Raw genomic sequence first — 71841 nt, forward strand, 5'->3', positions numbered from 1 at the left:
TCCACTATGTTCTGAGATTGATGTTGCTAGGACTTTGCTATGCTTAATTCTTGTCACCAGGGCCCGAGTGCCATGATTTCAGATCTGAACCTATTATGTTTTCATCAATATATGAGTATTCTTGATCTTATCTTGCAAGTCTATAGTCACCTATTATGTGTTATGATCCGTTAACCCCGAAGTGACAATAATCGGGATACTAACCGGTAATGACCGTAGTTTGAGGATTTCATGTATTCACTATGTGTTAATGCTTTGTTCCGGTTCTCTATTAAAAGGAGGCCTTAATATCCCTTAGTTTCCGCAAGGACCCCGCTGCCACGGGAGGGTAGGACAAAAGATGTCATGCAAGTTCTTTTCCATAAGCACGTATGACTATGTTTGGAATACATGCCTACATTATATCAACGAACTGGAGCTAGTTCTCTGTCACCCTAGGTTATGACTGTTACATGATGAACCGCATCCGGCATAATTCTCTATCACCGATCCATTGCCTACGAGCTTTCCATATATTGTTCTTCGCTTATTTATTTTCCGTTGCTATTTTCTATCATCACTACAAAATACCAAAAACATTGCTTTTACTACTATTACCTTTTGCTACCGTTACCATTACCATTACTATCATATTACTTTGCTACTAAACACTTTTCTGCAGTTATTAAGTTTCCCTTGTGTCGAATCAATAAATTTGGGTTGAATACTTTACCCTTGAAAACTGTTGCGATCCCCTATACTTGTGGGTTATGAATTGCATTATGGGCTGTTATTACACATTATGTCACAATACTTGTGCCTATTCTTTCTTATTTTACAAGGATTACATAAAGAGGGAGAATGCCGGCAGCTGGGATTCTAGGCTGGAAAAGGAGCAAATATTAGAGACCTATTCTGCACAGCTCCAAAAGTCCTGAAACTCCACGGAAGACGTTTTCCAAATATATAAAAAATACTGACAGCAAGGGGGCCACACCCTGCCCACGAGGGAGGGGGGTGCTCCCTACCCCCTGGGCGCGCCCCCTAACTCGTGGGCCCCCTGGTGGCCCTCCGGTGACCAACTTCTGCTATATGAAGTCTTTCGATGGAAAAAAATAAGAAGCCCTTTTCTCGGACGAAACTCCGCCGCCACGAGGCGGAACCTTGGCGGAACCAATCTAGGGCTCTGGCGGAGCTGTTCTGCCGGGGAAACTTCCCTCCCGGAGGGGTAAATCATTGCCATCGTCATCACCAACGCTCCTCTCGTCGGGAGAGGGCAATCTCCATCAACATCTTCATTAGCACCATCTCCTCTCAAAACCCTAGTTCATCTCTTGTATCAAATTCTTTCCTCCAAGTCTGGGATTGGTGCTAGTAGGTTGCTAGTAGTGCTAATTACTCCTTGTAGTTGATGCTAGTTGGTTTAATCGGTGGAAGATCATATGTTCAGATCCTATATGCATATTAATACCCCTCGGATTATGAACATGTTTATGCTTTGTGAGTAGTTACTTTTGTTCCTGAGGACATGGGAGAAGTCTTGCTATTAGTAGTCATTTGAATTTGGTATTCGTTCTATATTTTGATGAGATGTATGTTGTCTCTCCTCTAGTGGTGTTATGTGAACGTCGACTACATGACACTTCACCATTATTTGGGCCTAGAGGAAGGCATTGGGGAGTAATAAGTAGATGATGGGTTGCTAGAGTGACAGAAGCTTAAACCCTAGTTTATGCGTTGCTTCGTAAGGGGCTGATTTGGATCCATATGTTTCATGCTATGGTTAGGTTTACCTTAATACTTTTGTTGTGGTTGCGGATGCTTGCAATAGAGGTTAATCATAAGTGGGATGCTTGTCCAAGTAAGAGCAGTACCCAAGCACAGGTCCACCCACATACCAAATTATCAAAGTAGCGAACGCGAATCATATGAACGTGATGAAAACTAGCTTGACGATATTCCCATGTGTCCTCGGGAGCGCTTTACATCATATAAGAGTTTGTCCAGGCTTGTCCTTTTCTACAAAAAGGATTGGTCCACCTTGCTGCACTTTATTTACTTTTGTTACTTGTTACAAATTATCCTATCACAAAACTATCTGTTACCACTTATTTCAGTACTTGCAGAGAATACCTTGCTGGAAACCGCCTATCATTTCCTTCTGCTCCTCGTTTGGTTCGACACTCTTACTTATCGAAAGGACTAAGATAGATCCCCTACACTTGTGGGTCATCAAGACTCTTTTCTGGAGCCGTTGCCGGGGAGTGAAGCGCCTTTGGTAGGTGGAATTTGGTAAGGAAAATTTATATAGTGTGCTGAAATTTACTGTCACTTGTTACTATGGAAAGTAATCCTCTGAGGAGCTTGTTCGGGGTATCTTCACCCCGACCAGTTGAGCAAAGAGTTGCTCCTCAACCTACTGAACCTACTGAAAATGAAAATGAAATTGAAAATGTCTGCTTTGAAATTCCTTTGGGTGTGCTAGAAAAACTGCTAGCTAATCCCTTTTAGGAGATGGAACAAAACATCCTAATGAGTATCTAATATATGTGGATGAAGTTTGTGGATTATTTAAGCTTGTAGGTGTACCCGGAGATGTTGTTAAGAAGAAGGTCGTTCCTTTATCTTTGAAGGGAGACGCATTGACATGGTATAGGCTATGTGATGATATGGGGTCTTGGAATTACAAACGATTAAAATTAGAATTTCATCAGAAGTTTTATCCTATGCATCTTGTTCATCGTGATCGCAATTACATATATAATTTTTGGCCTCGCGAAGGAGAAAGCATCGCTCAAGCTTGGGGGAGGCTTAAATCAATGTTATATTCATGCCCCAATCATGAGCTCTCGAGAAAATGATTATTAAAAATTTCTATGCTCGGCTTTCTGATGACAATCGCAACATGCTTGATACTTCTTGTGCTGGCTCTTTTATGATGAAGACTGTTGAATTCAAATGGAATTTATTGGAAAGAATTAAACGCAACTCTGAAGATTGGGACCTCAACAAAGGTAAGGAGTCAGGTATAACACCTAGTTTTGATTGTGTTAAATCCTTTATGGATACCGATATTTTTCGTAAATTTAGCACTAAATATGGACTTGACTCTGAGATAGTAGCTTCTTTCTGTGAATATTTTGCTACTTATGTTGATCTCCCCAAGGAGAAGTGGTTTAAAAATCATCCTCCCATAGAAGTAAAAGTAGCTGCACCTATTAAAGTTGAAGAAAAGATTGTTACTTATAATGATCCTATTGTTCCTACTTCTTATGTTGAGAAACCACCTTTCCCTGTCAGGATAAAGGATCATGCTAAAGCTTCAACTGTAGTTCGTAAAAGCAATATTAAAACTTATACACCTCCTGAGCAAATTAAAGTTGAACCTAATATTGCTATTGTTAAAGATCTATTGTCTGATAATATTGATGGGCATGTTATTCATTTCCTTGATGAGACTGCTAGAATTGCTAAACCTTGTGCTAAAGATAAAAACAGACATGTGGTAGGCATGCCCGTTATTTTTGTTAAAATAGGAGATCATTGTTATCATGGCTTATGTGATATGGGTGCTAGTGCTAGCGCAATACATTATTCCTTTTACAAAGAAATTATGCATGATATTGCACCTGCTGAGATAGAAGATATTGACGTCACAATTAAACTTGCCAATAGAGATACTATTTCACCAATGGGAATTGTTAGAGATGTTGAAGTCTTGTGTGGGAAAACTAAATATCATGCTGATTTTCTTGTTCTTGGTTCGCCACAAGATAGCTTTTGTCCCATTATATTTGGTAGACCCTTCCTGAACACAGTTAATGCTACCATAGATTGCAAAAGGGATGTTGTTACTATCGGTTTAGATGATATGTCTCATGAATTAAATTTCTCTAAATTTAGTAGACAACTCCGTGAAGAAGAATTACCTAGTAAGGATAAAATTATTGGTCTTGCTTCTATTGCCGTACCTCCTAGTGATCCTTTAGAACAATATTTGCTAGACCATGAAAATGATATGTTTATGAATGAAAGAAGGGAAATAGATGAAGTATTCTTTAAACAGGAACCTATTCTGAAACACAATTTGCATGTTGAAATCCTAGGGGATCCTCCTCCACCCAAGGGCGATCTCGCGTTTGAGCTTAAACCGTTACCTGATACTCTTAAATATGCTTATCTTGATGAGAAAAAGATATATCCTGTTATTATTAGTGCTAACCTTTCAGAGCATGAGGAAGAGAGATTATTGAAAACACTGAAGAAGCACCGTGCTGCTATTGGGTATACTCTTGATGATCTTAAGGGCATTAGTTCCACTCTATGTCAACATAAAATTAATTTGGAAGAAGATGCTAAACCAGTTCGTGATCAAAGAAGTGGTAAGAAAGGAAATACTAAAGCTCCTTGAGGCAGGTATAATCTATCACGTTGCTGATAGTCAGCGGGTAAGTCCTGTCCATTGTGTCCCTAAGAAGGGAGGTATTACTGTCGTTCCTAATGATAACGATGAACTGATTCCTCAAAGAATTATTACAGGTTATAGGATGGTAATTGATTTCCGCAAATTAAATAAGGCAACTAAAAAGGATCATTACCCCTTACCTTTTATCGATCAAATGCTAGAAAGATTAACCAAACATACAGATTTTTTCTTTCTAGATGGTTATTCTGGTTTCTCTCAAATACCTATGTCAGCCAAAGATCAATCAAAGACTACTTTTACTTGCCCTTTTCGTACTTTTGCTTATAGACGTATGCATTTTGGTCTATGTAATGCACCTGCTACCTTTCAAAGATGCATGATGGCTATATTCTCTGACTTCTGTGAAAAGATTTGTGAGGTTTTCATGGATTACTTTTCCGTCTATGGATCTTCTTTTGATGATTGCTTGAGCAACCTTGATCGAGTTTTGCAGAGATGTGAAGAAACTAATCTTGTCTTGAATTGGGAAAAGTGCCAATTTATGGTCAATGAAGGTATTGTCTTGGGGCATAAAGTTTCTGAAAGAGGTATTGAAGTTGATAAAGCCAAAGTTGATGCTATTGAGAAGATGCCATGTCCCAAGGACATCAAAGGTATAAGAAGTTTCCTTGGCCATGCCAGATTTTATAGGAGGTTTATTAAGGACTTCTCAAAAATTTCTCAGCCTCTGACTAATTTATTACAAAAAGATATACCATTTGCCTTTGATGATGATTGTATAGAAGCATTTGTAATACTTAGGAAAGCATTGATCTTTGCACCTATTGTTCAGCCACCTGATTGGAATTTACCCTTCGAAATTATGTGTGATGCTAGTGATTATGTTGTAGGTGTTGTTCTAGGACAAAGAGTTGATAAGAAATTAAATGTTATTCAATATGCTAGCAAGACCCTAGACAATGCTCAGAGAAATTATGCTACTACTGAAAAGGAATTCTTAGCGGTTGTATTTGCTTGTGATAAGTTCAGACCTTATATTGTTGATTCTAAAGTAACTAATCACACTGATCATGCTGCTATTAAATATCTTATGGAAAATAAAGATGCTAAACCTAGACTTATTAGATGGGTTCTTTTTCTACAAGAATTTGACTTACATATTGTTGATAGAAAGGGAGCTGAGAACCCCGTTGCAGAAAACTTATCTAGGTTAGAAAATGTGCTTGATGACCCACTTACTATTGATGATAGCTTTCCGGATGAGCAATTAAATGTCATAAATGCTTCTCATACTGCTCCATGGTATGCCGATTATGCTAATTACATTGTTGCTAAGTTTATACCACCTAGTTTCACATACCAGCAAAAGAAAAAGTTCTTCTATGATTTGAGGCATTACTTTTGGGATGACCCACATCTTTATAAAGAAGGAGTAGATGGTGTTATTAGACGTTGTGTACCTGAGCATGAACATGAACAGATCCTACGCAAGTGTCACTCCGAAGCTTATGGAGGACACCATGCTGGAGATAGAACTGCACATAAGGTATTGCAATCTGGTTTTTATTGGCCTACTCTCTTCAAGGATGCCCGTAAGTTTGTCTTATCTTGTGATGAATGTCAAAGAATTGGTAATATTAGTAGACGTCAAGAAATGCCCATGAATTATTCACTTGTTATTGAACCATTTGATGTTTGGGGCTTTGACTATACACATATTTTAGTTGCTGGCGATTACGTTACTAAGTGGGTAGAAGCTATTCCAACTAGTAGTGCTGATCATAACACATCTATTAAAATGCTTAAAGAAGTTATTTTTCCAAGGTTTGGAGTCCCTAGATATTTAATGACTGATGGTGGTTCACATTTTATTCATGGTGCTTTCCGTAAAATGCTTGCTAAATATGATGTTAATCATAGAATTGCATCTCCTTATCACCCTCAGTCTAGTGGTCAAGTAGAATTGAGTAATAGAGAGCTCAAATTAATTCTGCAAAAGACTGTTAATAGATCTAGAAAAAATTGGTCCAAGAAACTTGATGATGCATTGTGGGCCTATAGAATTGCATATAAAAATCCTATGGGTATGTCTCCGTATAAAATGGTTTATGGAAAAGCATGTCACTTACCTCTCGAACTAGAACACAAGGCATATTGGGTTATTAAAGAACTCAATTATGATTTCAAACTTGCCGGTGAGAAGAGGCTATTTGATATTAGCTCACTTGATGAATGGAGAACCCAAGCCTATGAAAATGCCAAGTTGTTTAAAGAAAAAGTTAAAAGATGGCATGACAAAAGAATACAAAAGCGTGAGTTTAATGTAGGTGATTATGTATTGCTATACAACTCCCGTTTAAGATTTTTTGCAGGAAAACTTCTCTCTAAATGGGAAGGTCCTTACTTTATCGAGGAGGTCTATCATTCCGGTGCCATAAAAATCAACAACTTCGAAGGCACAAATCCGAAGGTGGTGAAGGGTCAAAGAATCAAACATTATATCTCAGGTAATCCCATAAATGTTGAAACCAATATTATTGAAACCGTAACCCCGGAGGAATACATAAGGGACACTTTCTGGAACATTTCAGACTCCGAAAAGGAATAGGTATGTGGTACGGTAAGTAAACCGACTCCAAAACAGTTTTTAAGGCAATATTTCTCCGTTTTGGAATATTTAGAAAAATAGAAAAATAAGAAGCAGTCCGGGAAGGACACGATGCCTCCACGAGGGTGGAGGGCGCGCCCCCTACCTCGTGGGCACCTCGTGTGCTCTCCGGACTCCGTTTTCGTACACGACACGTATTTTGGTCAGTAAAAATTCATTATATAATCTCCCGGAGGTTTTGACTCCAGTATCACGCAAAAATCTCTTGATCTTGTTTCGAGTTGTTTTCTGCCAGGGTTGTCGAAGCTAAGCATCATGTCATCTCCCTCCTTCTCCAACAATGAGGGCAACGATGCTTGGCTAATGAAGATAGAGCTGAAGAGAGAAGAACCCATGGAGATCAACAAGGATGAAGGGATCAAGAAGGCCGCGGAGGACCAAGCTCCGGCAACAGAAGACATCCTTCAACTTGATCACAATCTTCTTACCCCAACTGAGATCGAAGTTTTCAAGATGATCGGGTTAGCTCGTATACAAAATAAGTATCTCACACGTGAAAATATTTTGTTGAAGGAGCATATCATCGCGCTCAAAGGCATTATCCGCAAGTTAGAAGACCTCCTACGCTCGATGTGCGACTATCCATCATCAACAACTCCACCTTCTTCACCAACAAAGAAGACATAATCACATGGGTATGGGCACTCCCCTTGGCAACTGCCAAGCTTGGGGGAGTGCCCTGGTATCGTATCACCATCACTTTTATCTTTACCGTTTTTCTTAGTTCGATCCTTTTGGTAATATCTTGATCTGGTAGAATAAAAGTTCTTAGTATGATCTAGTTGTGAGTTTTGCTTTATAATTCCTCTATGTAATCGAGTCTGTGAGCTATATATAATAAAGATTAGTGTTGAGTCAAGGGCTTGATTCTTTTGCCATGATCCTAAGTGAATAAAAGAAAAAGAGAAAGAAATAAATAGAAACAAAGGGATCATATGGATTTCATGGAGAGTAATGAGCTCACATAGAAAGAGTATGATGAATAAAAGTTGTTGAGAGTTGACAAACCTAGTTTTGGTCATCGTTGCAATTAATAGGAAGTAATAAAGAAAGAGAGGTCTACACATATAGATATACTATCTTGGACATCTTTTATGATTGTGAGCACTCATTAAAATATGACATGCTAAAAGAGTTGACGTTGGACAAGGAAGACAACGTAATGGGTTATGTTTTCTTACATCTGAGATAAATTATATTATCATGGATCATCCAACATGGTTGAGCTTGCCTTTCCCTCTCATGCTAGCCAAATTCATTGCACCAAGTAGAGATACTACTTGTGCTTCCAAATGACCTTAAACCAGTTTTTCCATAAGAGTCCACCATACCTACCTATGGATTGAGTAAGATCCTCCAAGTAAGTTGTCATCGGTGCAAGCAATAAAAATTGCTCTCTAAATATGTATGAAATATTAGTGTGGGAGAAATAAGCTTTATACGATCGTGTGATATGGAAGAAATAAAAGCGACAGACTGCATAATAAAGGTCCATATCGCAAGTGGCAATATAAAGTGACGTTCTTTCGCATTAAGATTTTGTGCATCCAACTATAAAAGCGCATGACAACCTCTGCTTCCCTCTGCGAAGGGCCTATCTTTTACTTTTATCTCCCACTTTGCATAAGAGTCATGGTGATCTTCACCCTTCCTTTTTACCTTTTATCCTTTGGCAAGCACGGTATGTTGGAAAGATCCTGGTATATATGGCTAATTGGATATGAGTTTTCATGAACTATTATTGTTGACACTACCCTTGAGGTAAAACGTTGGGAGGCAAAATTATAAGCCCCTATCTTTCTCTATGACCGATTAAAACTCCATACCCATAAGTATTGCGCGAGTGTTAGCAATTGTGAAAGACTATATGATAGTTGAGTATGTGGACTTGCTGAAAAGCTCTTATACATTGACTCTTTCCTACGTTATGATAAATTGCAATTGCTTCAATGACTGAGATTATAGTTTGTTAGTTTTCAATGAAGTTTACGATTCATACTTGATATTGTGATTGAATTATTACTCTAGCATAAAAAATCATATGACAAGAATTATATAAGTTGCTGTTCTAAGAATGATCATAATGCCCTCATGTCCGTATTTTATTTTTTATCGACACCTCTATCTCTAAACATGTGGACATATTTTTTGATTTCGGCTTTTCGCTTGAGGACAAGCGAGGTCTAAGCTTGGGGGAGTTGATACGTCCATTTTGCATCATGCTTTTATATCGATATTTATTGCATTATGGGCTGTTATTACACATTATGTCACAATACTTATGCCTATTCTCTCTTATTTTACAAGGTTTACATAAAGAGGGAGAATGCCGGCAGCTGGGATTCTAGGCTGGAAAAGGATCAAATATTAGAGACCTATTCTGCACAGCTCCAAAAGTCCTGAAACTCCACGGAAGATGTTTTCCAAATATAAAAAAAATACTGAGAGCAAGAACTTCACCAGGGGGGCACACCCTGCCCAAGAGGGTGGGGGGGCGCCCTACCCCCCGGGCGTGCCCCCTACCTTGTGGGCCCCCTGGTGGCCCTCCGGTGACCATCTTCTGCTATATGAAGTCTTTCGATGGGAAAAAATAAGAAGCCATCTTCTCAGACGAAACTCCACCGCCACGAGGCGGAACCTTGGCGGAACCAATCTAGGGCTCTGGCGGAGCTGTTCTGCCGGGGAAACTTCCCTCCCGGAGGGGGAAATCATAGCCATCGTCATCACCAACGCTCCTCTCATCGGGAGAGGGCAATCTCCATCAACATCTTCATCAGCACCATCTCCTCTCAAAACCCTAGTTCATCTCTTATATCCAATTCTTGTCTCCAAGTCTGGGATTGGTGCTAGTAGGTTGCTAGTAGTGTTAATTACTCCTTGTAGTTGATGCTAGTTGGTTTAATCGGTGGAAGATCATATGTTCAGATCCTATATGCATATTAATACCCCTCTGATTATGAACATGTTTATGCTTTGTAAGTAGTTACTTTTGTTCCTGAGGACATGGGAGAAGTCTTTCTATTAGTAGTCATGTGAATTTGGTATTTGTTCAATATTTTGATGAGATGTATGTTGTCTCTCCTCTAGTGGTGTTATGTGAACATCGACTACATGACACTTCACCATTATTTGGGCCTAGAGGAAGGCATTGGGGAGTAATAAGTAGATGATGGGTTGCTAGAGTGATAGAAGCTTAAATCCTAGTTTATGCGTTGCTTTGTAAGGGGCTGATTTCGATCCATATGTTTCATGCTATGGTTAGGTCTACCTTAATACTTTTGTTGTAATTGCGGATGCTTGCAATAGAGGTTAATCATAAGTGGGATGCTTGTCCAAGTAAGGGTAGTACCCAAGCACCGGTCCACCCACATACCAAATTATCAAAGTACCGAACGCGAATCATATGAGCGTGATGAAAACTAGCTTGACGATATTCCCATGTGTCCTTGGGAGCGTTTTTCTCTATATAAGAGTTTGTGCAGGCTTGTCCTTTGCTACAAAAAGGATTGGGCCACCTTGCTGCACTTTATTTACTTTTGTTACTTGTTGCTTGTTACAAATTATCCTATCACAAAACTATCTGTTACCACTTATTTCAGTACTTGCAGAGAATACCTTGCTGGAAACCGCTTAGCATTTCCTTCTGCTCCTCGTTGGGTTCGAAACTCTTACTTATCTAAAGGACTACGATAGATCCCCTACACTTGTGGGTCATCAGGCACCGAGTACGATCCGTGCTCAGGACGAGCCACCTACATCTAAGGATATCTCGAGGAGGGTGCATGTGGCGGGTAGGCTGATGCTGCCGACTAATCTGCTCAATGCTGCAACCGGTGCTATGCAGAGTCTGCATGACAGTGTTCTTTCTTTGGAGAAGTGGCGTCTCTCCGAGAATGATGTGGCATACCCGGTTTTCGTGGCCAAGGTGCCAGAGGGCAAGGGCTTTGTCGATAGCACCATCGGGGGTATGATCGTCCTACGGTTTGATGACATCTTCGCTATGTTTAACCTTCATCCGCTGCACTACACCTTCGTTTAGCTATTTTCGCTGAGTATGGAGATGTGGATCATTAGAGACAAGACCCCGGACATCGTGATAGTCGACCCCTTCTACATGCGTGCCAAGATCTTGGGTAGCGCTGGGGACCGGCAAGTCGCGAGTTCATACCTCAAAGGCGTCATTCTGGCAAACCCAGATAAGGATAACTTCCTCGTGCCTTACTTTCCCGAGTAAGTCATCCCCTCGCCGCCCCATAACATATGATTTCTTAGATTTCGATCGTTCTTTTTTTTCTAAGATTCCGTGTTTTGTGCAGTGACACACATTGCACACTCATCCTCTTAAGCCCGAAATATTCCATGGCCACGTATTTCGACTCGGACCGTCAGTCGAAGAAAGACTACACAAATATCAAGAAAGTTCTTGATGATGTTTTACCCGGCTACGCCAGATCTGGAGGCACCTTCAGCAGGCCAATTCGTAGGTACGGCAAGCACGTGTTCGCCCACAAAACGACGTTCCCCTGCGTCAAGCAGCCGCCTGGCAGTCAGAAGGATGCCTACTACGCCCTCCATCACATGCGGGCGATCGTACGGGACCATAATCACCTTCTGCTACCAAATAATCTCAAAGGTTTGGCCGTAAGCTTGTCGGCAATCCAGGACGCGGACATCAGACAAGAATTCTTTCGCATCCAGTCGGAGTTTGCGGAAATCATCCATCAAGATGTCCTTCATACCTCGGGGCAGTTCTACCTGAGATATCAACCGTCCAACAGTGAGATTGAAAAAATGCTACAAATGCAGGCTGACAACACCCGCGATTTCATGACCAACACGACAGACGGCGGCTTCATCCACGCTCCGGTCCCTGAGTCGAGTCGAAAGTAGTGATGCTATGTGTAGTTCTGAAATATCGATTAGCTCATGTTGTAATTAAACTTTAATGAACTTGTATGTCTCTTTGGTTTGGACAGTCGCTCAACTTATATGTGATCGATGCTATTTATTAGTAGGACCATGAATCGTGCTATTAATGTCTTGTTTTTCTCTTCTGATCCTTTTGTTGCAGACTTATATATTGCTTATGTATTGTCTCTGAATTGCTACTAACGTTTTGTTTGGCTAGTGCATAGAGATGTCGTCGTATGTCGTGTACAAGGGTAAGGTTCCCGGAGTCTACGAGGACTGGGAGGAGTGTCGGAGACAGGTTCACCGTTTCAGCGGTAACAGTTACAAAGGGTACACCACTAGAGCGGAGGCGGAAGCTAGATACGCGCGCTATCTAGCGGGAGAGAGGAGGGAGCGGAGGAGGAACCGGATGAAGACCAGTTTCATCGCGATGATGCTAATCGTGATGACCGCAGCTCTCTTCTATGTGATGGTAGTTTAGATGATCGATATCGAATTGTAATGTGAAGATAAACTCGCTACTCACGGTCTCGAGACTTGTAATGTTCTAACTTTGTTCGGTATTTTGAATTCAGAGACTAGCTAATATGATGAATTGTATTCGGAGACTAATCTTCTATTGTATTCGATAAATCTGCTGTTGTTGTGTGGTGCTGTCTATATTCTGTGCAGTAATATATTTTGTAACCTATGCAAATATCAGAAAAGAAAAGAAAAATTCTAATATTCATACTAGTGGCGTACTATACAGCACATTAGTGGCGCACTACTGTAAAAATACTAGTGGCTCATTGTCTGTTAGTGCGCCATTAGTAACCCAGAGCAGAAGGTAAATATAGCCCCCTGGGAGGCATACTAATGGCGCACTATGGGACATACTAATGGCGCACTGCCTGGTGCGCCACTACTGTCTGATATACTAATGGCGTGATGATAGTGGCGCACCTGTAGTGCGCCATTAATTGCCAAAACAGGTGCGCCACTAACAGGCCTTTTCCTAGTAGTGACTCCCGCGAGCAATTAGCCGCCCATCTCTTTTCCTTCCTATCCTTTGATTGTGGATCCATGGCTGGTGGACCGAACCATGGTGCGGGCGGTTTACTTCCAAGGGAAGTAAGATGGCCTTGATTGACTCTAATCTCTCTAGCCTTCCCATGTATATGATGGGGTTATATATCTTACAGTAGGGTGTGCATAGCTTGTTTGGTAAAGACCTCGTTTTTTCTGGCATGCAATGAACATTGGATAGAAATACCATATGATGAAGTGGGACGACATTTGCTTGATAAAGGACCTAAAAGGGTTGGGCATCCTTGCCTCCCGTAAAATGATCGTGTCCCTGATGCTTAGGTGGGTCTGGCGTATCATCCCAGGGGAGGGGGGACTTTGGTTGCAGCTTCTTCAGGCGAAGTACCTTTGGGGCTTGCCGCTTCTTTCGTGCGCATTCTTTCGTGCACCCATGCCGGTGCAGTGCAATAGGTTGCTTGCCAAGTGTTGGTATTGTGATCCCTTGACGACTCCTCTCATCTACTTGTGCCTCTTGTTGTGATGTCATTGGTCTGCTAGGTAGGCGTGCCTTGTTTGGGCGTCCTCTTTTTTTTTCTCTTCTTATTTTACCCTCTCTTGTTTGGTTTTTGACTCGGTTTTCCTCATAAACAGGGTCAACTTGTTCAGGTTTTCGATCCGTTTTTCCTTAGACTAGATCAATCTCATGGCATTATGGCTATTTTGAAATATAAGGTGGGGAGCCTTCCCCCCCCCCCCCCCCCCCCCCCCCCGTGACCATTTCAAAAAAAACTTAATCGCTTTGGGCCTTGGTGCTCTTGTGTCTGGCTCAAACGACGTTCATCGAGATCGTTGTGCGTGCGTGTCCTAGTCCCTACTCCAAGCTCTACTGTCCTTTTCTTTTCTTTTTTGTGTTTGTTCTCGGGTGCTCACTCCGGTTTTCCTAATTAACCAGGCAATGTTAGGTTTTTTGGATCCAGTTTTCCTTATAAACTAGATCATCTCTTTTCTTACTAAAATGCAAATGCAGGAACCCCTACCATCGTATGAGGTTTTTTGAAAAAAATAGATAGAATACAAAGGCACGGATCCCAACAGTTAAAATGAATGGCGAGATAGCACGCATCAGGGGTCGCCGTGTGCAAGACGTCCTAACTCCTATACAGTACATAATATATAGCCTGTGAGCTATTTGATTAAGAGGAAACCCTTTTTTTGTCCAGGGACACATTACATTCTTACAACTATTTGTTACACGGGTGCGCGCTGGGTGCCCTTCCTTTCATCGCCGTCCTCCGGTGGTTTAGGCTCGACTAGTTGGTGGAGGTGCTCGATGAGAAGCCAGAGGACGGTTGTGAACTCACCTCCACTGCTAAGCTTCTTGGCATGGGACTCCCTGCTACACCTGTTTGCCGCGTGGACCAGGAAATCCATCCACACGAAGAGGAGCACCTGCAATGAGTTGGACTCACGGTCTACGTTCTCGTCGTTACTGGCCAGTTCTTTGGCTACGTCGATTGCGTAACTGAGACGGGGGGTTTCAGGGCCGGCTTTTGGTTTCTTTTCTTGTACCATGTCGGCGAGCTTCTTTCTCCGTTGGAGACTAGAGCGGGAATTGGGCCCATCACGAAGGCGGAACATGTCGCGCCAGCTGGGGGCTGGGTGCGTTTGGCCTTCTTGGCCCCATATTTTGACTAGATTCTCACAGGTCCGCCGGTACAATCTGCTCTGGGCAAGGCCTGGTAACATGTAGGGACGTTCCACCAGGAGGAACATCATGTAGTTGGACAACACCCTCACCGACTCATACATTGCCATGGTTTCCATCCCAGTGTGCTTGTGGTCGAGGAGGTAGAGGTCGGTGGCGATGTGCCAGATAATGATGCCCTCTTGGAACTCAACGCCTAGCAGGTTGCCTGTGAGCTTTTTGTACAGCTTCCTACATTTCAACTGGATTGCATACTCACCCCATTTTTTCCTGACAATGCCTTGGGTGCTCACTTGGCCCTCCCTGACTAATTTATGAATGTAGTGCCTCAATTCCTCCTTCAGGTACTCTGAAATCCTGGCGGTCTGTGAGTGATGCTCCCTGTTCCACCACTCCTCGAATCCCAGCATCATGGCAAATCTACCGGGCAGAGGACTGTTCCTTTTGCTGGGACGGCTGCACAAATGCAACATGTTATATTGCCCCACAGTACCTGACCACCTCCTTGCCGGCCTCAAGCACCCACTAACTCTCATGACCTTTATGAGCCGGTGAAGAGATACTATCCAACGGCGAAGCCGATCCCATCTCCCCCTGCAGAGAAATGCATGTTTCAGGAAATTCCATCTTGTGGCACACAGGAAGGGGAGTGTCCAACTAGACCCAAGTGCACTCAGCAGGGATCTTATCTCCAGGAGTAACGCACCACCCAGTAAGATGTAGGTGATAGCAACATCTACTCTGCTGTTACCATCTTTGCCACTGAACTGGAAGAACAACAGCGCTGCTGCAGCAGCGGCTGGTGAGGCAATACAGACACAGTAACCAAATGAGGTGTGCACCACGCCTGCCTTTGTGTACAGGATGTCGTAGAGCAGTGACAGCTCCAACTCCATCACCACATACCACTGTTCATGTGTGAGGTGGTGAAGAACTTTGATTTCAGGGTTGGCCGGGTCCCTGTCCTCTGACGATTCAACTATTGCGCGCTTGCAGAACTGAAACAGGGAATGAGCATGCCGCATGAGGAATTCTTCTTCATCGACACTACCCTTGCATCCACCTTGTGGGAGCTCATACTCAAGGTAAAGAAGGTCACATCTGGAAGGTGGTTTCTTCTTGAGGGAGCCCCGGATGATGTCCATGTTGCCGCACCTGAGCGCCCATGTCCTCTCGCCATATTTGACAACACCGACGACGAACATCAAGATGGCGGCGAGAAGGAGCATGTCTTGAGTGCCGATGTAATGCTTGTAGAGGACGTAGGAAGCTCCCAGCACCTGCAAACCGAGATTAAGTAGGTGTCGCAGCCACAACATGTTGTCTTCGAGCGAGTAGGCGGTGATGTTGTCCGGGCCGCCAAGGTGCAGCAAGAGAAACGGCGCCCAGAACGCAACCAGGCGATGCTCGCGGGGTGTGGCACCGTCGAATGAGAGGTGGCCGAGAGCATATATCGCGGTGGCGTCGGCGAGCTGGTACGCCAGCCAGAGCATGAACCTGAACGTACGCCAGGATGTGCCACGCCGCCGGATCCCCGCTAACAGGACGAGGGCAACCTGCAGAGTCAGGCTCGTCAGCACCAGGCTCTGGACCGCCCACGCATTCCAGAAGTCTATAGGCCCTCCAGCCATTGCTCTCGTCCTGCATGCTTAAAAATATAGAAATTATCTAGAAATTCCCACAATAATCAGAAAGATCCGACCTTTAATTTAACTAGTTGAATGATCACAAACGATGGTTTAGTTGCTACTATGTTATAAATTTTGCGATACAAAAATGACCTCTCCAATAAGATCAAATAGGATGTAAGTTCGTTCTCAGTATTATCATCCAAACACTGTTACAAATCATGGTGTGCAATGGTCTTTCGAACTTTAAACTAACTAAGAAAAATAGCAGGAAGTAGTACAACCACTAGGTAAGCAAATTATTTGTCGATATGGAAGAGGATAAATAAATGGTCATAGAGCCGTATTTCATCCTTTCTTGGGTTCCAATGTCAGAACACAAGTTTCAAAAGAACATATACAAACTGCAAATTAGAAGTACGACTGATTCCAAAAGTGTTGAGCAGTTTAAGATGGATTGAGCAGTTTCAAAAAAAATATTTATATAAATAACCCATGCCTTAACATTAATTGGACAATTTTTTTATCACATCATATTCGTTTATATCTTTGCGAGGATTTTATAAAACATTTACAGATAAGTAAAACTATATTTTTATCAACAATTCATATCCTAATATTGATTGTACAAATTATTTATTGTTTATTGCACACAAAAAAAGTGACCTAAGGAAGGCTCGAACCCAACACCAACCTGGTAAACCTACACGCGCTAGCCAATATATACATTCCAGCCCCTACCGCCAAGGAATATGGCGATAGGGTATTTTCAACCTCAAACGGCCGTGACGGCGCAATCAAATCCTACCGCCATAGCCCTCGGTGGTAGGCTGTGTTACCCTACCGCGAAGGACGATGGCGGTAGGAAAAGGGTCAGATGACGAAAAAAATTCAGATCGTGATCAGATCGCGCTAAAGTTTACAAAAAAGGTCAAAACAGTGCGTCAAGTGCCAAGTCAAGACCAATGCAGAGCTAGGCAACAAGGAGTACCAAAGAATCAAGAAATTAAGAACACTGAAAATAGTGAGGATTCACATGTGAACGTGCGCGCTGGATGCGTCTGTCAAGCCAACTAATCATTTGTTTAGCTTGTCAATACTAAATTACGAAGGAAAAGACGAATTAGGTGGATAAATACAGTCTCAAGCATGTGCCTCCATTATTTCTCATGAGTTTTTTTTTATGGTTGAGACCATGCAGTGCACAGGCTGCATTCAATCAACCAACAATACTATACTCCCAGAGCATGTGATGCCCTAGGAGGTTGTTAACAGCCTGCTCAGTCCAAGCCACGGCAAGAAGGCAACGAGGGTGAATCCTGGAGCAGGAGCAACTAACAGGGAATTGAGGATTGATTCCTGTTGAGAGGCCCTGAACACGTGAAGAAAATCGGTGGGAACTAATGAATTTACTAGTGTTTTTACTACTAGTACTAAAATGTATGCTCGTTAGACAGGCCAAAATAACTGGCATAGACAATCGATATCGAAATGCACATATACAAGTGCAGTGAAATGTGACAGTGGAAAAACCTGTAACAGCAGCACCAGAGTTGCTCTACCGAAGTCCAAGCAGGAAGTAGCAGCATAGAGAGATGGCGGCACTTAGGGCAGTGCTTGGCTGGAACTTAAATACCAGAATTCGAAAGTGGAACAGTATGTACCCTTTTTTTCTTTATTACATAAAAAAGAAGAAGCAAGCAATGCGCATAGAAGAAAACAACTACTTTTGAGCCTCCAACCATACTTAATTAAAAGTAATGTCACAGTGGCTTAATTAATTAAGACATGCACCAGCCACTCATTATTGCTACCTACTTCCTCCGTTTCAAAATAGATGACTCAACTTTATACTAACTTTAGTACAAAGTTAGTACGAAATTGAGTCATCTATTTTGGAATGGAGGGAGTACTCAGTAGCGAAGATAGGTCCAACAGCACTTGGTTAAGAAGTATAGCAAGAGCACACCTTGGTTTGCATCGGAGTATATGTCTCATGGGAAATATAATCTCATCTGTATAAACCATTCCGATTTCCCTCCAAAGAGAAACAACTGTAGTGTATTATTTTGACGTGAACAGCAGGAGCTCTGCTTTTGCATTAAAGAAGAATAGAGGTTTTACACGGTTCGGACAAATCCGGACCAAGAGTCCGGTCTTTCGTCAGAGAGTATTGGCAGGAGAGAGAGAAAGAAAAAGAATAAGAGAAGACGCCATGGGTTTTTATGTGTCCCCAGCGCCCGCCTCTTTGTTGGCCTCGTAGAAAATCTTGACATCTTCTCTTATCAGTCCAGCAAGTGCAGTCAGCGTCATCTCCTTCTGCTCAAATACCCTACAGTTTCTTTCTTTCCACAGGTTCCACACTATGTAAGCAGCAAGTGTGATTGCATCTCTGTTTTTGTCCTTGGTTCCATCGCATGTGCATAGCCGAGACCACCACTCTCCAATGGATGTTGCCGAGGAGGCCAGCATGCCCATCCTGTCATCAGCTTGTTGGAACTGGAGCCAAACCTCTTTCGCAAAGCAGCAGGCCAGGGCGATGTGTTCGGCCGTCTCCTTTTCTTGATCACAAAAGCAACATAGGTCATTGTGCGGCAATCCCCTCGCTTGCAGACGATCCGCCGTCCAATTTCTGTTTTGCAGCAACAACCATAAGTAGAATTTAACTTTTCCTTCCATCTTGCCCCTCCACACTTGGGCCAGCCCAGGCTTGTTGATCCTTGCAACAAAGTGGGCATCATAAGCAGAGACGGCAGAGTATTTTCGATTAGCGGTCAGGTTCTAGAGGATCTTGTCTTTGCTGTCCGTGAGCTGGATCAACTGAAGTTCCTCCCAGAGTCGAACGAATTGATTGAGCTGCCCATCTGTTGTCATTCTCTGTAACCCAAGCATCCATCTTCCATTGTTGAGCGCCTCTCTAACCGACATCTTCTTGAATCTGGCCAGTTGGTATAGCTCAGGATACATAAGACATGGGGCCTCCCTGTTTAACCATCGGTCCCTCCAGAACGCCGCAATGTTGCCGTTTCCAAGCCGAATCGACGTGCAGCTCGTAAACAGCTGCTTATCCATCTCATCGCAAGGCGTCGTCGATCCCTTCCATGGCCTATCCTCATCTTCCCATCGAAACCATTCCCACCTTAGACGGAGAGCACGGATGAAGCAGTCAATGTTTTTGACCCCTAGTCCACCACATCTTATCGGGGAGCAAACTTGCTTCCAGTTGACAAGGCTTTTCCCTCCAATGTTTGCATCTGCAGCCTCCCAAAGAAAGTTTCTTCTCAACTTATCCACCTTCTTAATAAACCACTTATCCGGGGCAAAGGCTATCAAGAAGTAAGCTGTCGTTGCCGTGACCACCGAATTGATGTACACTAATCTTCCTTTCCTATTAAGCATTCTGCCTTTTCTCAAAGAAATTTTTCCGGCCATTTTATCAATCAGCGGTTGAATCTCAACTCTCTTTGGTTTTCGAATCCCAAGGGGCAATCCCAAGTATTGGCAGGGAAGAGAGCCTTGCACAATCCCAGCATCAATCAACAACTGTTGCAAAGCCCTGTCCTGGAAAGCAACAGGGTACGCCACTGATTTTGCCATGTTTGTTTTGAGTCCAGAGGCATTCCCAAACATTTCCAGAATGGCATGGACAGCAGTAATCTCTTCTCGCGCCGGGTTGATGAAGAGCGCAGCATCATCGGCATAGAAACTCGCCCGGAATCTGGCAACTCGCGTTCGCAAAGGCTTCAAAATATTTTTCTCGGTGGCCATATCAAGCAGTCTCTGCAGCGGTTCCATAGCAATGATAAACAACAGGGGGGACAGTGGGTCTCCCTGCCTCAAGCCACGCATGTGGGTAAAAGGTGAGCCGGGCGTTCCATTCAACAGAATTCTGGAGGAGGAGGATGCCAAGATCAGAGCAATCATGTCCCTCCATCTTTGCCCAAATCCCATGGCCTCCATGACTTCAAATAGATATCCCCATGACACGGAATCGAAAGCCTTGGCAATATCGAGCTTTAGGAAGACCAGAGGGGATTTCGCCAAGTGAGCCGCTTTGATCACATTCTTGACGTATAGAAAATTGTCTTGGATGGACCGTCCTTGAATGAAGGCACTCTGATTATGCGTGATCAGGTTGTGGATTTCTGGAGCCAGCCGGGAAGCGAGCATCTTGCTGACCAGCTTCGGAACGCTGTGCATTAGGCTTATTGGCCTAAAATCTCCTGGATCCTGCGCGTCGGCACGCTTAGGAATCAAAACAACATTCGCAGTATTAAGCAGATCCCAATTCCTTCCGCGCAGATTGTGAACACAGTTAACAGCGGCCAGGAGATCCGTTTTTATGATCGTCCAACATCACTTGAAGAAAGCCTCAGTGAATCCATCAGCCCCCGGTGCTTTCTCACCATGCATTTCTTTGATCGCCGCTAAAAGCTCAGTCTCCGTGAACGCCCCGTCCAGGTGCTCTAGTTGTCCTCGCGGCATCCCCAACTCCTCCCAATTCAGTGTTGCAGATCGCACAGAAGGCGTACCCATCAGATTTTTGAACCGATCTCTGAGGATGTCAGCCTTCCCAACATGATCGGAAACCGGCCCATCTCTTCCCAGTAGGACCGGAATGTGATTCTTCCACTGGCGGCCGCTCGCTCTTAGGTGGAAAAATCGGGTACTTGCGTCCCCCTCTTTTATCTCAGTAATTCTGGATTTTTGCCGCCACCTTGCCCTGTCAACCGCCGCAATACCCAACAGCTTAGCTTTGAGCAGACCTCTCAGGTGTCTCTCCTCATCGGAAAGAGCACTCTCCTCTTGCGCCAGATCAAGTTGGAAGATGACCTCGTTAGCTAACCCGGACATGAATACGACCCATCTCCTCTTGTGCTTGTTCCAAATTCTGAGAGCCTTTGCTGTCCTTGACATTTTGGTGTGCAGTACCCTGATTGGGTCTCTGGACTTGACCTCTTTTGTCCATGCCTGGGCCACAATGTCCTCAAAGTCTGGGCAATTTAGCCAATGGTTCTCAAAACGGAATATGAGGGGTTGCATCCATTCGTTTGAGCACAAGCGGGCAATGGTCGGATATATTTGTTGATGCAGGAGACAGTTGATAGTGGGGAAACGCCGCTTCCCACTCGCCAGACACCATGACCCGGTCGATCTTGGTGAGGGTTACATTCTCGCGCTCGCTGGACCAAGTAAATCTTCTCCCAAACAGCGGAAACTCAATCAATTCCAAGTCATCAATGGTTGCTCTAAACCTGCCCATCATCCGCCTGTTGAAGTTGTTGTTGCTTTTGTCACTTGCTTGGGTGATCATACTGAAGTCTCCCATCATCATCCATTGCGGCAGCATATGATGCTTGATACTCTTCAGCTCGTCAATGAATCGAACCTTGTCCGCCTCCAATTGTGGCCCATAAACGCCCGTAATCGACCAGCAAACTCCATCAACCCTTCTCCTAATTGTCCCAGAGATCGAGAATTCACCGGCCGCTAGGGGCTCTGCCACAATCTCGTAGTCGTCGGAGCAAGCAATGAGAATACCCCCCCCTCGAGCCAACAGCCGGTAGTGAGATGAAGTTATCGGCGAAGCGCGGCCCCAGTGTGTCCACCACAATGCTTCGAGCCATGTCACTGATCTTCGTCTCTTGAAGACAAACAACACTGCACTTAAGCTCAGCAGCAAAAATCTGAATCGCCCTCCTCTTCGTTGGGTTGTTTAAGCCCCTCACATTCCAATTCAAGAAAGAACAATCCATAAAACAAACTGGGCCAACTCGGTTACAGAACAAGCAATCCAACGCACAGAGTACAATCGATGACTAGTCATCCCAAAGGAAACAGATCTTTGACTCCAACACCCCTCCCAACACCTAACAGCCAAGCACATTAGCAGCTCTAACATAGGGAACTAACCAGGGCACGCGATGAGCAGAACACTGACAGACAACATTCAGGTACAGACAACCGGCCCTGACTTGCACGCCCCTTTCTGGCCGCTAGAAGCGTCGAGCAGGGCTTCAACCGCGGCGATAAATTTCCCAGGCAGTGGTTTCTTGTACATCTCCCTGTACCTCTGGAGCTCAGCCTTCGACGCTGTCGCCTGCGGCGCGTCCCCCGCCCAGATGTCACTCTTCTTCAGCAGCACCATCTGGACCTTGTCCATAGTAGACCACCCCGCGGTTGGTTTAGCCGCCAGCCGGCCGCTACTTCTCTTGGAGGGCTTCACTACCGGCCGCCCTTCCAGCTCGCAAGCGGCCGCTGGAGTTGCCAGCAGGGCCGCCGCCGGGGGGGATGGGGGAGCAGCTTATGAGGAACGAGAGAAGTGGATCTGCCGGTCCGTCCCCTGGCTTGCCCCGCACCACATCCTGGGTCGCATCAGGTTGACCGCCCAAGGCCAAGGCCCCGGGCTGTGGTGGGCCTCGCTCCTCCCCACGCCCACGGTCTATCGCCCCCTCGAAAAGGGCCAGGCCCTCTCCATCCGGGCTCGTGCGCGGCGAGTGCGGCCCAAATATCTCCACCTCTGCAGTCGCCGCAATCCCATCTTGCCGAGCGGGTGCCGGCACATGCGTGGGGGCCCCCACGCGCTCCGCCCTCTGGTCCATCGGTGGCAGATCGGCAATGCCAATGGGCACACTTGCATGCAAATGGCTATGCACGTCGCCCGCTTCCCCGATGCTCGTCCTCCCTCCTTCCTCTTCTTGCCCTGTCTCTCCATTATGTTGCTGCCCCAGCTCATGCAGCCGGCTCGGCGCAGCTGCGCACAGGGAGGTCAGACTTTCACGGGCAGGGCTATCCTCGTCTGCCACCATCTCCTCCTGTTACCCGCTCCCTTCTCTTCCTGGTCTGCGTTTTCCGCATCGCCATGCCGCTGATCAAAGAGCATGGGGGCGTCAACAGACCTGAAGAATGGGTCCACCCCTGGCAAGCCCACGTCCACCGCAGCCGTATCAATGAGCGGCGGGTCACCTCCCGCTGGACGGCCGGAATGCCTCCGACCACCGCCGTCATGGCCAGCCCCCCGACTTCTTCCCTCCTGGTGCTGTCGATCTGCCCCAGCATGCCTCAAGCCCGCGCTAGCTTGAAGAAAGCCTTCCCTAGAGTCGTATGTCCTCCTTCGCCCGCCACCACCATCGCCGCCCGCGTCAGGGAACCTCAAGCGAGAGCGAGCCGGTTGCCGCGGGGGTGGCGGCAGGAAATCTCCATCCTCGTAGCTAAGGAACCATCGGTATCCCCATCTGCCCGGCCACTCCGGCACCGTCCCGTCGTCCAACGGCAGCCCGCTGATCCCGCTGTCGATACTCATCCCGCTGTCCGGGCTAGAGGCCGGCGGACAGGAGAAGTCCACCATGTGATCGAGGTGGATGAGAACAGGGTGGCCTAGCATGCCAACCTTTCCCCACCTTGGCGCTGCTTCTTCCATGATATTGAGCTCCGGGTAGTGCGCGCCGGGTGACCCCGCCTCCCGTGGCTCCTCCAGCTGCAGGATCCCCCTTGTCTCCAGCTTCTCCACTGAGTCCATCCACACCCAGAGGCGCAGGCATCCGGTCTCCTCTTCACTCCGCACCTCGTCATCAATCCCGTCGATGAGCATAGAGGGATCAAACAGCGGCGTCACGGAGTCCACGTCCCACGCATGCTCCGGCACACCCTCCAGACAGAATCACACCTTGTAAAGCAGCTTTGCCGGGGAGGCACGCCGGAATCGCGACCACGGCGCCACCATGAATGTGACACGCCCGAGCACCAGCGATCCCCGGCCGCCAACCACCTTGTCCCGGACTGCCGCATCATCAAAGACAAGCAAGAGCTCTCCCAAGGCCCTCAGCGAGACCTTGACCGCCGCCTCGCTGATGCGGAACCGCGGAGCGAGCGCCCTCTTGACGTCGACGAGCTCAAACGGGAGTGGAGAGCCGACCACCACAGCGACCACGGCGCACCTTGAAAGCCTCCTCTCCGCCTCCGCCAGGGCCGCCGTCCGGCGCGCAGTACCGACGACCAGGCCACGCCTAGCCTCAGGGTCAGCCGCCGGTGCCTCCATCGCAGCTTGGACCGCAGATCTCGGTGGAGGGGGGGGGCGGTGGCGGCGGTGGCAGAACAACCCTCGGCTCCGCTCCTTCCTCGCCTCCACGCACTGGATTCCGCGCACCACACCACTTCGCTCTGTGCCCGACCTCACCACAGATCAAGCACCTCGCCCGATTTCTACACTCTGCGATTCTGTGGTCCGGCTCAAGACACTTGAAACACTTCCCCCAAGCTTTTTTCAGCAGGAGCGCCTTGAGGTGGGTCTGCTTTGTCTTGCGGCGCGGAGGAGGGCGCTGATAATAAGGCGGCCGCCTACCCCTCCCCACCATCTTCCATCCATCCCCATCAATGCGGCCATCAATGGGCGAGGCGGAGGCCGCAGCAGCAGGCACGCGGGTTGGGGCTACAATGATGGAGCGCAGCCTTTCACCCGCCGTGCTACAATGATTGCACAGCCGGGCATGCCGGCAATGAATGCGAAGCCGGCCCCCCTGGTGCGAGCAGGGCCTCCAAGTAGGAGGCAGAAGCAGGCGGGGCATCGAGGGGAGCGGGCACCGGAGCCATCCGAGGGCTGCGCCGCCGAGGAGGCGACACCGCGGGGGAGGAAGGGGGAGGGGGCCAAGAGTCTAGTTAGCGCTACCGTAGTGTATTATAGTATCTCCAGAATCTCATACCTCTAGTTTCAGAGTTTTCACCACCAAATACTCAGAATTCACACCAGCAAAAACCAATAAAAATTAGGAATCTGCCATCAGAAATTAATTCTCAATGAAGAACCTTGCCCTTCTCCAGTTTTTTTTTTCTCAATCCAGTTCCTGTTGGCCATTTCTGCTTCCAACAGAAGGGCCCAACCAACACTAAGTATGCGTGCCTTTCAAAAAAAACACTACGTATGCATGGAAATATAATTATCCACTCTGGGGCGGCTATGGTTTGGATATAATTAGTAATCATGATTGTCATTAGGCCTTGTCATAAACATTTGTTTGTTATTGAGACCATGCGATGCAAGTACCAACCAACAATACCATAAGTCTAATATTTGAGGTCCTATCCAATCAGCTAATACTTCAATTCTAGATCATAAAATGCATGCCGTAAGAGGTGGATGGCACTACAAAGTGGAGTGTAGCAGGTATGCCTAGTGCAGAGCTTTCCTTTGTTTGTTTTTTCTCTCGAAAGAATATCACAAAAAAAGGTGTACATGTGCATGCCTGCCTGGATGGATACCACGAAAAAGTACTGACAAGTTGCTAGGCTGAAACTACCAATGTGCTGAGTTAAACTTGCAGACTAGAGACCACATTTGCATTTCCAAGTTTCAATTAGATTAAAGGAAGTGCTACATACACAGCAAGATCCCGGGTAAGCTTCGCGGAATGAGTACTTTTTTGTGTGAAAATACATTTTCTTTTATCCATTTTTGATGACAAGTATTTCCGGACGGAGGGAGTACCTCCCAACTCTGAAGAAAGTGATCGCCTGCACCGCAGAGTACTATGACACTGCTACATAGCATTATTACAGAGCAAGTGATCAAGTACATAGTACAGAGTCAAGTCGACATACATGCAATTTTTATTTTCACGCCACAGGAGCTAGCCAACTGGCTAGCTGTCCACTTTCAACAAGTAGCCAAAGAATCAAGAAATTAAGAACAGTGATAGTGGTGAGGAATCACATGTGAAGGTACGTGCTGGATGTGTCCATCAGGCCAACTCATCATTTGCTAGCTTGTCCGTACTAAATTAGGAATGAAAAGACAAATTAGGTGGATAAATACAGTCTCAAGCATGTGCCTACATGTGATTCCTCATGTGGGTTTTCTTTTATTGTTGAGGCCATGCGGTGTACAAGCTGCATTCAATCAACCAACAATATTAATACTGTACCGGGCTGGGCCGGGCCATGCCAGGGAGGCGGCGAGGGTGAATCCCCCTCTGTGGCCTTGGAGCAGGAGGGTGGCTGCAATGGGAAATCGGGGGTTGATTCCAGGAGAGAGGGGCTCAACATTGGGTTCCATGAAGAAGATCAGGAGCAGAAACTAATGGGTTTACCACAATGTTTTTACTATACTAATATAAAACATATGCATGAAGAAGATCATGATTGTCATAAGGCCTTGTCATAAACATTTGTTGTTACTGAGACCATGCGATGCAAGTACGAACCAAAAATATTGTAAGTCTAATCTTTAAGGTTCTATCCAATCAGCTAATACTTCAATTCTAGATCATAAAATGCATGCCGTACGAGGTGGATGGCACTACAAAGTGGAGTGTAGCAGGTATGCCTAGTGCAGAGCTTTCCTTTGTTAGGTTCTTTTTCTCTCGAAAGAATAACAAAAAAAAAAAGTTGTGCATGTGCATGCCTGCCTGGATGGATGCCACGAAAAAGTATTGACAAGTTGCTAGGCTGTTACTACCAATTTGCTCGGTTAAACTTGCAGACTAGAGACCACATTTGTATTTCCAAGTTTCAATTAGATTAAAGGAAGTGCTACATACACAGCAAGATCCCGGGTAAGCTTCCCGGAATGATTACTTTTTTGTGTGAAAATACATAAACTGAAACCAGTTCAGATTCAAATACCCAAAACATGATTGCCATGAGCATTTGCTATTATTGAGACCATGCAAGGACCAACCAACAATATTATATATGTGTGTAATATTTAAGGTTGTATCCAATCAACCAATGCTTTATTAGATCATGTGGCACCTGCTTTATGAGGAGGTGGATGGCACTACAAACTTGAGTAGCAGCCGTGGCAAGTGCAGAGCTTTTGTCAGGATCTGAACCTGAAAAACCTGATGAAATCAACAGTTAACTCCAAAGAATGAAAGCTGCAGCTCGCTCTGTTACAGCGCCGACTAGGTGACTACTTGCTGTTTCGTGTCGCGAGGCAGTCTCACTAGGAATGTGGATCCTACATCTGACGGCTAACGGCTCTAAACATTAACTTTCCAACAATAGCTTTGTTGCACTAAAGCCATGGTTTGGGAGCAGCACTGGGCATCTATCCTTGTATTCGTTTACATCCTGGCCGCCCCTTGTCATGGTTGGGCCTCAACTTTGCTCTGTAATCTAATCAATCTCAGTAAAACCACTCCCAAACATATATATTTTATCTGTGTTATTGTATGAATCCTGCAACTAGGCTCTCAAATTCAGTTGCGAAAATACAGAAACCGGAACCAGTTCAGATTCAAAAAGCCGAAAAAGGAGAACTCACAGGCAACACTACGTCGTAGCAGGAGCACTGCTACAACGACTGCCATCGGCCGCCCACAGGCTCCGCAGAGCACATGGCTGCAGCCTCAAGCAAGAGCAGTAGAGCGCCTCTTGGTTGGAGGAAGAAACACGTCTTCCTGAGAACGAAAGAACTAGATTGGGGATCGGTTCTTACCGCTGAGAGCAGGCGCTGAAAGTTGGGCCCCACAGAAATACTCCTTACTTCCAAAAAATGCATGTTTGACTTGTCACCGTCTCTAAAATTACTTGACGCACTGTAGAATCCGAAAGGTTTCGTTTTTCTTTTTCAGATGTGGATGCAGACCTCACTTCAAACTTTGTGGCGATCTGCGGTCTATTTTGTCCAAAAGCAAAAATAAACAAACAATGCATTGACAGTCGACATCATGATATCACCTTTAGTATTAGCAGAACATCTTTGCATCGTCCTGTGGTCTCATGGAAATAGGAAAAGATTAGGTGGACAAATGGAAACAGTCAAAGAAACTTGCATGGCTTCTCACTGGTCAGTACACATGATAAAAAAAACAGAGGTACCTGGCTAATATCACCAACCCAAAGAAACTTCCCAAACTTCTGACCCATACAGTTTGTCTAATTGATTATTACTTGCAGTTGGAAAAAAATAACAGTGTCATTTGTATTATTTCAGCGTTGCACAAAAAGAAGAAGAAAAATATGGTATTTCAGAAAGGAGAACAGTCTCAGGCTCTTATCTCACAACCTGTACCTACTCTGATTACTTCTCTTCAAGTTTTTGTGAACCATGAACCATGCATGAGCTTCGAGTGTTGGATAAATGACTAGACAATTTAATTAGCCACTACTCTTCTGATAACGCTTGTTACTTGTGACCATGCGATGTGGCCTCTGTACCTCACAGTGAACGATGTAGCTGTAGTGAGGCGGCAGGTGGAATGTCCATGCATGGACGTTGAATTTCCCTCGAAGCCTCACACTTCCAAAGAGAAGATCTTGCGCGCTCATCATCCTGAGAGCTTCAGGTCCAGTTTCAGCAGAACATGTCTCGTAGTCAAGAAACAACACGACACATTCAGAAGAATTTTTATTCACCCTCCTGAGATATGTTGGCTCCGCCATCTTCCAAGGAAGAGTGAAACGATCCCCATACACTGACATGTTTGTCTTCTTCAAATTCCTGAGGACTGCAAGCACCATGCTCCAGAAATGGGGGTTAAAATTTGGTTTCAGTATTCCACTGACGATGTTTGCAGACATGAAGCACCCACTCGTCAAATTGGCCATCTCCATGGCCATTGATGCGAGCTTCGGGTGGTCCTCTGCTCTCGTGCTCCCAAAGGAACGCACCTTGAAGAAGTACCAGTATGCTTCATGAGTCAAGAACTGTAATCTGAGGGGTTGTGTGGTTCCAAAGCTTGCGATCTTGTCAGAGCGGCTCACAATTATCATCTTACTTCCACTCATGATGCGACTTTTCGCAGCTGAATACAACATCTTCCATACAGGCTCCTCAATATCCAGAAGTAGCTCAATGATGATCAATGTCCTTCCACCACCCACCACACGGTTTTTATGCTTGATTCTACCTCCATCTCTTAGGGTCTCTACACTTGCATCTTTAAGATCATCTCCATTCAAAAACAAAATTTGAGAGAAGTGGTTGCGGACCCTTTCATCGTTGCATACATGCTCGACCAGGGTGCTCTTTCCAACTTTCCTGGGACCAATGATTGGCAAGACAGCCAGATGATCAGCAGTGCCAGGAGCAGTCTCTTCTTGCAACAGGAAGTTCATCACAAGTTCCATCTCCATTTGGCGTCCGAACATGCATTTGTCCAGCAGCAGATACATGTTGTACGGTTGAAGGTGCAGACATGGGTAGCTGTTTAGAAACATGACGAACTCACTCACATCTTCAATGGTGTTCCGCAAGCTGCAAATAACTTGCTCCAGCAGCTCAGCCTGTGCTGCACCTTCACTGTTGCCACTGTAGAAACATACACGCTTTGCAGGGTTGAACTTAGATGGGGCAAAAGAGTAATCTTTTGTCCTGTCATCTTCATGTGCTCGGCAACTGAACATATCGAGGGTGTAATACCCCCTGTACATCTCCTGTCTCAGTATGCTGAGTTGATGCAGCATGGCCTGGTTTGTAATGAGCCGGTCATCTGCCTCCTCGACGAGGACATGAAGCCGCAGTAGCAGCCGTTGCAGGCTGTGCAGCCTCTCCTCCTCGGTTGCCTCCGCTGACCGCTGCTTCAGGTATCTGTCCACCAGGAAAGATATGGATCTACTGGCAAGCTCACCCATAGCAGCAGAAAATATTACCTCCATGTATGTGTGTTTGAGAACCCCCTGGCCTTTGTGCCTCTTGAGGAATACAGGACTGCAATGGATCAATTGCTAAAGCTGGGTGAAGCTATATATATATATATATATATATATATATATATATATATATATATATATATATATATATATATATATCTGAAACTTCTCAGAGGACTCACCCAAGGACACTGAGTCTTCATCTTACTTCTCCAGTTGAAGCCATGTTGTTCTTTTCTTTGATCAAAGAGTTGAATATGAGGTTGTATAAACCGAAAGAGACATGTGTGCAGAAGTTGTGTCTTATCTTTTTTGACTTAGAAGAAATTTGGAAATGGTCATCTCGTGACATCTACTAGTCTAGAAGGAGCAGAAAAAAACGAGGAGCCGGTGTGTAACCAAGACTTAACTGTTCTGAATTTTCGACCGCTTAACGCCCTTCGTTTTTTGCAGGTGCTACTCAACCTTCCGCCGGACAGTCTACATCCCTTTCCTGCCTGGCAAACATTTCTAAGCATGAAAGTGACCCTGCAATTATGAAGCACAAAATATTCAGAATTTTCTCCTGTTTGCAGTCTTGACAGATAACGGTGTTTCACGGCCTGCCAAGGGTCAGCAAACTGCTTGCTTCTTCAGTTGGACTCTCTAGTGTTCCAACATTAACCTCTTTACTGAGGCTGCTTCAGAATCGACTAATACAAGAACTAACGCGGCTGTTGCGACCGCTGAAGAGATGGTTTGCCTTTATGCCCCGAGAGGTGGACGTGTGGATGGAACAATGCTTTCTTGCTGCTGACGGAGAGAAAAGCGACGGCAGTCCCAGCGGCCACAGCTGCTGAAGAACTAAGTTGCCGTCTGGCACAATACCCTGTTTTCTCCTATGCCGGTTCATGTGTTCAGCCAAATTATGCTGGATCACCTGTTTTACTATCCTAAGCTGCGGCTGGCAAGATATGCTGCAGTATTTTTTGATGCATGCCACACCGACACTGCTCTTGTATGTTCAGACAGATTTAATTGGGCTAAAACTGCTGTGACGACTTGTTTTATTTGAGTGAAGATGGAACAGGGCAGAGAGAGCCTGTTGATCTAAACACAACGGCTCTTGTACTACTTTCAACAAGAAGCAGATCATAGCAAATTCAGATAGTACTGGATTGTGGGAAACTCACTGAAGCACCGCGGCATGGTATTCGAAGGCGGCGAGGTACTTGGAGCCGGCCTGGTCGCTTCTCTCCCGTCCAACCCCTGCGCTGCACGCCCACGGCGACCGCCGTCGGCGACCAACCACAGCCGCGAGCAGCAACGGGGGTGGTACACGACCAGAAGACGGGCAGCTGGCTCTGTGACGCGGTGGCCGGTCGGAGCGACGGCTCGGCGACAGCGCTTGTTTCTGGCGACCAGACGCTGTGGTCTTTGAATCTCACAGTGAAATATGTAATTGTAGTGAGGCTCCAGGTGAGATGTCCATGCATGGACCTTGAATTTTCCTCGAGGCCTCACGCTTCCAAGGAAAAGGTCTTGTACGCTAACCATCTCGTGATCTTCAGCTTCAGTTTCAGCAGCACATGTCTGGTAGTCACCAAAAATCACTAACCATTTAGACGAAGTTTTCTTTGCTCTCCTGACATATACTGGCTCCGCCATCTGCCAGGGGTCAGCGAAACTCTCGCCATACACTGACATGTTCGTCTCGATAAAATTCCTGACGGTTGCAAGGGCCATGCTCCAGAAACGGTGGTCAAAATTTGCTTTCAATAGTACACTGAAGATGGTCGCAGTTATGAAGCACCCATTCGCCAGCCTGGCCATTTCCATGGCCATTGCTGCGAGCTTCGGGTGGTCCTCCGTGCTCGTGCTCCCAAACGTACGCACCTTGAAGAAGTACCAGTATGCTTCTTGAGTAAAGAACTGTAATCTGAGGGGTTCTGTGGTTCCAAAGTTTGAGATCTTGTCGGACCGGCTCGTGATTATGATCTTACTGCCGTTTCCGATGCAGCTTCTTGCAGATGAATACAACCTTTTCCATTCGGACTTGTCGATGTCCAGAAATAGCTCAATAATGATCAGTGTCCTTGCACCGCCCATGCCACGGTTTCGATGCTTGATTCTACCGCCATCTCTTAGGGTCTCTAGACTTGCATCTTTTAGATCATCCCCACTGAAACACAAAATCTGAAAGAAGTGGTTGTGCACCCTTTCATTGTCACACACATGCTCGACCAGGGTACTCTTTCCAACTTTCCCAGGACCGATGATCGGCAGGACAGCAGGATTAGTAGCGGCACTGGGAGCAGTTTCCGCTTGCAACAGGAAGTTCATAATGTGTTCCATCTCCATTTGGCGTCCGAACACGCACTTGTTCAGAAGTAGATACATGTTGTACGGTTGGCGGGTTAAACGCGGGCATATGTTTAGAAACATGATGAACTCACCCACATCTTCAATGTTGTTCCTTATGCTGCCAAGAACTTGCTCCAGCCTCCAGCAGCTCAGTTTGTGCTGCACCTTCCCTGTTGCCACTGCAGAAACATACACGCTTTGCAGGGTTGAATATAGATGGTGCAAAAGAGTAGTTGACTTCATGATCTTTTGCCCTTCCTTCTCCATGGGCTCGGCAACGGAAGATTTCGAGGGTGTAATATCCTCTGTACATCTCCTTTTTCAGTATGCTGAGTTGCTGCAGCATGGCCTGGTTTGTGATGAGCCGGTCATCTGCCTCCTCGACGACGACATGAAGCCGCAGTAGCAGCCGTTGCAGGCTGTGCAGCCTCTCCTCCTCAGTTGTCGCGGCCGTCCGCTGCTTCAAGTATCTGTCCACCAGGAAAGATATGGATCTACTGACAAGCTCACCCATAGCAGCAGAAAATATTACCTCCATGTGTGTGTGTGTGTTTTTGAGAGCCTCCTCGCTTTACTGCCTCTTGAGGAATGCTGTACTGCAAAGGATGAATTGCCAAAGCTGGGTGAAGCAATATATGTGGACACCGTGAGTCTTCATCTTACTTCTCCATTGAAGTCGTGTTATTCTTTTCTTTGATCAAAGAGTTGAAATGTATAAAATGAAATAGACATACATAAAGAAGTTTGTGTCTTATCTTTTTCTCGCATGGAAATTTTTTGGAAATGGTCATCTGGTGACTTCTGCTAGTCTAGAAGGAGCATACAAAAACGAAGAGCTGGTCTGAAACCAAGACTTACTGTTTTGAAATTTCAATGCCATGACGCCCTCCTTTTCTCCAGTTGCTACTCAACCTTCCACCAGACAGTGTATATCCCTTTCCTGACTGGCATACACTTCTAAGCATGAAAGTGACCCTGCAATCATGAAGAACAAAACATTCAGAATTTTCTCCTGTTTGCAGTCTTGACAGATAACGGTGTTCCACGACCTGCCAAGGGTCAGCAAACTGCTTGCTTCCTCTGTTGGACTCCCCAGTGTTCAACATTAACCTTTTTGTTAGGCTGCTATCAGAATCGACTAATACAGGAACTAGCACGGCTGCGGTGCCCGCTGAAGAGATGGTTCCCTTTATGCACGGAGAGGTGGTTGTCGCTGTTGTCCACTGCTTCAGGTTTCTGTCCACCAGGAAAGATATGGATCTACTGGCAAGCTCACCCATAGCAGCAGAAAATATTACCTCCATGTATATATGTGTGTTTGAGAGCCCGCTCACTTTACTGCCACTTGAGGAATGATGTACCGCAAATTAAGGATCAATTGCCAAAGCTGGGTGAAGCTATATATATCTGAAACTTCTCAGAGGACTCGCCCAAGGACACTATGACTCTTCATCTTATTCTCCATTGAAGCCGTGTTATTATTTTCTTTGATCAAAGAGTTGAACATGAGGCTGCATAAACCAAAAGAGACATGTGTGCAGAAGTGTGCGTCTTATCTTTTCTGGCTTGGAAGAAATTTGGAAATGGTCATCCCTTAACCTGTACTAATCCAGAAGGAGCAGAAAAAACGAAGAGCTGCTGTGGAACCAAGACTTAACTGTTCTGAACTTTATATCCCTGGACTGGACGCCCTTCCACCGGACAGTGTACATTTCTAAGCAGGAAAATGACTTTGCAAACCCAGAGTGATGACTGAGCCAAGTTCTGGGCTGCCCGTCATGAAGCACAAAATATTCAGAATTTTCCCCTGCTGGTGGTTCAAATGTTTTTCTATCTTGAACACAATCGCTTTACAAAAGCTGCTCAAGAACAGAGAGAAGGCTGGGGATGCACTTGGAGCGGTGAAGAACTCCTTGATGTCAAGCCCCTGTTTTCCTATGCTGGTGGTGCAAGTGTTTTTTCTGTCTTGAACACAATCGCTTTAGCCAGACGTGAAGTGATTCATCACAATGGCGGAGAGCATGTGTTGATCTAAAAACAAAGACTAAATACATACGTACGTACTACTAATTTCAACAAGAAGCAGAGCGTAACGAATTCAAAATAGTTCAATGGTCCTCCTAGGCGGCTCATCGGAAAGGCGCCGCGGTACTCGGATCCAAACCAGTCGCTGGGCTACACGTCCACGGCCGACGACCAACAACTACGAGCAGAGACGAGGAGGCTACACGCCCGCTGTAGGAGGGCGCGGCGGCCGGTCGGAGCCAGGGCAGGGGGTCGCCGACGGTTGGTCGCCAGTCGATCTCCGCCATGGCAGGTCCGGGAAGGAGGAGATTGGGGGATCGGTTCCTGCTTAGAGACGCTGACGGCTGGGTCCCATGAATCAGCCCAAATTTCCGACTTAATATTTTCGTATTCTGTACGTTAATATTTTTGTATAACTTTAATCAACAAACTTAAAAGAAATTGATAGAGACAGAGGGAGTATTTGGTTTGTGCGCGTAGGGATGCTTTTTTTTTGCAAGAAGTGCGTGTAGCGATGCTAGCAGCGGTAACGCACGGCCAGCATATATATCACTCACGGTGTGTTTGGATGCAAAGTATTTTTGCATTTTTTTTTGGAAATACCGTGGTTTCTCAAAAAAATGGTATTAAATAGTTTAAGGCGTTTAGATGAAACAAAAACTTAAGTTTTGTAAATTATATTATGCTATCTCAGGAACCATGATTTTCTTGCAGCATTTGAAAAAGAGGTTTGGATCTCTTTTTTCTAAACAGAACAGAGAGAAATCATGAGAGAGAGCGCAATTGACGTCGCTTTGTATACTAGAACAATGTCCGTGCGTTGTAACGGGATAACAAAGTTTAAGTAGTAGAGATAAGAAAATCAGATGCAACCGCCTACTATTTTTCCTCTTTCTATTATATATGGCAACCAAGTCACAATTTTATTTCTTGATTTGTTAGACTAGCTTCCGTTTACTCGGTGTCCCGGATACTTTTTTGGACATGACTAGGGAGCACACGTGTGCCTTCTAGTGTTTCGGAGCACACAGCAAAAAAAGGTAAGCTTTTGTTCTAATACTATGATGCAAAATCCACTTTTTAAGGAAGGAAAGATCTTTGTCCCATGTGTATTTATTTGTGTGTCTAAAAATTTCAAAAAGCCATAACTTTTGAACCAAGTGTCAAAATTAAGATCCGTTTTCACCATTAGGTTTCTAACGCCAGGCACTTCAAAACTAGATCTCATATGGGTATGTTTCGATGAAACTTTTTTTCCCAGGCAACTTGTGTACTAGAGTAAGCAACTTTCGGTTAGGCTGTGTATCATGATCATCTATCATCCCAGTGTTCTTTTGAGTTAGCTACGATGACTGCCAACTTGTGTAGTATGACCAGTAAGTTGCCTACCATGACCACCTATCAACTTTGGTGCTACGTGAAGCACCTTGTTGTAAGGTTGTATATGATGATTACCTATCAACGCAATGCTCTTATAAAGTCGGCTATCATGATTGTCAAGTTGCCTAGCGCACATATGAAGTTGCTTTCCGCGATGTGTTTTTCTCAGGCAACTTTGGTGCCACGGAGAGGCAACTTCGGTACTATAACAAGCAACTTTGGTTAGGAGTATGTCTTGGTCACCTATCATATGAATGTTATTTTGACTTGGCTATCATGGCTATCTATCAACTCAATGCTTCTATAAAGTTGGCTATCACGGCCGTCAAGTTCCCTAGTATGATCTATAAATTTCCTACCGTGACACCCGTTAACTTTGGTACTACATGAAGCACCTTGTTCTCCGGCAACTTTGGTGCCACGGAGAAGCAACTTTTGTAATACAGTAAGCAACTTTTGGTTAGGATGTGTATCATGGTCACGTGCCATCCCAATGTTCTTTTGAGTTGGCTACGATGACTATCAAACTGCGTAGCTTCACCTATATATTGCCTACCATGACTACCTATCAACTCAATGCTCTTATAAAATTGGCTATCCTGGCCGTTAAGTTGCCTCGAGTCATCTATGAAATTGATTTCGATGATTTTTTTTCTCAAGCAACTTTGATGCCACGGAGAGGCAACTGTAAGCAACTTTCAGTTAGGCTGTGTATCATGGTTACTTATCATCTAAATGTTCTTTCTGAGTTGGCTATCATGACTATCTATCAACCCAATGCTCTTATAAAGTTAACTATCATGACCATCAAGTTGCCTAGCATCATCTGGAAGTTGCCTATGGTGACTACCCATGAACTTTGGTGCTACATGAAGCACCTTGTTCTCAGTCAACTTTGGTGTCACGGAGAGGCAACTTTTGTACTGTAGTAGGATGCGTATCATGGTCACCTGCATCCTGATGTTCTTTTGAGTTGGCTCCATTGACTACCAAATTGCCTAGCATCGCATGTAAGTCGCCTACCTTGACTACCTATAGACTCAGTGCTCTTACAAAGTTGGCGATCATGATGTCAAGTTGCCTAGCGTCACCTATGAATTTGCTTTCAAGAACTTTTTTTCCTCGGGCAACTTTGGTGCCATGGAGAGGAAACTTTTGTACTATAGCAAGCAATTTTGGATTAGGATGTGTATTACGGTCACTTATCGGCTAGTACAAAAATTGCCTAGCATCACCTGTAAGTTGCCTATCATGACTACCCAACAACTTTAGCGCTACATGAAGCACCTTGTTGCCGGGTTGCCTATAATGACTACTTGTCAACTCAATGCTCTTATAAATTTGGCTATATGACCGTAAAGTTGCCTAGCGTCACCTATGAAGTTTTGTTCAACGAACTTTTCTTTCTCAGGCAACTTTGGTGCCATGAAGAAACAACTTCTATACTACAATAAGCAACTCTCGGCTAGGCTGTGTATCATGGCCACCTATCATCCCAACGTCTTTTGAGTTGGCTACGATGACCACAAAATTGCCTAGCATCTATTCTAAAGCACCTTAGCTTTAGAAGTAGATAATCCTTAACAACATCAACTTTTGACAATATTATAGGAAACTAATTATCGATGACATGCAACTGAGACTCATCGATAGGAAACTAATTGGTAATGGCAAGCAACTTATCAACTTATCAAGTTACATCATCCCAAAGCCACGAAGGCCCAACCCCCGATCAACAAAACACTCGATTTGTCCCAATCCCCTCGATCTCGCACATGGTTGGCGGGCCAAACACCGGCCAACCCCCTACACAGTTGGCTTGCCAAACACTGGCCCAACACCACGACTTCACGCACGGGCAACACTTCACCCGCTAGCTACCGCTCTGCTTCGTTTGGCTCTAGGGAGCCGATCTCGTGGCAACTCACGCCAACATCTCTAGCAACTACTCCCTCTGTTCCAAATGACTTTTCTGAGATTTTATCTACATACCGATGTATCTACACATGTTTAGTTTGAGATATATCCATATCTAGACAAATCTAAGATAATTAATTTGGAACCGAGATAATACCTATCATGCGTTGGGTAAGATTTTGTGCGAAGAAAACAAAAAAACCACAACGGGAGAACGCTGATGTAGTCGAGCATGTGTGCATTACACATACATTAATTCTCTATACATCACTTACCAAATACTATGAATTTTAACATTCAGAATGAGAATTTCATAGAATTTTCAGAACTTCTTATACCACCATTTTCTGAAACTGGTGTATGTTGCTGCTACTTTTATCAGAAAAGTTTGTAGTGAAAACTACTGCCTCTGGCAGTCTGGATGCTCCCCGCTACATCTTTTTACAGAAAAGAAATGTAAACTGAAAACTAAAGTACATGAGCTGCCTGCTCACCCTCACGATGTTCACCTGCACCAAGTACGAAATGCATATTCCAACTAGTACTCTTTTTTGCACAAGCTTGTCTAATTGACCCAAACTGGAGATGAATTCGTGTCACGCGGACAAATTGTATGCCTGTATTATTGAGGATGCCGACGCCAAGTTTCGCCCACGATCAGCTTCAGGCCGTGGAGCTTCAGGGATAAGTACGGCAGCATCGGCTCCTGGTTTCTCACCTGAGACACGAAACGACATGTGTTCTCTGAACTGCTAGCAGTGGTCATCACGTACTGTACTGGCCGGTGATATCCGAATACTGAAAATTCTGCAGCACCGCGTGCCCTGAGCCCCTGACCGACCCTGCCGCCGCACCATGGCTGACTCTGTCGCCCAGCGCAGCATGTCCGGCCTCGCCGCCGCCCGCCCTGACCGTCTCCTCCGTCGCTTGTGGCTCGCGCTGCCTCCCCAGGCCCTGGAGGCAACCACCGCCTCCTGTTCAAAATTTACACGGGCTCGACGCAGCTCACGGCCTGGATTGGTCTGGATCCAACGACGACGTACATCCGGCGAGGGCTATGCAGGGGACGGGTGGCGGGTCCAGGTGGTGGTTGAGGGAGAGGCTGGAGGCGGCAAGGGTCCGGCAGAGGCTTAGCGCGCGGGTTGACCTCCGGCGGCACGCCATGGATGGCCACGGGAAGAACCTGCAGGGCGGCTCGTTCAGAGAAAGAAAGGCAACGAGAGTGGGAGGAATGGGAAGAAGGAGGAGAGGTAGAGGTGCGCCGGGGCTCGGCTCGGTTCTCGCCGGCGGCGGAGATGCGGCGACGGGATCCCGACCAGGTAGCACCTGGGCACGAGCGCGACGCAGGATGGAGATCGGACGGCTCGGAGGGGTGTGCGCTCGGGACTGCAAAAAAGTGCAGCTGCACTTTATAGGATTTAGGTACTTCTTTTGGGCCTCGGTACTTCTTTTGGGCCTCTGGCCGCCTGTCACATGCGAGTCGTTCATCTCTCTTAGCCTAAAAAACACTCTCTTCTTCAATCATGAGCGAATTCAGCTTCACTGATTTTTTAGGTGTGTTAGTTGAAGCCTTCAACATCAGTGACTCAACCTGACAGTTGGGTCGGGTTTCACCGAGTCGGCCTCTATCAGACCCATGCCCGATAAGTAAATGGGTCTAACCCTTTGCCCACGACCCTATCCATGGACATACATACAGATCCATGCCTGAACCCGATGGGTAACCCGACCCATTCGGGCATTCATCGGGTTTGAAATAAATATTAATTCTTTTTTATGCTTCAAAAATAGTACATGTTTTGCCGTACGGCGCCCATTTGGCAGCTGTGACTTGTGAGGAAGAGCTAGATAGGTCACACCTTCTTATATACTCCCACCGTTTTAAAATATAGTGCTTTCTCTATTTTCGTGATTCAATTTTGACCATAAATTTAACTAACAAGACCGACTACGGTGGGAGCAAAATTTATATCAGTGAATTTGTATCCAAATGAAGTTTTCAATTATATTTTTTTTCTCCCGCCGCAGTTGTTCTCGTTGGTTAAATTTATGGTCAAATTTGGACCTCGGCAAGCACGGGCACACTATATTTTGAAATGGAGGGAGTAGATAGGAAGCTGGTTCCTTCTCATGCTCTACGCGAGGTGGGACTAAACTGTTAGTCTGTTCCTTTGCCTGTGCACCAGCCTTTAGCTGCGTGGGCTGCATATTGTACGTTGGGCCAAAAATATAACACAATATATGGGCTGACCTTTACCTGCGTGAGGCCTTGGACTGAACAAGCAACTGATGAAGCAGAGGCCTTGAGTAAGGGAGAGGGATTTTCATATCGGTGGATGTGGTCGTGGTGTGGTCTGGTGTTTTGCTTCTTATTAGTGTTTTTTCACCATAGATGGCTGTTGGATGCTAGGGGTAGTGTATTTTGTGCACTGAAGGGCCCACATGTCAGATAATTGGGCGACCCATTGGGTGACCCACGGGGCAAGACCTTATGCCCATACCGTACCCACAACTAATGCTAGATTAGGTAACATCACCAGCCAAACAACTTGGTAGTTTTGATAAAACTGAGAAAAACCGAAGTTTTAAGGTAACATCACCAGCCAAACAACTTTTTTCTGTTCCTTTTTCTCCTTTGTTTGAACGGTTTTGTTCTTTGTTTTTCTTTGTTAAATGCATGAACTTTTCCAATTTCTTGAACTTTTTCTAATCAAAATCTGATGAACCTTTTCAAATTCGTGAACTCTTTTTCAAAATCGATGAATTTTTTTTTCAAAATCAAGGAACTTTTTTCAAAATTGATGAAGTATTTTTCAAAATTGATGTTTTTTTTCAAATCCATGAACTTTTTCTCAAAATTGATGAACTCTTTTCAAAATTGATAAACTATTTTCCAAAATCGTTGAACTTTTTTTCAACTCGGTGAACTCTTTTTATTTTTTTTACAAAATTGATGAACTTTTTTCAAAATCGTGTTTTATCAAAATCAATGAAAATTTCTAAAAATCATTGATTTTGTATTAAAATTTACCTTTTATTTTTTCAAAATAATTTATATTTGTTTTACTAAAGGAAACGTTAACTAGGACGGAATTGTAAGGAAAAACTAGCTTGATCTAGTGGTTAATGCATCAAGCCATGAATGTTGTCGTGCAGGGTTCAAATTCCAGTGGTCGCATATTTTCAATTAATATTTATTCTTTCTTTTTCTTTGCATTTGCTTAGTTCAGTCAGTTGGTGGGCCGGCCCGCTATGCGTTGCTAGCAAGTGCCGGTAGAGCCAGCCGGCGCCTGAAGTGCTGGTTAGGAGCACCCATATTCCTTGCCCACCCATCGGAATGCCAAGGTTTTCAATTACAACGGGTTTCTAAAAATTGTATTGTCAAACTAAGCCTCACATTAAAAACAAGTGGACTACTGACCGAAGCATTGAGTTTGTCGGTTCAGATTTTCACCAGTCCGACTATCGGTTCACCTATCCATTGGTCCATCCGGATTTTTAACATAAAATTGTTCGGTCCATTATATAAATTTCGGTCAAATAAAATTGTTGGCTTCTACGATAGACAACAAAGGAACACAACTAAGGTTATTATTGGGCCAAGGCTTAGACTACCAATTATGTGGCCTGGGATTGAACCTCACTTCTCTCAAATTTTGTCAAAACATTTCTTTTGTTAGTTCAGACATCTGATTTATTTAGTTTTATATTGAAAGTAACAAGGACTGATATATGACATTCAACTTAGAAATGACACAAGGAATTAATATTCTATGGAAGATATTTATAAAACATTGTAAAAATGACTTCATAATTTATAAAGCACCGGAACGCGCCGAAAGTGGCTGGAATCGCCCGACGACGAGCAGCGACAGAAGGGGATCTAGAGAGGCTAAGAGAGAGCACAAGCAGAGTGAGAGAGAGAAAGACGGGGCGAGGTGGTCGTGGCCCCTCCGTTTTGAGTGCTTCTGATGCACTCTTGGGCTAGGCCCAATAGACCAGTCAGCCAGTAATTACAAATTTTTAATTTATTAAAAGACTCAAAATAATACTAGTACTTTAATAAAAATCAAAAAAATATTTTTACTTTAATAAAAACAATGAAAATACTAAACATACTTTTGAAAATGATAGCATGTCCAATTTAAATATTCTTAGTTTCAAAAATACAACTACAATATATTTTGACTAATATAATTAAAACTGTTCACCACCATTTACAAAAAAAATTTAAGAAAATAAAACGACTTAAAATATATGATAAAAATGTTACCATTTCTAGTTACAACATTCGAAATTTAATAAAATTAACTACAATATAATATTAAAAAAATAACAATTTTAGAAAAATAAAAAGGTAAAACTATTAGAAGTGTCGAAAATAGTTCACCATTTATAAAATACTAATATTATTAATTTTAGAAATTAAATTCCTAGATTTTTGGCGAAATATTTAATTATTACTCAAAAACATTTTAATCAACTAAGAATAAATAATTACAAATAAAAGTAATTACGAAAAATAGACCCCATGTCATATAGTGTTGATGTGGGAACACATGACATGCCACAGGTAAACATAATAGTGTTGGCGTTCGACGTTATGCCATGTCACCACTATATGACACCTTGTACCAACTGTTGGTCCCATCTACAAGTGGTGTTCAATAATTTTCAAATGCCAACACTAACCTAATAAAGTTGTCGTATCAAATATGCCAACACCACCACTATCTGAAAAAGCCATTTTTGTACTGGTGTAGTAATTGATCCATGGATCAATAGTTGCTTTTATTTGTAAGTAAGTAGAAATATTTATGTAATTATAGTGGATTTGTGGACCCATACACTTCTCAAAGTAAGGTTAGAAGGAACAAGACGATGTAATCCACGGCGCAAACCATTACTTCATTATCGATCATTCCTTTGTACACCTCTATGAATTTATATATATCTTTGTCTATAAGGGCCCAAAATAGTACATCACCATAAGTAGAGAAATACATCCATCCTTTCAACTACCGTCATTGATGTTTCTAAAAAAAACCATCATTGATCTATCATCGATCCTACATGGTTGTCTCGCTTATTATAAGGAAAGTTCAGTGAATGAATTCATGATCAATGCATACAGATCCCACGCTGCATGGGTCTACTATCTAGACATGTTTCTTGTTTCTTCACTATTACTTTGAGTTTCTGGACCAGGAGAAGACCGACTTGGACCAGGACATACGATCGTTGCTACGGACCATATCCTTCTATAATTTCAAGCTACCTACGATGCAATGCATATGAGTAGAGATAATTACATCAACCCTTAACATATCCATATATTCTAGGTAGTAACTAAGTAAATACTACTATGCCTACCAGTAGCAACCATGTTATCATAAACCAGATTACCCTTGTGTTTACTCATATTTCACATTGTGGACAAATACATAAGTGGCATACATATGGACAATAAAGATGCCCTTTGTTACAAACCTTGACTGAAACACGACAACAACACAAAATTGCAGGGGAAATATGGAAATTATCTAGCCCATGGATATGCCAAGCCCATAAGTGACCTGCTAGAGTTTGCTTACTCCTCTAAGTTGATACAATCACACATCATTTGTCGTCGAGGTCTAGCCACATAATAAGCCAAATCAGTACATTGACTATAATTTCAAGAAACATTGCTTGGCTCCTACTGAGCACCATCCAAAAGCTCATTCATGAGGCCATCTTAGTTTAATTTTCGTTATACATAAGACCATGCTACAGGGAGTATACGACAATGTTGTGGCAGCTATATATGGTATCGTATTCGTAGTTCCGTACCCACTTGCAAAAATAAATGCTAGCTAGGCTATTGCACGTGGAAAAGGAACTAGCCAGGATGGTGCAGTGCAGATGGCCGCCGCCATCTTAAATTAGGCACCTCAGGTTAAGTTTTCCTCAAAGTAGTATTGTATATCCATTTCTTTGGTGATGTCCACGCTCATAGTTCGGTCTATGGTCTGCTTCTAAGATAATATAAGCACTTATTTGGAGCTACTTTTCATGTATTATTATAGCCTTGTCTGTTTTTGGTACTTTACTTGCTAATCCCTTGACTGATACCAGCATATAGAGTAGCAGCATATATACTCTCTCCGAGCGTTTAGATCACTAAAGTAGTGTTCTAAACACTCTTATATTTCTTTACAGAGGGAGTAGCATGCTTTCTATATATGCTTGTATTCAGGATTACCGAAATAGTAGTACTTAGAACGGGCTGGGATTGCCATAGGCAGCTTAGGAGTTGTAACTTATGTGGCGCACATATTCAACAGGTGCGTGAAAAAAAATTAAATGGGTCAATCAATTTCCCGATCTAAATCTCGACCGTTGGATAATTATCCAACAGCCCACCATCCATCTTCTTCCAACCAACCGTCATTGCTCCTCTTCCTCCTCTAGGCGTGGACGTCTTTTTTTTTTTGAGACCACATATTCATCATTACATAAAGTTGAAAAATACAACATATGTAGACCACACTGATCATTACATACTTGGACGTGGACGTCTTTCTGCCACTGGTGTGCGCCTTGCCCGCTACTCCTGCCCGTCCCTCTAATCCTCACTGGCACCATATTTTTTCCGACATGCCTGCACCCCCACTTGAACTGTCAATCATTGAACTCCCCTCCGCCTAGGACGCGGCAACCGCTTCTTCCTTTGTTCCAAGTTGTTCCTGCCCGTGCCATCGTCATTGTCCCCGCGCCTTGCTGCGCTTGCTGCGGTGCCGGTGGCTTCGGGGAATAACAAACGTGTAGCTTATATCGATCCGAACTTAGTTAATTAGGTATCGTAACAGGTATGCACTTATTGGCTTTGATCAACTTGTTGGCATAGTTAATTGAGCAGTTTGAGACATTGAGTGCGTTGTCATCACATGGCCAGCCTATCATCACCCTCCAAGTCAACAACTACGTCATTTTCCATCGCAAAAAAAAAACTACGTCATTCCCTTGCCAACATGCATGCACGCGTGCAATTCCTTGGGAGCAAATAATTGCATGAATGGCAAGGTAGTCTTAATTTGTTGTTTCCCTTTTGAGCAGTGAGATAGAGAGAGCACGAGGAGCGGCACGTCGTCGGTCAGTCAGCTGAGACTTTTGACCAGGCCGGGGTTGTTGCGCCTCGATCCATCAAATATATCATATGCACCCATCTCCCCTGTGCAGAGCCCCTGTAAAGTTGGACAAATTAGTAGGAGGCAACATATATAGTACTATATAAGGTTGGTGCGTGCAGCTTAACTCTACAGTCTACTATACATTAGATTCCGCGCACGAGCTGATTGCATATGCATGGATAACAAGATGATGAGCAGCAGCATGATGGTCGTCCATGGCGGCTCGGAGATGGACTCGTTGCTTAGGCGGCAGCAGGAGCTCGTGATTCAGCTCCGAGCGCTCATTCTTCCTGCGCTTCGCGACAGCAGGTCAGCCGGCCTCGCCGTCGACCTCTTTGATGGCGTGATTGACTGCATCAATGGCGTCATCTCCAGGCTCCAGAGTATCACCGCCGCAGGCGGTGAATCGGCGGCGGCCTTCGTCCTCGGCAACGTTATCTCCAACGGCGCCGGCGAGGGACAAGAGGAGAAGCCCGTGATCAGCAACGCTGGTCAGAAGAGAAGGTTTTTGATTTGCCAATAAGACTCTTGATTATATCATTTCAAAAAGACCCTTGATTATATTCTAGTCTCAATTCATTTGTTTTTGCGACATGATTTAGCTGGATTTCAAATTGCATCATCAGTTCATCACTAACACGTAATACATACTATTACCAATGTCCGAATTATAAGGCTTTTTGTATATTTTAATATGAACTACATACTGACTGAAATGAGCGAATAAACACAGAAAAACATGTCTACATACACTGATTCGTGGAAAAAGTTATAACATCTTATAATTCGGAATGTGAGGGAGTACGTTGTAGCACTGCCATTCTTTGATATATTGGTACTCTTTCATATATCTCGCTAATTAATTAATTATTTGCCACTAATATATATGTATGCATGCTATGTAGGAGGAACAACGAAAAGCGATCAAGATCACTTGTAACGATTGTTCCACATTATGATGGCCATCATTGGAGAAAATATGGCCAGAAGAAAATCAACGGGAGGCAACATGCTAGGTATCCATACTACTACCAAACAGTCATTCAAGCATATATATCGTCACATTACTACTACATCAACCTACATTTCCTTTTTCTTTTGAGGCCACATCAACCTACATTTCTGCTTCCCTTATCTGAGATGAGTGAGACTTATCGGTTCAGTTATGAAAAATACATTGGGGGCATACATAGTTTTGAGGGGAACGGGAGCTGTTGCGAGTAGCTACCCTACTCCAACAGGCCTAGTACACAGCCCAATAGATCTCTTTCTGCTATGTCTCTTGGTACCATCTCTCTCCTTTCGCCACTCTTGAGGAATCCTCGCCGCATATGCTTTGTCTCCTCCCTCGTCATTCTATTTTGTTCACAGTTTCTTCAAGTCTATTTGGATCTATGGAGAGCGGATGGCAAGGGGGATGAAGGGTAAGACTAGGCTTAGGCCATGGCAGTCAAGTTAGGCCTGTCATGTCCATGTCGCTCTCTTTTACGTTGCTAACTTTCTCGCATGATGACCTACTCAGTCGTTTGGATGTCTTGTCTTTTCAATCAATTTGGGGGCGACTTTCGCTAATGAAAGTAGTTGTCATATGTACATGTTATGAAGGAACTAATTCTTCATTGTAATGCATAACTAATCAAACTTGCAATTAAACAGGAGCTACTACAAATGCGCCTACACGGAACGGAACTGCTCAGCAACCAAGACAATCCAACAACAGGAGCATAACAGAACTCTTAATTGTGAAGATGAAACTCCGAAGTACATTGTTGTGTACTATGGTCATCACAGTTGTAGGGATGACAACACTAGAAATGGCACAAACAACGACCCTTGTATGGACCTAACTCAAAGTGGCAAAATGGCTGGAGCAGCGACAGACTTCGAAAAGTTTGACCAGGGGGACTTGGACATGTCGTCTCTAATGGAGGTGTTCGACAACCCTGAGCTGAATTGGAACATCATTTGCTAGCTACACCGAAGATCTGGACATTCATTAGAAAAGGGAAATATATAGCTCTATACAATGCACATTTTTGCTGAATTTAGAATTTTACATGAGTTGATAATCATGTCTAGTTTACAAATGTCTTGGACATGGGCAGAGATCCTTTTTATGTTTAAATGTATCTGTGGCTAGACATGTAGAAGTGCATAATTTATGTTGGTATTAATTGTAAGACAATCTATAAGTAAAGTTTATGGGCATTTAGGAAAATGTTGGAGTGACGCATGATTCACTAGTAAGTTCGTTGTAGATCATTATGTAGTGGTTTTCCAAGCTTCTCCTCACTTGCTATGATGTTGCTTTAGACTTTAGAAACGAATAGCTATGCAAGGAAACCATAGTGATATATACGATGTTGGTCTAATTCTCATGGGAGTTGTGATCTTTGTGGATGTGAGGGGTAGAGGAGGATTTATCCTCTGTTTCCTTTCTTTTCGTCTTGGCAGTGTGGATATTGCATATTGTTTGTTCATCCAAGCCCATTGGGAGATATGTCCTTGTGAATTGTGATCTTGCTAGTGAGACATGTCCTGATAATGTATTATTCTTTAAACTACTAAGGATGCAACCAATGCTACAGACATGTTTTAGACCTGTTAATGTGTCTCTTCCTGTGATGAGAGGGCTCTACATTGATAGACACAAAACCGTTTTAAAAATACCGAACCTTATCAGGTAAAGTAGCTAACCTGCATGGGATTCCAGATGCACCGGCAAGCTTGTACCATCCACACCCATCGTGATGAAGCTGAACAGTGGAGATAATTCGTGCACCTGAATGGGGTTTGATTATAACTTCCATCATACTGCTCATTCTCGACGAGACTTAATTTTGTGTTTTAGAGTGTGTTGTTATGACAGCTGGACAAAAGGATGGCTGTCAACTGACCACCATCGCTAACCTCTTGGGTTAGGAGGACTCATGTTGCGTGCATCCATGTGTGGCTGGGATAGGATTGGAAATCTAACCACACATCAAAAAGTACAAGCGACTCGCACACGTGAGAGTTGATTCATGGGCACCGGACTATAAGAACCAATTGGTAGAGGAATTTTCTAGCGAGAAGGAGGAAATCATTTCCACTCTGAACCGCATGACTTGTCATCCTCTATAAACATGCGCCCCCCCCCCCACACACACACAATTGGGGTTTGATGAACTTGAATTATAAAAACTGTATTATGAACCATTCGGGTTTGTCAAGCTTGTGCAAGTTTGGTTTCTTGCGATATCTTGAGTAGAGTCATGGTGGAACATCAACATGCAAAAGTTGAAGCTCGAGTTGAAAACTTTAACTAACCTTTGATGCAAATTTTTTTCTAGTTTGTTTGATCTGATTTATTTTGCTTGTAAAACCAATAAAGTCGGATCGGTGAATTCAAAAATCCAATCTAATAGGAATGGTATCGAGTGAGTTGATGACAAGACAAGTCGCTGGTATCTCCGAAATAGGTACATGGTTTAGGCAAGATGCATTTTTTGCTAGAGATAATCAAGGTAAAATTTAATGAACAAGAGTGCCGAGTTACATAAATTTGAATGCTAAACTGTCATGCATAACACAAATTGCATGATTTTGATTTAAAAATACAAAGCATGCATGTGTCAGTCGCAAACTATTGCCCCAACCGCATCACACAATGAAATAGAGGATGATGGGTTTCGAAGACATACTACTAGTTCACATTTCGCAATGAAGTATTTGATTATTCACGCCGAAGCTACTCAGTCTCGTGCTCTAGAAACTTCTATCAATTTTTTTTCGATGTACTATACTAATATCTACCGTTCATATGAAAAGGGTACATAAGAACACATAATGTCGTTATATTTGTTTGTCATGAGTTACAATAAAATACTTGTATCAACAAAGTTTCATACAAACACAAACTAAATGAAAATGTTTTTTTAAGAAAATAGAATTTTGCAAAAACGAATATAACAAACATGTGCATACATACATGAACATGTTTATATTGTTCATGCTACTTATTATAATTGAAAATAATATATATCAAATATTGTATTTTAGCAGAAACAAATTATGTTTAATGACAAGTTATATCACATTATAGAAAAAATTAATATAAAAATGTTATAACGTTAAGTCTTGCCTTCGGGACAATGGAGATGTCTCCAAGCTTTAATAACTAAGAAAAATTGTTACTATGTTGATATATGGCATAGAACAAAGATAATTCCTGACCTCTGACACACATCAGAAGATCAAAGTGTGTTTCTTTCATATTGCCATTAGTTAACTAACCTCAGACACACATAGAGGGAGAGATGTTGATTCCAATTGTACACAAATCTCACCCATTAGACTCGTTTATAGTGCATTCGGCGGCCAGTGTTTGCTTCCACAAGTCCCAACTCAACACCACGCTCTGGTCGGCCGTTTCCTGCACACTTCACGTGCTTGCATCAATGTCGACCTTTTTCCTCTTCTCTTCTTAATCCGGCCTCTATTTATTTTACTTTTTTGTTGATCTCGTTATTTATTCATTGTATGATATAGCTTCCACCTTCGATATCTATACTTAGTGCAACTCGACAGTTGTATATGCAGCAGTCAGCCGATTGTCGGTTCGGGTGTGCTGATACCACAAGTAGATATCCAGGGATGAGAAACTGGGATTAGTTTGGCTTGTCTTTATATAGTCCGGCTAGAATATAGTGGCTAAGAAATGTAATAATACAAACTTGTAACGGATTGGGAAATAGTTGGGGCGAAAAACTTAGGACAAAAAGAACACCTTCAATATCCAAATCTTTTTCCTAACAGCAAGATAACACATTCTTCACTAAAAGAACAAGATATGAAGTTCTCTTGTTGTATCTGTCTTGGGTCTCCTCCTATGTGATAAGTGAGACGCCACCTGACATCCTGAACCACAAAATGTTCCGAATTTTCTTTGCTTGCTCTCTTGACAGATATCAGTGTTTTATGATCTGACATGCAAAGAACCACAAAAATATTCAAAACTCTATCCGTTTGCTCTCTTTGACAAATAGCCGTGTTTCATGATCTAACCTACACAGGACCAATAAACTATTGGATATGCCGCAAGAGATTCTTCTCTTAGATTTTCCAATGCTTCGAATAGACTGTGGGGTATGCAGCAAAGGACCAATAAACCTTGGGATAAACCATGGTGTTGGAAATGTTTTCAGTACTCCAGTCACCAAGGACGCTTGCACTCATCTAATATTTTAGCATTACAATAACAAACACATCAATTCGTACTAACTAAATACTTCCAGTGAGTACACTAGTAGAAAACAGGGCTATGGTCCAGGCCGGCTCAGCCCATTAGTCCCGGTTCAGTGTAGAACCGGGACCAATGCGGGCATTGGTCCCGGTTCGTGAGCCCAGGGGGCCGGCCGGGCCACGTGGGCCATTGGTCCCGGTTCGTCTGGACCTTTTGGTCCCGGTTGGTGGGACGAACCGGGACCAATGGGCCTCGCTCCTGGCCCACCACCATTGGTCCCGGTTGGTGGCTTGAACCGGGACCAAAGGCTCCCCTTTAGTCCCGGTTCATGCCACCAACCGGGACCAATGAGGTGCCTATATATACCCCCTCGCGCAAGAGCAGAGCACAGTGCTCTGTTTTTTCTGGCCGAGGGGGAGAGGGCTTTGTGGTGCTCTAGCTCACCTCCTATGCACATGAGGTGTTCGATGGAATGCCCGAGCTACACTACTTAAGCTTTCTCCTCTCGAAGCTCGACCTTCAAGCTCCATTTTCCTCGAGATTTGTCTAGATTTAGCGGTCTGTCATGCCCCGTCCCCGTCTTCACCGCCGTCGATCACCCGCGTCGATCTCATCACCGACACCACCGTGGTGAGCCTCTTGTTCTTATCTTCTTTCTGAAAGGAAAAATATTCTTACTTGTATGTTTAGATAGATACTTGTATCATTTTCTTACATTTATTATTGCATCTTATATAGTGCGATGGTTTTGGTATCCGCCCCCGTCGGCCCTCGTCCTGTCTATGATTCGGATTTGGTATGTATATTATCTTTATAACTATTGGTTCATTTATTGTTTATGAAAATTATGCCGACCAATGTGACATAGATTTTATTTATCTAGGATGTATGTGAATCGGAAATGCCAACCGACCCTATTGTCGAGAGGTTAAATTTAGTTGAAGAAGAAAACAATTTGTTGAAGGAAAAAATAAAAAAAATTGATGAGGAGAAGATGATATTGGAGTTGCATGTTGCGGATGTCGTCGATGATCACAAGATCAAGATGGATGCAATGCGCTTGAAGATTAGAAAGATTAGAAAATATGCCATTCATACCGAGGCTTGGTATCATTATGCCGTTGGATCAATTGTTACCTTGGTTGCGATTATGATCGCATTTGTTTTCGCATTGAAATGTTTTAGATAGTTTCAATGTATGGTTTAATTAATTAGATGCTTTGGAGAGCTATATGTTGTTAGATGAGAACTATGTATACACTTTGGTTTTAATGTGATGATGAACTTCTATTAATTTGGACACTTAATTATATATAATGCACGCAGATGAACCGGCAATGGATGTACGGTGACAGACACACCCGCGAGTACATTAAGGGCGTGCATGAGTTTCTCGATGCAGCTGAGGCAAACAAGCAGAATGGTTTTATATGTTGTCCATGCACTGAATGTGGGAATACGAGGTCTTACTCTAACCGGAAAATCCTTCACTCCCACCTGCTTTACAAGGGTTTTATGCCACACTATAATGTTTGGACGAGGCACGGAGAAATAGGGGTTATGATGGAAGACGGCGAAGAAGAAGACTACGATGACAACTATGTGCCCCCTGAATACGGTGATGCTGCAACGGGGGGAGCTGGTGAAGATCAAGAGGAACCAGATGATGTGCCCAATGATGCTGCAACGGGTGAAGCTGCTGAAGATCAAGAGGAACCAGACGATGTGCCCGATGATGATGATCTCCGCTGGGTCATTGTCGATGCAAGGACGCAATGCATTAGTCAAAAGGAGAAGCTGAAGTTCGATCGCATGTTAGAGGATCACAAAAAAGGGTTATACCCCAATTGCGAAGATGGCAACACAAAGCTCGCTACCGTACTGGAATTGCTGCAGTGGAAGGCAGAGAATGCTGTGGCTGACAAAGGATTTGAGAAGCTACTGAAAATATTGAAGAAGAAGCTTCCAAAGGATAACGAATTGCCCGACAGTACATACGCAACAAAGAAGGTCGTATGCCCTCTAGGATTGGAGGTGGAGAAGATACATGCATGCCCTAATGACTGCATCCTCTACCGCGGTGCATACAAGGATCTGAACGCATGCCCGGTATGCGGTGCGTTGCGGTATAAGATCAGACGAGATGACCCTGGTGATGTTGACGGCGAGCCCCTCAGGAAGAGGGTTCCTGCGAAGGTGATGTGGTATGCTCCTATAATACCATGGTTGAAACGTCTGTTCAGAAACGAAGAGCATGCCAAGTTGATGCGATGGCACAGTGAGAACCAAAAGAAAGATGGGAAGTTGAGAGCACCCGCTGACGGGTCGCAGTGGAGAAAAGTCGAGAGAAAGTACTGGGATGAGTTTGCAAAGGACCCAAGGAATGTATGGTTTGCTTTAAGCACGGATGGCATTAATCCTTTCGGGGAGCAGAGCAGCAATCACAGCACCTGGCCCGTGACTCTATGTATGTATAACCTTCCTCCTTGGATGTGCATGAAGCGGAAGTTCATTATGATGCCAGTTCTCATCCAAGGCCCTAAGCAACCCGGCAACGAAATTGATGTGTACCTAAGGCCATTAGTTGAAGAACTTTTACAGCCGTGGAATGAAAACGGTGTACGTACGTGGGATGAGCACAGACAGAAGGAATTTAACCTTAAGGCGTTGCTGTTCGTGACCATCAACGATTGGCCCGCTCTCAGTAACCTTTCAGGACAGACAAACAAAGGATACCACGCATGCACGCACTGTTTAGAGGACACTAAAAGTATATACCTGGACAAATGCAGGAAGAATGTGTACCTGGGCCATCGTCGATTTCTTCCAACCAACCATCAATGTCGAAAGAAAGGCAAGCATTTCAAAGGCGAGGCAGATCACCGGAAGAAGCCCGCCATGCGCACCGGTGATCACGTGCTTGCTATGGTCAATGATTTACACTACGTAATCTTTGGAAAGGGTCCCGGTGGACTAGCTGTTCCGAATGACGCTGAGGGACACGCACCCATGTGGAAGAAGAAATCTATATTTTGGGACCTACCCTACTGGAAAGACCTAGAGGTCCGCTCCTCAATCGACGTGATGCACGTGACGAAGAACCTTTGCATGAACCTGCTAGGCTTCTTGGGCGTGTATGGGAAGACAAAAGATACACCTGAGGCACGGGAGGACCTGCAACGTTTGCACGAAAAAGACGGCATGCCTCCGAAGCAGTATAAAGGTCCTGCCAGCTACGCTCTTACGAAAGAAGAGAAAGAAATCTTCTTTGAATGCCTGCTCAGTATGAAGGTCACGACTGGCTTCTCGTCGAATATAAAGGGAATAATAAATATGCTAGAGAAAAAGTTTTAGAACCTAAAGTCTCATGACTGCCACGTGATTATGACGCAACTGCTTCCGGTTGCATTGAGGGGGCTTCTACCGGAAAACATCCGATTAGCCATTGTGAAGCTATGTGCATTCCTCAATGCAGTCTCTCAGAAGGTGATCGATCCAGAAATCGTACCAAGGCTAAGGAGTGATGTGGCGCAATGTCTTGTCAGTTTCGAGCTGGTGTTCCCACCATCCTTCTTCAATATCATGACGCACGTCCTAGTTCATCTAGTCGATGAGATTGTCATCCTGGGGCCCGTATTTCTACACAATATGTTCCCCTTTGAGAGGTTCATGGGAGTCCTAAAGAAATATGTCCGTAACCGCGCTAGGCCAGAAGGAAGCATCTCCATGGGCCATCAAACAGAGGATGTTATCGGGTTTTGTGTTGACTTCATTCCTGGCCTTAACAAGATAGGTCTCCCTAAATCGCGGTATGAGGGGAGACTGACTGGAAAAGGCACTCTTGGAAGAGACTCAACAATATGCAGGGACGGCTATTCTTGGTCTCAAGCACACTACACAGTTCTACAGAACTCTACCTTGGTGACCCCGTATGTCGATGAACACAAGAACAGTCTGCGCTCCAAACACCCGGAGCAGTGCGACGACTGGATTACATGTGAACACATCAGGACTTTCAGCAGTTGGTTGGAAACACGTCTCAGAGGTGACAACATTGTTTGTGATGAGTTGTACTTGTTGTCCAGGGGACCATCTTTGACTGTATTGACTTACAAAGGATACGAGATAAATGGGAATACATTTTACACGATCGCCCAAGATCAAAAGAGCACCAACCAAAACAGCGGTGTCTGCTTTGATGCAGCAACCGAGAGCGGAAAGGACACATATTATGGTTACATAGTGGACATATGGGAACTTGACTACGGACCTGATTTTAAGGTCCCTTTGTTTAAGTGCAAATGGGTCAATCTGTTAGGCGGCGGGGTACAGGTAGACCCACAGTACGGAATGACAACAGTGGATCTGAAAAATCTTGGGTACACTGACGAACCGTTCGTCCTAGCCAATGATGTGGCACAGGTTATCTATGTGAATGACATGTCTACCAAACCAAGAAAAAGAAAAGATAAGGAAGCGAGTACATCATACGATGAGCCAAAGCGCAACATAGTTCTTTCAGGAAAAAGGGACATCCTGGGAGTGGACGGCAAGACAGACATGTCTGAAGATTATGAAAAGTTTCATGAAATTCCTCCCTTCAATGTCAAGGCTGACCCAAGCATCCTGATAAACAATGAAGATTATCCATGGTTACGGCGCAATAAGCAAATGACACAAGCGAAGAAAAAGTGAAGACTTTCTCCCGCAACTATTATGATGATACCATGCCAAATTTGTAACAGACGAACATGCTACCATTGTCCGTTTTGTACATGCACATGCTATGTGGGTGAAATTATGATACCATCCCAACTTTCAACTTTTTCAGAGTTCATTTGAAATGCTTTCATGTCTTATGGTTCGAAACTTTGATACTTCGAAAGTGATTGTCCATTTTGTACACGAAGTGCATCAAGTTTTTGTCATAACCCTCTCTACTTTTTGGAACATGCTATGTGGGTGAAATGATGATACCATGCCAACTTTCAACCTTTTCAGAGTTCATTTTGAAATGCTTTCCAATTTCAGAGTCATTTAGCTCAAATAATGAATTAATAGCAAACAGAATGAACTACAAAACTTTTATGAAAAATAAAAACAATCAATTAAAATATTATGTTATGATCAACTAAAATAAAACTATAATATTCTTCAATAGCAAACAGAATTTTTATAGTATTTAATTTTTGTGACCTAAAATCAAACTATAAGTATTTAATTGTAAGTATAAATAAAAAATAAATAGCAAAGAAGAAAAAAAAAATTCTATTTTTATAGTAAAGTTATTCATAAACTAGTGTATCACACAATTTTTTAAAAATTCAAATTTAAACTATTCAAAATTTAAAACTAATGGCACTAACAGAAAGTTTATAATTTTTGTGACCTAAAATCAAAAAGAAATCACTAAAAAACTATAAGTATTTAGTTGTAAGTATAAATAAAAAATAAATAGAAAAAAAATTCTATTTTTCTAGTAAAGTTATTCATAAACTAGTGATACACACAAATTTTTAAAAATTCAAATTTAAACTATTCAAAATTTAAAACTAATGGCACTAACAGAAAGTTTATAATTTTTGTGACCTAAAAGGAAAAAGAAATCACTAAAAAACTGTAAGTATTTAGTTGTAAGTAGAAATAAAAAAATAAAAAACCAAAAAAATGTAGAAATAAAAAAGAAAAAACCAAAAAAAATGCCTCCTACTGGGCCTCCACGGCCTGAATACGACTAGAAACCCTACATGGGCCAGGATTCAGGCCCGCAGAAGGCCCAATAGGCCCACAGGCAGTAGCAAGTTTAGGCCCGAAAGCCTGCATTAGAGAGGAGCTCGAATGGGGAGGCACACCCGCGCTTATAAACCAGTGCCGGCGCCCTTCAACTAGCGATGTGGGACTAAACTTTTGGGCGCGGGGCAGCAAAGGCCATTGGTCCCGGTTGGTAGCACCAACCGGGACTAAAGAGGGCATTGGTCCCGGTTCGTGGCATCAACCGGGACCAATGCCCCTCTTTGGTCCCGGTTGGTGCCACCAACCGGGACCAAAGGCCGCCGCTTCCCGCCCTTTCGGCTGCTGAAAATTGGCCTTTGGTCCCGGTTCGTGGCACCAACCGGGACCAAAGAGGGGCATTAGTCCCGGTTGGTGTCACGAACCGGGACCATTGCTCTGGCTATATAAGCCACCACTTGTGAAATTTTGGCCAACCGCTCCCATTCGCCCCCAGGCCGTTCGTCGTGGTCGTCGCCGCCCCGAGCCCGTCGTCGCCCCGTGCCCGCCGCGCGCCGCCCCGAGCCCGTCGTCGCCCCGCGCCGCCCCTTCCCTGACCCCGTAGCCGTCGCCGTCGCCCCGCGCCCGCCGCCGTCGCCCCGCCCCGTCCCCGAGCCCGTCGTCGAGCCCGTCGTCGCCCCGCCCCGTCCCCGAGCCTGCCCCGCCCCGTCCCCGAGCCCGCCCCGTCCCCGCGCCGTCGCCCCGCCCCGTCCCCGCGCCGTCGCCCCGCCCCGTCCCCGAGCCCGTCGTCGCCCCGCCCCGTGCCCGAGCCCGCCCCGCCCCGCGCCCGCCGCGCGCCGCCCCTTCCCTGACCCCGTCGCCGTCGCCGCGCGCGCCGCCCCTTCCCCAACCCCGTCGCCGTCGCCCCGACCACACGCCGCCACTTTTGGTCCGGCCGCCGGCGCCCTTTTTATCACTGATTTTAGGTTGATGATATGATGATGTTGATGATATGATGATGTTTTTTTCTGTTGATGATATGATGATGTTTTTTTTCTGTTGATGATATGATGATGTTTTTTTTTCATATATGCATTTTTAGGTTAGTGCATTTTTTCATATATGATGATATGATGATGTTGTTAGTAGATATCGATTTTAGGTTAGTGCATTTTATCACTGATTTTAGGTTAGTTGATCGATTTAGTGCATTTTATGTTTGTTGCATTTTAGGTTAGTGCATTTTATGTTAGTGGAGAGGAAGAAGGAGAAGACGAGGAGAGGAAGAAAAGGAAGAGGAGAAGAAGAAAGGAATAGAGGAGAAGAAGAAAAAATAGAATTATTTTTCTATTTTTTCTTCTTCTCCTCTATTCCTTTCTTCTTCTCCTCTTTTTTTTCTTCTTTTTTTTTCTTCGATCTTCTCCCCCTCCCGATAGGAAAGTTTTATATAGAAAGTTACAATTTTAGAAGAGTTCTATATATGCAAAAGTTACAATTTTAGAAGAGTTTTATATATGCAAAAGTTACAATTTTAGAAAAAGAAGGATAGGAAAGAAGAAAATAAGAAGAGGAAAGAAAGAAGAAGAGGAGAGGAAAAGAAGAGGAGAAATAAATAAGAAGAAGAAAAAAGAAGAAAAAGAAGAGGAGAAGAAGAAAGGAATAGTGGAGAAGAAGAGAAAATAGAATATATTCTATTTTCTCTTTTCTCCTCTATTCCTTTCTTCTTCTCCTCTTTTTTTTCTTCTTTTTTTTCTTTGACACGTGGGGGGGGGGTCGAGAACGCCGGACATTCATGAGAGAGGCGAGGAAGAAGGGGAAGAAGAGGGAGAAGAAGAGGAGAGGAAGAAGAGGAAGTCTTCTCCTCTATTCTTTCTTCTCTTTTTTTTTCTTCTTCTTCTTCCTCTTTATATTATCGGGAACGAGGGTCGTCGAGAGGTCGAGGAGCGGTAGAGGAGAAACCCTAAATAGAAAGTATCGTCGGTGTGAGATACATGTACCGTCAGTGTCGGACACTACACCCACATCCCACAAGTGGCGCGGGCTTCGACGCCCACGTCACTTGTGGGACGTGGATGTAGTGTCCGACACCGAAGGCCACATGTATCTCACACCCACAATACTTGCTAGCTATTTAGGGTTTCCTCTACCGAAAAGAAGAGGAGAAATAAATAAGAAGAAGAAAAAAGAAGAAAAAGAAGAGGAGAAGAAGAAAGGAATAGTGGAGAAGAAGAGAAAATAGAATATATTCTATTTTCTCTTTTCTCCACTATTCCTTTCTTCTTCTCCTCTTTTTTTTCTTCTTTTCTTCTTCTTCTTCTTCTTCTTCTTCTTCTTCTTCTTCTTCTTCTTCTTCTTCTTCTTCTTCTTCTTCTTCTTATTCTTATTAGTCGGAAGTAGAGAGAGGTTTCCTAGTGTCAAAGTATTGAAGAAATCCATGCCTTCATCATTAGCCGAAAGTAACCAGGGCATATTGGTACGAAGTTCTGCAAAGTTGTTTTGGAATGGAGTCCCGGATAGAATAATCCGCCTTTTGGTACGAATTCAGCAAAGGCCTTCCAAATAGCGATATTCGGAAGGCTCTTGCTGAACTTTGTACCAAAAAGCGAATTATCCTATCTGGGACTCCGTTCCAGAACAACTTTGAAGAGCTTCGTACCATCATGCACATGTTACTTTCGCCTAATGATGAAGACATGGTTTTGTTGAATCCCTTGACACTAGGCAACCTCCCGACCCCTCGGCGATCCTATCGAACATGAGAGGAAGAAGAGGATAAAAAAAGAAGAGGAAGAAGAAAAAAAAGAGGAGAAGAAAGAATAGAGGAGATCTTCTCCTCTATTCTTTCTTCTCCTCTTATTTTTCTTCTTCTTCCTCTTTTTTTATCGGGAATGAGGGTCGTCGAGGGACATAGATGTAGTGTCGTCGTTGTCGATATATACCCCCTCCCGATAGCTTACTATGATTAGGTAGCTAGTTCTACGTTTGGCACTAATATATCCATCTATCATGTTTGAATAATAATTGCCATGTTGTAAATATTTGTAGAAACTATGGACAACGCCCTAGACGAAGCAACAAAAGAAGCATTGTTGAGGGACATAATCGCAGAAGGAAGTGATGCCATCTCGTTGTTTCTCAACGAAACCGATGGTCTGGAAGGAGAGGGTGAACAAGCTGGCTACGGTGACCTAATGCCGGTGCAAGAAGAAGAACATGAGGACGGCTCCGGTGACCCAATGCCGGTGCAAGAAGGAGACCGTGATGACGGCTCCGGTGACCGAACCGAGTCCGGCCAGGTATATATATTAGTTAAGCCTATGCTGACTAGCTGATTGATGCATTCATTGTTTTGGTATGTACACATATTAATTAAGTCTTTGTTCTTTTTTCTAGCCCTCCGAATCGAGCACAACTTCGGTAAAGAGACGAGGCCCGAAGAAAAAGTTGAGCTCGGATGAAAAGTTTGAGATCATAGCAATCGCGCCCGACGGCCAACCTATTGAACCCCTCCGGACAAAGAGCGCATTTGTTGCTCAGTGCGGGGTTCTGGTTAGGGACAAGATCCCGATAAGCATCCAGCAATGGTTTAAGCCGGCTACAGAAGACCCTGAGGTGTCTTATGTCAATGATATGCAGAAAAATGATCTTTGGACTGAGTTGAAGTCAAATTTCACCCTACCGCCTTAGGATAATCCAGAGAACCCAGTTAAAGAGAAATTAATCAAGTCTTTTGCTCTGAAGAGGATGGCAGAACTATTCAGGAGGTGGAAGAAAGAGCTGAATAAGTTTGTCGAAATTAATGAGACACCAGAATTCAAGGGCAGATATGAGAAGATCAGAGATCACTGGCCCGCATTTGTGGCCCACAAGACATTAGAAAAGAGTAAGAAGATGTCGGCGACAAACAAGCAAAATGCTGCGAAGAAGAAGCTTCACCATCGCACGGGGTCAGGTGGCTACCTCATAGCCCGGCCTAAGTGGTCCAAGACTGAGAATGATCTGGTTCATAAAGGGATCAAACCAGAGACAATTAACTGGCCAGACCGTTGCCGGACTTGGTTCTTCGGGGCTGGCGGAACACTGGACCCTGTAACAGGGAAGTGCATTTGGACGAACGATCAAATGGACATACCAGTCAGTAAGCTTAAGCAGTATATCAAAGCAGCGCAGGAAGGGACGTTCTTTCCAGACAGAGAGAACGACGAGCTCACAATGGCCCTCGGGAATCCTGAGCACCCTGGACGGACACGAGGCACGCCAGGCTCCATTCCGTGGAAGGTTGGGTTTCCGGATGCAAGCGGTTACAAATCCCATGAGAGGAGGAAAAAAGTGCAGCAGACCCAAATACAGGCGCTACAAGCAAGGGTAGACGCGATAGAGGAACGAGAAGCAAATCGCAGCAAACGTACTGCCGAAGCCTCCCCCAAAGCTACCCCGCCATCTCAGCGCAGAAGCAGCGTGGCTTCCACCGAGCTGCTTCAGCTGGAGCATGCCTTGACGGCTCCTGCCAGCTATCCCGTGGATGCTATAACGGAGTCTCAAAATTGCCACCTTATGACGCAATGGATGAATTTGAAGGTCAAGGCGGCTGTTGGCTCTGTTTATCCTACTGAACCCGGTGCAAATTTTCACTGCCGGCCGATTCCAGAAGGATATGCTAGGGTGATGGTGGATGAGATAACGGAGGGATTTGAGGACCTCCATCTTGACCACCCTACCGGTGAAGGGGAGACTCGGCTGGGGTCTGCTCTGAAGACTCCATGCCTATGGCGGAAGGATCTCATCAACCTTCCGAACTGGACGCCACCGCCTCCTCCTCCTCCTCCGGCGAGTCAGGGCACTCCGCCTCCACCGCCTCCTCCTCCGGCGAGTGACGATCAGGGCCCTCGGCCGGCTCCTTCTCCGGCGCGTGGCGGCACTCTGCCTCCTTCTCCGCCTGCGCCGACGCGCCCGAGCAGCCAGCCTCCTCCTTCTCCGCCTCGTCAGCAAGGGCGGAAGAGACCTGCCGCCGCTCCAGCTGCTCCGGAGCATCGTAGTCCTTCTCCTCCGCCGCTTAAGCAAGTAAAGAAGACAACCGCTTCGTCTTCTCGGTCGGCGTCTAGCAGTACAACCAGAGGCGGGAGGACATACAAATTCGGTCCTTCTCTGAAGACTCCAGAGAAGTTACCATATGAGAGGACCCTGGAGGAGAACGCCGAGATCGCGCGAGAAGAAGTGAGGAACTTCTTGGAAGGGGTGAAAGCAAAGAAACATCCACCTCCGGAGGAGAAGGTAGATCGGGTGAAAGTGAAGCGCACTCTGGCTGCCCTGACAAAACCACCGAAGTCTGATCCGCCGAAAGGAAACTATGACCTCATTATTGGAAAGGAATTTGCCAAAGCGGAGCCGCCGGGAAGTACTGTCAGTGATCAAAGGCTGAAAGAACAACGAGCTGGGAAACAAATTGCCCAGCTCGGCGAACAAGCAAAGCAATCGTGCCCCCCGCTCAAGGTGCCTAGCCACAACGTCGATAATGATCCGAGGATGGTGCCCGGTTATAGCAATCTTGCAGATTACCTGCCCGACGAAGTACATTATGAACCCATGGAGGTGCAAATACAAAGATACGAGTACAGGAAGCCTCTCGTCAAAGATGAAAGATCTCTATCAACGATGATGCGAAGATTGCATGATTGGTACTTGAAAATCTGCAGAGACTCTGGGGGGAGGAGTACTTTGTATGTGAAAGTTAAAAAGGAGCATGACCTCGTTGGAATTGATCTGTTGCCTGTTCCATTTGAGGAGTTCTATCAGTTTTTCAATCAATTGGCCCTCGATAAAACAACGGTCGCCTGCTACTGTCTGTAAGTAGTACTACTTCTGTCATTAAGTTTCTCTATATAGCTTAGCTCTTTCATTGCATGTATTTATAATCATCCTCACTATATTATGCAGATTGAAGATCGCCGAATTGAAGAAAAGACAAGTCGGTGATATTGGGTTCATTAACACATATCTCATAGATGCAACTCAGGTTAAACTTCATGCCGCAGCTACCGAGGCCAACTTGCTACGATCGTTCGTAATAAATCAAAACAAAGATATAATACTCTTTCCTTACAACTTCAGGTGAGTGTTACTGTCTTGTGCGTATTCGGTTTCCCTTATATATTAGTAAAGGTTATAGTAATGTAATTCATGAGTTATGCATGTGTGTGCAGTTTCCACTATATTCTCCTAGAGATTAAGCTTGAGCAGGGAGTAGTAACCGTCTTGGACTCTAAACGAAAAGATCCCAAGGAGTATGCGGACATGACTGAAATCCTCAAGAAGTAAGTTAAATCGATCATTATCCATAATATCAGCAACTTTGTTCATTTCCTGATATCAAGTAATTGTTTTCTTTGTCCGGCAGGGTTTGGAGAAAATTCACCAAAACAGTTCCGGGACTGCCGAAGGAGCTGGAATTTAGACACCCGAAAGTAAGTACTATAGTAGCATGTTCCGCGCATCTCCTAGTGATTCAAGCGCTAGTTTCATCAATACCATTTAGCATTCTTGCTTATCAGTTTGATTGACCTCTATTTCTTGTAAAGTGGTTGTCGCAGGAACAAGGGAATGATTTCTGTGGATACTACATCTGCGAGTCCATCCGCCACACGACCTGTGAGCGGGGCGGGTACTCTAACGAACAATATGAAGTATGTAAATAACAACATTCACAATTTTATTTTATTACCATCATTTGTGTTGAGTTTCTTTCATTTATATATATATATATGTATTGACCCCCTTCTTCAAATTAGATGTTTCGGAAGCGGGATGAACTCCTAGCACCATCTCGCATGCAAGCAATTCAAGAGGAATTGGCGGCATTCTTTCTTGACCACGTGATCCCTGAAGACAGAGAATTCTATGTTGACCCTGAGTCCGTATGATTATATTTGTAAGAGATAATTATTGTATATATGTAGCCGGTAGTGTCAGATAGATATAGGAGAACTTGTTGTTCGACCAATCTCTCGGAGAAGGAGAGGTGGTCGATATCACTTCTCTCTGTATATATGCATATATGTTCATGACGATCTTCTGTTTCCTTCGTTTGCTTACTAGCTAGCTAGCGTGTCTAGTCCTCTCTATATACGTATGTATAGTTCGTAGCGTCGACCAAGCACGGACATAACAGAGGACACTTCTCTCTATTAATTATAACTAGCTAACACAATATATGAAACACCTAAATTAACCCCCCAAAACCCCCAACCCCCCCCCCCCTTTCAAAAAAACAAAAACCCCAGCCACAGAAGTGCTGACGCGTGGATGCCTATTGGTCCCGGTTGGTGCCACCAACCGGGACCAAAGGGTCTCCTGACTGGGCTCTGCGCACTGCCCACGTGGAGGGCCTTTAGTCCCGGTTCTGGATTGAACCGGGACTAAAGGGGGGAGGTATTAGTACCGACACTTTAGTCCCGGTTCCGGAACCGGGACTAAAGGCCCTTACAAACCGGGACTATAGGCCCTTTTTCTACCAGTGGTAGTAGAATCATAACAAGATCCTTTGGTACAACCTATTCCCTGGAGGTCTTTCGGCATGTAAGGGGCTTGAGAAGAGGAATAACATATGGTCGGGTAGCGCTGTATGGCCTCCACACGAGCCGACACACCCTCAAATTTGGCTTGCTCACTTATATTGAGGACAAGATCAGTGGTTATGTGCCAGATGACGATGCCCTATCACTAGCAGAAAACGGGGCATTTGTCCCGGTTCTGGAATCGGGACTAAAGGGTCGGGACTAAAGCCCAAAACCTTTAGTCCCGGTTCGCTTATGAACCGGGGCAGAAAGGGCTCCACGTGGCCGCCGCGGGGCGCCCGGGCAGGAGCACCTTTGGTCCCGATTGGTAACACCAACCGGGACCAAAAGACATCCACGCGCCAGTAGCTGGCAGGAGCAGGGGTTCTTGTTTTTTTCTAAAGGGGGGAGGGTTGGGGGTTTTGGAGGGTTAATTTAGGTGTTTCTTATATTGTGTTAGCTAGCTAACAGAGAGAAGTGACCGCTGTTATCTCCGTGCTTGGTCGACGCTAGCTACTATACATACAGAGAGAACTCGACACACTAGCTAGTAAGCAAATGAAGGAACCATTAATTACATAAGAACGTCATGAACATATACAAAGAGAAGTGCACCTCTCTTTCTCCAAGAGATTTGTCGAACAACAAGTTTTCGTATATCTATCCGAAGCTACTAGCTACATATATACAATATAAGATCTCTTACAATCCCTAACATCTAATGTCAACTTCCACATGGTATTCTCCAGATTTATTGATGACGTGGTCAAGAAAGAATCCTGCCAATTCCTCTTGAATTGCTCGTATGCGATCTTGTGGTAGGATTTCATCCCGCATCTGCCAGATCTAAATTGAAGAAGAGAGCCGGTCAATACATGTATATGAATGAAACTCAACACAAATGATGGTAATAAATATTTTTTCTTACGCACTTCATATTGTTTTTTAGAGTAGCCCCGCTTATTAGAGGCCATCGCGTTGTAGATGAACTCGCAAACGTAGTATCCACAAAAATCATTCCAGGATTCCTGCCACAAGCACTTTACAAGAAATAGAGGTCAATCAAACTAATAAGCAAAAGCATGCTAAATGTTATTGATGAAACTAGCTAGAATCAATGGGAGATGCGCGGAACTAGATAGTAGTACTTACTTTTAGGTGTACAAATCGCAGCTCGCTTGGCTGTCCCGGAGTAATTACGGTGAACTCTTTCCAAACCCTGCCAGACAAAGAAAATAATTACTTGATATCAGGAAATGAACAAAGTTACCAATATGGTGCGATAATGATCGATTGAACTTACTTCTGGAGCATTTGAGTCATGTCCGCATAGTCCTGGGGATCTTTTCGTCTCGAGTCTAATACAGTTACTACTCCCCGCTCAAGCTTAATCTTTAGGAGAATATAGTGGAAGCTGCGCACGCATGCATAACTCATCAATTACATTAGTATAACCTCAAGTAATAAGGGAAACCGAATATGCTCAAGACAGTAACACTCACTTGAAGTTGTAAGGAAAGAGTATTTTATCTTTGTTTTTATTTTTGAGCAACGATTGTAGCAAGTTGTCCTCAGTTTCTATGACATTGTGTTTAACTGTCCATTCATGTATGATATTTGAGTTAATGAACCCAATGTCATAGATTTGTGCTTTTCTGTATTCGACGGTCTTCAATCTGCATAATATAGTGAGATAATTATATATACACATGCAATGAAAGAGCTGAGCTATATACATGGACTTAATTATAGAAGTAGTAGTTACAGACAGTAGCGAGTCACGAGTGTTTTGTCGAGGGCCTTTTGATTGTATAACTGGAGCAACTCGTCAAATTCAACAGATAACAGACCAGTTCCAACGAGGTCGTGCTCCTCTTTAATTCTCATCGTCAAAACATCCTTCCCAGACTCGCTGCAGGTTTTCATGTACCATTGACGGAATCTTCGCATCATCGTTGTTAGAGGAGGACTTCCATCTTTGACGAGAGGCTTCCTGTCGTGGTTTTGTCACGGCAGATGTCCTAGTGAAAGGACTTAGTCGTGGAGCCATCGCGACGGGTTAGCTTGAAGGGGTTAAAGCGGACACAGGGACGCAGAGAGTTTATACTAGTTCGGCCCCTTCGATGAAGGTAAAAGCCTACGTCTAGTTGTGATGGAATTGATGGGGTTTCGATGACTAGGGAGAAAACAAGCTTCGCCTAAGTCTCGAGTTGTTGTTGTCTGTCTTGAACTGCCGCCGGGTCGTCCCCTTATATACACGGGCAACGCCTGTCGGTTTACAGAGTCCCAATCACCGGTTCATACTCGTATCCGGGTTGGTCTCTCCTTATTCCTAACTTACAATACAAGTTTACATACCAGGCCGGTTTACGGCTACAGGTTCTAAACCGACTACAGGCATTGGGCCCTTATCTGCCTCTTTAGGCCTTAACACTTTTGAACTACTGATGAAGTTAACCCGGCCCAGGTAGGCCGGTTTACACCCAGTAGTAATATCTCCAACATTAGGCCCCAGATTGATTTGAACGGGTTCATGTCAATCCTTAGCAAAAATCTTTGTCTTCAACGTCTTCTTGTATTTGTTGAACCACCATGACGTCACCTTCTCTGGTTGCTGTAAACCGGCATGACGTCATCATGAAGGTAACATTCATGATACCTTCTTTGTTAATAGATCCGCAATAACCAAGGCGACAGCTCCGCTTCCGAAATTTGCGGCTCCTGGATTCGCGCGCCTGACACATGTCTTTTGCCTCATAAATAGGACCGAAGGGTCATTTCTTTTTCCCCCTTCGCCCCCTTTCTCTTCGTCTTCCTCGTGTCGCCAGCCTCGGAGCTCTGCCACCGTCGCTGACCTCTGCACCATCTTGGGCCGCTGCATCAAGCTGAATGCACCAGAAAACTGCGGTGATCTTCCGCGTCTCCCTCAGCTCCGGTAGGTCCTCTGCTTTTCTCGACCTAGATCTGTTCTAGGGTTTCACGTTCTTGCAGTGCTCTGCTCACTGTTCATACTCATGCCCAGACCTCTGTATAGATCCGTGAAACCCTACTGTGATTAACAGTGGCCTTTTAGCATCCGTCTGTAGATTCATGCTCAAGTCCATAGATCTCACAAATTTTCCTGCTCATTGAATCAATACTGCTCTGCTTTAAGCTTTTAAATATTTTTCCTCTTTTCTGAACTGGCTTTAGATCCATCGTCGTAGAGAGATTTTGTGAAATCTGTTTATGTACACTTATACAACCTCAACTGCTTTCAATGCTTAGATCCGGCGGTTTAACTTGGCATAGAAAATGTAATGAACCAGTATATACCATTAGTCCCCTTGTTGAACCGCCAGATGTTGTCACCTTGCATAACTCTGGTTTAGATAGAACTGCCTCCGGTTTAACATGGTACATACCAGTATACTTAAATAAACGCACTCTTGAACCGGAACCACTTGTCTTGTAGATTTCATCATGGCCAAGCAAATATATGAGTGCAACTGGGTTCCTTCTCGTGTCACGGAAACACAGCTGAACAATTTAGTTCTGACCAGCGCTTTAAGCAGTAAAAACACCATCCACTGGAGAGTCCCAGGCAAAGAGTGTCCTCCCACACCTCAAGAAGGAGAGGTTGTTGTTTTTGCGGATCACTTGGCCCGGGGTTTTAATCCGCCCGGTTCAAAATTTTATCGGGATGTCTTAGCCAACTTTCAACTGCGTCCACAAGATACCGGTCCCAATTCTGTTACCAATATATGCCACTTCCAAGTGCTCTGTGAGGTGTTCTTTCAAGAGGAACCCACTGTTGAGCTGTTCCGAGACTGCTTTCACTTAAACCGCCGCACAGAATTTACTGATGGTTCCAATATGGAGCTGGGTGGCATGGCGATTCAGAAAAGGAAAGAGGTCACTTATCCTCATGCGAAACTGCACAGTCATCCCTAGGAATGGAATCACTCATGGTTCTATTGCAAAGACACTTCCCCTGCTGGCCAAAATCCTCTGCCTGGCTTTCGTCCAGAACGGCTTAGTAATACACACCCCTTCCCACAAAGGCTATCTGCCAAAGAGAGAAGTAAGTATGCTCCTCAACTGTCCAAGCTCAGAGCCTTCATGGCCAAAGGTTTAACAGGAGTTGATCTCGCCCGCTGCTGGATATCATGGAGCATACTGCCTCTTAGTCTGTGCCTCGGTTTGATGTGCGAATATACTGGCCGGGTCGATGATCCACTAAGGCATTGTAACATCCAACTGACCGACGAAGAAGTCACAGAAGCTGTGAAGAAAATGTTGAATGAACCGGAATATGCCTGTGCCCGAACTGGCCTGCTTCCCTTCTGTGCCATCAACAAACCGCCCGCTGTAAGACTTTGATTTTACTTTTACTAAACTTGTAATTGCTGTATTTATCCATTGGTAAACTCCAATATTCGTTGAAACAGGGTAATGATCCGTTTTGGAGTAAAAAGCTTCCACAAGAAAAACCGGAGAAACCAACCCGACCAAAGACCAAGGTCGTGAAGAAAACTGCCCACAGGAAGAAAACCACTGCATCTTCCGATCCGGCGGCTGATGATGATGATGTGGGTAATTTGGACCTTGAGGTAGAGCTTGATTCACTAGGCTTACTTTTCACACGCCTTATTGATGATGATATTTGTCAGGATGATGCTGAAGCCAGTAATGCTGATGTTGTAGAGGTAACTATTCTCTCTTCCGATTCAGATCCTTTGCCTTTGCCAAAACTTCGCCAGGCAAACCGGAAAGTTAAATTTTCTCATCCTCTTTCTTACTTGGATCCCAAATTTCTTATGAAGACTCAGCAACACGAGGCTCGCCGCATAACCCGGCACAGCGGTCAGGTAGTTACCTCCACCGGTTTACCGAACAGTCCGGTTCGGAAACGCCGCTCAGAGGTCTCTAACCTGCTTGTTAGTTTCCGTCCTAAAGTGGGCTTTATCCGTCAACCTCTTAATCCGTCTGATTCCGATTATCAGGTTACTTCTCATTCATCTTCTGGTGAGTCATCGGCCACTCAGCTGCCACCGCTGAAAACGGTTCTTGGGTAAGCTAGACTTAACATATCATTTCTGGTTCATCATTGCATAACATATGCTATATTTAAATATTATTTCATCTTTTCAGGGCCAAACCTAGGCCGAGCAAGAAGGCTCGCCTGGATAAAGCGGCCGAAGAAGAAGCTGCCCCTGAACCGGACAATGCCCCAGATCTTGAAGCGGCTATCCGCGAAGGCGTACCCAACGACCCGCCACTACGAGATGAGAATTTCATTGCTGAAGAAAGGCCTATTGACACCTCCCGTCCTGCTGACCAGCCCGGAAGCCCAATCCGGATTGAAAAATCCACCAGTCCAATCCGGCCTGCTGACAAACTGACTGTCCCTGGTCAAACCGGTGATGCCAAGGATGATGACGTTGTAATTACTGGTATTGGCCGTAGCGAACCGGGTAACCCAGTCGCCTTATCCAAACATTCTGCCAAAGAAGAATTTGCCACTATGAGCAAAGGCAAGTGGAATGTTGACCTGGAAACTTACGCTGCTCTGAACCCCCAAGATCTTCATTCCGGCTACTTGAACCGGCTGTATACCAGCCGTGATTATGAAGCTGGCCTGGTGAATATGATGAAGGAAAAATTTGAGGTAACCTCCATGTTCTTTTTTCTACTTGGATATTTTGTTCACTCTCCTAGCCCCTAAGGGCCGGTTTGTAATCTTCTTTCAAAACCGGGACTTGATATAGAACTCAATACTTTCAGAATTCACTGATGTAGCCTCCAAGGGCCGGTTCAACTTAGTATAGTTAAACCGGGACTTGACATAAAATGCAATGCTTTAGAATTCACTGATGTAGCCCCCGAGGGCCGGTTCAACTTAGTATAGTTAAACCGGGACTTTATTTAACATCGCATCATCAGAACATATTCGAGAAAATAGCCATTAGCCCCCAAGTGCCAAGTTGAATACTTGTATTGAGCTTGGGACTTTGCTATTTACTGAAAGATGAAGATCAAATATGCATTAGCCCCCAAGTGCCAAGTGCATAACTTGTTATGTGGTTGGTACTTCAATTCTTGTATCATTTGTTAAATTATATGACTGTCCTTATGCAGGCTGAGCTGAGGACCAAAGAAAACCAACTCACCGATCTTCAGGAGAATTTGAAATCCCAACAAGCTGAAACCTCAAAGGCAAAAGAAGAATTGACCAGCGCTTTAGGCGTCATGGAACAACTTAAGGAGGGCTTCAAAAAGGAGCGGGCGGATTGGGCCACCGAGAAGGCCGCTTTAACGAAAAAAGTTGAAAACGCTGAAGCTGCCCTTAAGCCGGTGGTAGATGAGCTGACCAACATAAAGCGGCAAGTGCATGCCATGACTGCTGCCATCTTTGGTAAGCTTCCTTTGGTTTCTATGATAACTTGGCCTTCTTGTGATAGGTCCGGTTTGTGATCTTTTTTGTAATGTTGCAGGCACACGCATTGGTCACTTGGGGTCAGATGTTCGGATGAAATTGAAAACTGCCTACGCATTAATCGAATAGCTGTATACTGGAGCGCAGTGGATCATCACCACTGCATCACACAACAATCCGGCACCCACTTTAATTCAAGATACTCTGAAGAGGTTGTCAATGCTTCCTACCTGGGTTGAAGAGCTGAAGAAATCTGCTGCTCGAACCGGAGCCATTAATGCCTTAATCCGGGCAAAAGCATGGGTGCCAGATTTCGATCCTATTGAGGCAGCTCAGGGCTATCCCAGTTTGAAGGAAGACGGTTCAGATTTCAACGAAGATGATCTGAGAGCGATAAACTGGGCGGTGCGCCCTCTGGCTTGCCAATTGGCGGAAGAGGCAGACTTGTCCCATTATCAAGCTCAATATAACGATCAGAACAAACGAGTGGCTGCACCAATTCCCGAAGCGGAGAATCTGATTCCTCCAACCCATAAGCATACTTACACTCCTGATATTGAACCGTCTTCACTGATCCATGACGAAGCTGTCTTTCAAGCCTTAAGGGGAATCGACTGGACCACTGTTGACTTCCAGCCACTGGGTAGGGACGAAGAAGCTGAAGCAGCGCAGGATGACCCACAACCGTCAGATCAGGGCGGTGACCAAGCATGAACCGGAATCCGGTTTTAAATGGCTGTTTTGTTATATTCCGCCAAGAAAACAATGATCTTATTTGGGCACCATGTTGCCTTGTAATAGGATAGCCAATACCGTTACTTCTAAAAGCCTTCATGCATAGGTACTGATACTTTTGTTTGAATGATCGAAACCCTTAATCTATATTTCCTGCAATCACAAAATCTTAAACTGCCATCGCTGGGCATGAAGTTGGCTTAGCCAATCTTGAAGCGGAGGTTTTATAAACCATTACCATCAAAGGAGAAAACAGCTCCTGTGTTTATAATGCCGGTTTACCATGTAAACCGTGCCGGGTCATGATAAGCCCCCTGCTACTCCATAATGGGATGTTAACAGAAAAAGTCAAACCGGGCAAATTATCTCTGGATTAAAAATGGACCGAGTTCCGTCAATTGACAGTTTGAACCGGTTTAAAAGTGTACTCGGTTTAAAAACGCAACAAAAATCGAATAACAGTTATGAAAAAATATGGAAGCAAAGGCAATGATAAAACCGTTTGCAAAAAGAGGCTTTATTGAGCCGATCAGATGGTGTTACCGTGGTCGGACATGGCCAAGCTCCCTGATAGGTGTAGCTACGGTTCAAGTCAGCTAGGTCCCCAAATGAAACCGTGGCATTTATGCCGGTCAAGAGGCGTGGCAATGGTTCGGGTTCGACCAAGCCCCCAAGTGACTTTGTGGCCTTTAGGCCGATCAAAAAGCGTGACTGGTTCAGACCTGACCATGTCCCCAATTGATCTTGGTGGCTTGCGCCTATCAAAAGGTGTTGCATTGGTTTGGACACGACCAAGCCCCGAAGTGATGTTTATAAAATTTTCAACAGGTAAACCGGAGGCCGCTTTAAGACAGAACAACTCCGTGTAACCACGCATGATGTAAAAGAACAGATACCCCGCTTTAGCTGAGGCTCCGGTTTATTATATTAAGCATAATATATACATTGTCATAATATGTACATAAGTAGAGCCGATGGCTCAGGTATAGTAAGGCCGAAGATGAGCTATGTTCCACGGCCTGTTGGTCTCCTCCTCTGATGTACGTGAGTCTTTATGCTCTCGAATATCGATCAGATAGTATGACCCGTTGTGCAGATTCTTGCTGACCACGAAAGGTCCCTCCCAAGGTGGGGATAACTTATGCATATCGGTTTGATCCTGGATGAGCCGAAGCACCAAATCTCCTTCTTGAAAAGTTCTGGTTCTCACTCGGCGACTGTGATAACAACGAAGATCCTGTTGGTAAATCGCCGAGCGGGCAGCTGCTATATCACGCTCCTCATCCAACAGGTCCAAAGCATCCTGTCGTGCCGTCTCGTTGTCCGCTTCAACATAAGCTGCCACATGAGGTGAGTCATGACGAATATCACTGGGGAGAACCGCCTCCGCTCCATAAACCATGAAGAACGGCGTGTATCCAGTTGATCTATTGGGTGTAGTGTTGATGCTCCA

The 71841-nt window shown here is 44.5% G+C and overlaps 5 protein-coding genes across 5 annotated transcripts; 1 reads left to right on the forward strand and 4 right to left on the reverse strand.

The window, feature by feature from the left end:
* Positions 1 to 14067: 14067 nt before the first annotated feature.
* Positions 14068 to 17922, reverse strand: LOC125535048 (uncharacterized). The gene is made up of 2 exons (XM_048698109.2): positions 17859 to 17922; positions 14068 to 16338 (listed from the first exon to the last, which is right to left on the reverse strand). Exons 1-2 carry the CDS (start codon positions 17912 to 17914, stop codon positions 14241 to 14243), a joined length of 2154 nt encoding a protein of 717 aa, XP_048554066.2. The 5' UTR covers positions 17915 to 17922; the 3' UTR covers positions 14068 to 14240.
* A 626-nt stretch (positions 17923 to 18548) lies between these two features.
* Positions 18549 to 19004, reverse strand: LOC147982858 (uncharacterized). The gene has a single exon (XM_087540569.1). The coding sequence runs from the start codon at positions 19002 to 19004 to the stop codon at positions 18549 to 18551; it is 456 nt and encodes a 151-aa protein (XP_087396695.1).
* Positions 19005 to 28080: 9076 nt separating this feature from the next.
* LOC125540620 (disease resistance protein RGA2-like) lies at positions 28081 to 30044 on the reverse strand. The gene has a single exon (XM_048704223.2). It carries the CDS (start codon positions 29919 to 29921, stop codon positions 28422 to 28424), a length of 1500 nt encoding a protein of 499 aa, XP_048560180.1. The 5' UTR covers positions 29922 to 30044; the 3' UTR covers positions 28081 to 28421.
* Positions 30045 to 30084: 40 nt separating this feature from the next.
* LOC125540623 (uncharacterized) lies at positions 30085 to 32843 on the reverse strand. Its single transcript, XM_087542713.1, has 2 exons — positions 31088 to 32843; positions 30085 to 30443 (listed from the first exon to the last, which is right to left on the reverse strand). Exons 1-2 carry the CDS (start codon positions 32523 to 32525, stop codon positions 30376 to 30378), a joined length of 1506 nt encoding a protein of 501 aa, XP_087398839.1. The 5' UTR covers positions 32526 to 32843; the 3' UTR covers positions 30085 to 30375.
* Positions 32844 to 44870: 12027 nt separating this feature from the next.
* On the forward strand, positions 44871 to 46931 carry LOC125540624 (transcription factor WRKY45-1-like). The gene is made up of 3 exons (XM_048704224.2): positions 44871 to 45256; positions 45658 to 45768; positions 46409 to 46931. Exons 1-3 carry the CDS (start codon positions 44928 to 44930, stop codon positions 46722 to 46724), a joined length of 756 nt encoding a protein of 251 aa, XP_048560181.2. The 5' UTR covers positions 44871 to 44927; the 3' UTR covers positions 46725 to 46931.
* The last annotated feature ends 24910 nt before the right edge of the window (positions 46932 to 71841 follow it).

Source organism: Triticum urartu, chromosome 2A, assembly GCF_056163025.1.
Source record: "Triticum urartu cultivar PI428250 chromosome 2A, HENAU_Tu73, whole genome shotgun sequence".
Taxonomy (NCBI): Eukaryota; Viridiplantae; Streptophyta; class Magnoliopsida; order Poales; family Poaceae; genus Triticum; species Triticum urartu.

Excerpts from the sequence above, each read along its gene's own strand:
- LOC125535048 (XM_048698109.2), bottom strand. The coding sequence starts at position 17,914 with ATGCTGCTACTTCCTGCTTGGACTTCGGTAGAGCAACTCTGGTGCTGC. Across the intron at positions 16,339-17,858 it reads CTCTGGTGCTGCTGTTACAG|GACGAGAGCAATGGCTGGAG; the intron begins GTTTTTCCACTG and ends TTAAGCATGCAG.
- LOC147982858 (XM_087540569.1), bottom strand. The coding sequence starts at position 19,004 with ATGGAAGGAAAAGTTAAATTCTACTTATGGTTGTTGCTGCAAAACAGA.
- LOC125540620 (XM_048704223.2), bottom strand. The coding sequence starts at position 29,921 with ATGGAGGTAATATTTTCTGCTGCTATGGGTGAGCTTGCCAGTAGATCC.
- LOC125540623 (XM_087542713.1), bottom strand. The coding sequence starts at position 32,525 with ATGGAGAAGGAAGGGCAAAAGATCATGAAGTCAACTACTCTTTTGCAC. Across the intron at positions 30,444-31,087 it reads TACCATGCCGCGGTGCTTCA|GGTCACTTTCATGCTTAGAA; the intron begins GTGAGTTTCCCA and ends TCATAATTGCAG.
- LOC125540624 (XM_048704224.2), top strand. The coding sequence starts at position 44,928 with ATGGATAACAAGATGATGAGCAGCAGCATGATGGTCGTCCATGGCGGC. Across the intron at positions 45,257-45,657 it reads AACGCTGGTCAGAAGAGAAG|GAGGAACAACGAAAAGCGAT; the intron begins GTTTTTGATTTG and ends CATGCTATGTAG. Across the intron at positions 45,769-46,408 it reads AACGGGAGGCAACATGCTAG|GAGCTACTACAAATGCGCCT; the intron begins GTATCCATACTA and ends GCAATTAAACAG.